The 72,089-nt window shown below is 40.2% G+C and overlaps 2 protein-coding genes and 2 long non-coding RNA genes across 4 annotated transcripts; 1 reads left to right on the top strand and 3 right to left on the bottom strand.

Moving 5' to 3' along the window:
* Positions 1-6,673: 6,673 nt before the first annotated feature.
* LOC309474849 lies at positions 6,674-9,395 on the bottom strand. The gene is made up of 2 exons (XR_014197440.1): positions 6,963-9,395; positions 6,674-6,735 (listed from the first exon to the last, which is right to left on the bottom strand). It is a non-coding gene; the product is annotated as an uncharacterized lncRNA (long non-coding RNA).
* An 82-nt stretch (positions 9,396-9,477) lies between these two features.
* On the bottom strand, positions 9,478-13,607 carry LOC309475743 (uncharacterized protein; the record flags this gene model as incomplete). The annotated part of the gene is made up of 3 exons (XM_082138620.1): positions 13,434-13,607; positions 9,544-13,206; positions 9,478-9,500 (listed from the first exon to the last, which is right to left on the bottom strand). The coding sequence occupies exons 2-3, from the start codon at positions 13,007-13,009 to the stop codon at positions 9,478-9,480; spliced, it is 3,489 nt and encodes a 1,162-aa protein (XP_081994746.1). The 5' UTR covers positions 13,010-13,206; positions 13,434-13,607.
* A 2,138-nt stretch (positions 13,608-15,745) lies between these two features.
* LOC309475860 lies at positions 15,746-17,028 on the top strand. Its single transcript, XR_014197872.1, has 6 exons — positions 15,746-15,797; positions 15,930-15,961; positions 16,058-16,105; positions 16,357-16,691; positions 16,800-16,891; positions 16,980-17,028. It is a non-coding gene; the product is annotated as an uncharacterized lncRNA (long non-coding RNA).
* A 19,602-nt stretch (positions 17,029-36,630) lies between these two features.
* On the bottom strand, positions 36,631-51,478 carry LOC309475853 (phthioceranic/hydroxyphthioceranic acid synthase-like). The gene is made up of 6 exons (XM_082138798.1): positions 51,390-51,478; positions 51,146-51,299; positions 50,738-50,898; positions 50,355-50,561; positions 42,473-42,654; positions 36,631-42,369 (listed from the first exon to the last, which is right to left on the bottom strand). The coding sequence occupies exons 1-6, from the start codon at positions 51,445-51,447 to the stop codon at positions 36,811-36,813; spliced, it is 6,321 nt and encodes a 2,106-aa protein (XP_081994924.1). The 5' UTR covers positions 51,448-51,478; the 3' UTR covers positions 36,631-36,810.
* Between the last annotated feature and the right edge of the window lie 20,611 nt (positions 51,479-72,089).

Here is a 72,089-nt window from a genome sequence, read left to right on the forward strand (position 1 = left end):
AATACACATTTAACAGAATCGATTGATGTACGAAACTCCTATGAAAAATCAAAGTCAACAGAGTATTTATGAGTTTCTTTTACACTGATAAAAAAAGCGAGCTGGTATCGCCGGCGATACCGCCGACTCCAGGGGGTTAACCCTCTGGGGTCTGGGCTGTTTTTGGGGCCCTTGAGATGTTCTGACATGCCCTGACATTTGTGCTTTTTTCAGTTGCTTATAAACATATTAATGGCAAAGGTGTAAATTCACTCTATAAAGCACAAACAGGGCTACCATAATATGTGAGCCACGTGTATGTACATGTTTTCATTTTTGAGAGAATAATGTTTATGCATGGTTATTGAAAAAACTAAAAACTAAAATTTCTGAAATAAGGCCACAAAACACATAGTAAATATGTGTCAATAAGACTTTTGACTAATGGATGTCCTCGCCTAGAGTTTTTTCTTCAAAATTATGTGAAAATAGTCTTGCTTTATCGTTCACATAAAACCATACATTGATTTAAATTGATGTAAAACAGGTTTTGCTTGGAAAGCCAATATGCGAGGGGGGCGTGAACGAGGAGTGGTTTACACCTGAGAATACAATGTCCCACCCACTCTGCATAATGAGCCATGCATTCAGGTGTGACACTGACTGAGCCACAATGCAAGGACAAAAGATATATTTAGAAGAAGACTTATATTGACCATTTAAGATTTTGCTTACATCTATCTTGTAAATATGTTTTGCTATTTTATTAAAAAGGTTACAATTACAACAATAATTACAATTTCAACAATATTTCAAGTGTACTCTTTCTTTGTAAAAAAAAAAAAAATGATTATAGGCCTACATTTTATAGTATTTAATAGTATTTTATATATAGAAATTGCTAAACAAAAGCTTATTTGACGTGGCAGTATATTCTACAGTAAAAACTGTACCCAAATCTAGTCAACAAGATGTTGTCTTTCATATTTCGCCTGACTGTAACGTTGTTTTCATGAAATATTAGGGCATATTGTTAATTTGCAGTTTAATACGTTGCTTATACAAATAGCCTACATTTTATTTCAACATATTTCAGTCGATTTTTACTCATCTCAGTATAGCAATACAGTTTGCTAAAACATCATCATTCATTCACACACGCGATTTAAATTTAAACTGTCTTTGCCAGCTGTGGTAAACAGCGCGCATCTCTGCCGTTTATTCATTCATAAACAGAAACCCACGTGAAGAAATTCACGTGAGAAGGAAAAAACTTACTAGTATTCCTCAGCTCGCTCCTCGATATACCCGCACTTCTGAGGGACATTTTCCATTATTATTATTCCTCACAGCGCTGCGAGACGGTGTAAACAAGTAATGATCTGAATAAACTTGTGTGTTTTCTCGAGCTGATATGGGGGCGTTCACAGGATTGCGCTTGGATTGCCTCAGCCATTTGCGTTTGAATAGCGCGCGCTCTCCGTGGGTGGAGTCACATTACATTTGAATGAGCTGTAATGAGGTCGACTGGAATCGCTCTCTTTTAATACAGATTTCACAAGATGAGAATATTTGTTTTTTATATAAATTACTTCATTTAAAAGAAGAGAATTCAAGCTTCATGCCTGTGTGTCTGTATGCCTGTTTGACTGAGTATTCGCTGAGTTATTGTTCATTTTTGGACGCGTTTCAGAATGGACTACACGGACAGAGAGAAGGCAGAACTCGCCTCGTGTTTATTTTTCTTTATTTGGCAAAAAGCACAACACTTTGTTTTTATTGTGAGTATACACAAAAATAATACACATTTAACAGAATCGATTGATGTATGAAACTTGTTTTGTAAAATCAAAGTCAAAAGAGTATTTAGGGTCTCAATTCAACTCATAAGGAAAAAAGCGAACAGATCACGCCGGCGTGATTGCCGACCTCAGAGGGTTAATAGACATTATCCACTAAGTGTTAGTAGATACATTTTAGGACTATCTAATTAAAGTGAAAAACAGTTTATATCAGTAGAAAGTCTATAACCTATCAACAGATTGAGAACACGTTTTTACGTTTGGATAGATGCTGAAACGTATGATACAGACATGTCTGCAACGTAGAATTATTACGAATTCACAGCTACAAAACGTTTACGAATCATAAAGATATCTGTATCATTTCCCTTATACTGTTTTATAGATAAATGCAAGTTCCCTTAACCCTACTCCCAAACCTAAATATAAATGACTCATTTTATACAGAATATAAAAAGAATAAAACACTTTATGGACAGAGATGTGTAGGGAAATGCCAATTTTATTAAAGCATTAAGCATTAAATATTTTGAGCCACTAACATTAATCCTACTCCTGCCCCTAAACCTACCCATAACCATTATGAAGAAAAACAACAGATGTGTAATGATAATAATGTATTGCGAAAATGTAAATCGGTACCAAAAGTCGCTCAAATGACGATGTGTTGCCGTCCTCTCTGGCAGTATATAATAGTTTTGGACAGAGCAGAATTTAAGTTATTAAACCATGAAAATGTTAACCCAGCTTCCCTCTGCATGAAGACGGCGTGCACGCTTCTGCATTTCAATGTTGTTTCAACTGAAACACGGCATGCTGCAATCTGTGACGAAGCAGGCGAGAGCCAATGAGCGTTTGATATCACTGCCGGAAAACATGTCGTAACGCTTCTCGAGGGCGCAATTTTTGAATTTAAATTCATCACGAGCGCGGGATTTGACATTTACGGTCGCTGCTGAGAGATGGAGATCGCTGGATGTGGATGAAGGGCTGAATTTGGATCTGTTTCTTGCTTGCGTATGGATTATAAAGATTTGGATTACATCTAACGTTACGTTAGCTAATAAAAATTATGTATTTTGTTAATTTATATTGTGTTTTGGTATATTATGGTTCTATAGGATAAAACGCCTTGTGTGTCTCACCGTAACGTTAAATAAACTAAATGTTACAAAATGGAACCCAGCCATTAGGGAGGCACAAGCCAGTGCACTCTTAGTGCCGGTCCCAAGCCCGGATAAATGGGGAGGGTTGCGTTAGGAAGGGCATCCAGCGTAAAACATGTGCCAAATCAAATATGCGGGTCACGAATAAGAATTTCATACCGGATCGGTCGAGGCCCGGGTTAACAACGACCGCCACAGGTATCGTTAGCCATCAGGGTACCGGTGGAAATTGGGCTATTGTTGGCCGAAGGAGGAGGAGGAGAGGAGGACGACGTCTACAGAGGCGACAGGGAAAGGAGAAGTGTAGGAGAGTGGAGGTTCGGGTTGGTACTTTAAATGTTGGCACTATGACTGGTAAAGGGAGAGAGTTAGCTGATATGATGGAGAGGAGAAGGGTAGATATGTTGTGTGTTCAGGAGACCAAGTGGAAAGGGAGTAAGGCCAGAAACATTGGAGGTGGGTTTAAACTGTTCTATCATGGTGTGGATGGAAAGAGAAATGGTGTAGGGGTGATTCTGAAGGAAGAGTACAGTAAGAGTGTAGTGGAGGTGAAGAGAGTTTCTGATAGGGTGATGATCGTGAAGGTGGAAGTTGAAGGGATGATGATAAATGTCATCAGTGCCTATGCTCCACAAGTCGGCTGTGAGATGGAGGAGAAGGAAAGATTCTGGAGTGAATTAGATGAAGTGGTAGATGGTGTACCTAGAAATGAACGATTGGTGATTGGGGCAGACTTTAATGGACATGTAGGTGAGGGGAACAGAGGTGATGAGAAGGTTATGGGTAGGTATGGCCTAAAGGAGAGAAATGTGGAAGGGCAGATGGTGGTAGATTTTGCTAAAAGGATGGAAATGGCAGTGGTGAATACGTATTTTAAGAAGAAGGAGGATCATAGGGTGACCTATAAGAGTGGAGGAAGGTGCACACAGGTGGACTATGTTCTATGTAGGAGATGCAACCTGAAGGAGATTGGAGACTGTAAGGTGTTGGCAGGGGACAGTGTAGCTAGACAGCATTGGATGGTGGTCTGTAGGATGGTTTTGGAGGCGAAGAAGAAGAGGAGGAGAGTAAGGACTGAAAGAAGAATAAGATGGTGGAAACTGAAGGAGGAAGACTGTAGTGTGAGGTTCAGGGAAGAGGTCAGACAGAGGCTCGGTGGTGGTGAAGAGGTGCTGGATGATTGGGAAACTACCGCAGGAGTGATGAGGGAGGCAGCTAGAAAGGTACTTGGTGTGACATCTGGAAATATAAAGGAAGACAAGGAGACGTGGTGGTGGAATGAGGAAGTGCAGGGGAGCATAAGGGGAAAGAGGTTAGCAAAACAAAAGTGGGATCGACAGGGTGATGAGAAAAGTAGGCAGGAGTACAAGGAGATGCGGCAACAGGTAAAGAGGGATGTGGCGAAAGCCAAGGAAAAGGCATACGAGGAGCTGTATGAGAGGTTGAACACTAAGGAAGGAGAAAAGGATTTGTACCGACTGGCCAGGCAGAGAGATCGAGCTGGGAAGGATGTGTTGCAAGTTAGAGCAATAAAGGATGGAGATGGAAATGTGTTGACTAGTGAGGAGAGTTTGTTGAGAAGATGGAGGGAGTATTTTGAGCAGCTGATGAACGAGGAAAATGAGAGAGAGAGAAGGTTGGATGATGTGGTGTTAGTAAAGCAGGAAGTGGATAGGATTAGTAAGGAGGAAGTGAGAGCTGCAATTAAGAGGATGAAGAGTGGAAAGTCGGTTGGACCAGATGACATACCGATAGAAGCATGAAGAAGTTTAGGAGAGATGGCAGTGGAGTTTTTAACCAGATTGTTCAACAAGATTTTGGAAGGTGAGAGGATGCCTGAGGAATGGAGAAGGAGTGTGCTGGTACCGATCTTTAAGCATAAGGGAGATGTGCAGAACTGCAGTAACTACAGGGGAATTAAGTTGATCAGTCACACCATGAAGTTATGGGAAAGAGTAGTGGAAGCCAGGCTGAGAGAAGAGGTGACCATCTGTGAGCAACAGTATGGTTTCATGCCGAGGAAGAGCACCACAGATGCCTTATTTGCTTTGAGAACGTTGATGGAGAAGTATAGAGAAGGACAGAAGGAGCTGCATTGTGTATTTGTGGATTTAGAGAAAGCGTACGACAGAGTGCCAAGAGAGGAGTTGTGGTATTGTATGAGGAAGTCAGGTGTGTCAGAGAAGTATGTGAGGGTGGTGCAGGACATGTATGAGGACAGTGTGACTGCAGTGAAGTGTGCAGTAGGAACGACAGACTGGTTCAAGGTGAAGGTTGGACTGCATCAAGGATCGGCCCTGAGCCCTTTCCTGTTTGCAGTGGTGATGGACAGGTTGACGGACGAGGTCAGACAGGAGTCTCCCTGGACTATGATGTTTGCAGATGATATTGTGATTTGTGGTGAGAGTAGTGAGCAGGTTGAGAAGAGCCTGGAGAGGTGGAGGTATGTGCTGGAGAGGAGGGGAATGAAAGTCAGTAGGAGTAAGACAGAGTACATGTGCGTAAATGAGAGGGAGGGCAGTGGAGTGGTGCGGTTACAGGGAGAAGAGGTGAAGAAGGTGGAGGAGTTCAGGTACCTGGGGTCAACAGTGCAAAGTAATGGAGAGAGTGTTAGGGAAGTGAAGAAAAGAGTGCAGGCAGGGTGGAGTGGGTGGAGAAGAGTGACAGGAGTGATTTGTGATAGTAGAGTATCTGCAAGAATGAAAGGAAAAGTTTATAGGACTGTGGTGAGACCTGCGATGTTGTATGGATTAGAGACAGTGGCATTGAGTAAAAGGCAGGAGGCGGAGCTGGAGGAAGCAGAGCTGAAGATGTTAAGGTTTTTGTTGGGAGTGACGAGGATGGACAAGATTAGAAATGAGTTTATTAGAGGGACAGTGCATGTTGGACGTTTTGGTGACAAGGTGAGGGAGGCGAGATTGAGATGGTTTGGACATGTGCAGAGGAGGGACATGAATTATATTGGTAGGAGAATGCTGAGGATGGAGCCACCAGGAAGGAGGAAAAGAGGAAGACCAAGGAGGAGGTTCATGGATGTGGTGAGGGAAGACATGCAGGTAGTTGGTGTAAAAGAGGCAGATGTAGAGGACAGGGTGGTATGGAGACGGATGATCCGCTGTGGCGACCCCTAATGGGAGCAGCCGAAAGAAAAAGAAGAAGAAGTTACAAAATGGTTAAATGATTAACCTGTTAACCGTTGCCAGTGCGCGGGTGCACTGAAGCGTTTTTTTTTATATATAGTTCAAAGTTACTATCAGATTTAATGTTATACCTTGACAAACTATACATCATTAAAAAGATATAAGACTCAAGTTTCAGTATTTGACCACTATTGTATTCTGAGAAACTTATAGCGACGGTTATTTCTTAATTTGTGTCAGGAGTTATGAAATGAAAAAATGAGTCGATACCTTTAATATGAATTATGAGCGTCAGCCGCTTTCATTCATAAAAAACTTCTGTGCCGTCGTCATGACAGCGATTCAAAAACAACGTCCTTCAGGGCTTTAGCTCAAAAATGTGCAGATTTGGAGAAATATCGATATATTCTCATAGGTTTACATCAGATTTCTATAGACAGGAATAATATTTATTGAATTTATACCTAAATGCGTCGATGTAATCATTATGAGCGCTTAGATACTGTACTGTCCTCCAATTGATGTTCTTAACCAAAATTAGACAGTCAGCTAAACTCCAGTCATGAAGAACATGTGAGTCAGAATATTGTTTCTTAGCTCTGTTTAATTGAGACTCTTGAGCATGAAGACATGAACAAAGGAGTGAAACTGAAAATAAGCACAAAAAATACAATAAGGCGAAATTGTGCCTCATACAAATACTAACAAGCTTAATTACAATGAAATATAGTCTTTTCAGTAAAGTGTCTCAGTAAACAATCAGTTCACGAATTGAAATCAAAGATTTATACTCAAATATAGTTTTACATCAACATGAAATTAGCTCAAATCTATTATTAGAAATACAGTAAACAGAAAATACATAAACTACTTACAGGCAGTTCTTGCTTAGGAGAAATCGAAACATAACAGGATAATTGCAGCTGGAACGATCTTCACCATGTGCTTTGACTAATAAACTAACTTCCTGATTCAGCCTGCAATACCATACATGACCGCTAGAGGTCCTAATTACTCTAACAAGGAGAATACCCAAAGGGCAGAACACTCCCCGCTTGGTGTTTATGACACCACAGTCCATATTGCTACAATTTAGCATAAACTTTCAATCAGTTGACGGTAAAAGTAAGACGACTTCCGTAACAGGCCTTGTGAAGGTCTTTGGAGTACCTTGAGCAGTGGTTCTTAAACTAACTGTTCGTACCTTTCCATCCTGGCTATGAATAGCAGACGTGACCACTGCCATAGGCCATGTATTACGAGCAGCTTGGTTCTCCTTCAATAAGACAACATCACCTTCTTGCAAGTTGCGACGTGTCTCATTCCATTTCCTGCGACTCTGTAGGGTTGGAAGGTACTCCCTTTTCCAGCGGAGCCAGAACTCATTGGCCAAGGCTTGTACTTGTCTCCATTGTTTAAGAAGAAGATCCTTGTCACCAAATTCTCCTGGAGGAGGTGGGACTGCTCCCTTCTGGGTAAGCAGCATTGCTGGAGTCAAGATGAATGGAGACTGTGGGTCACTTGATACAGGAATGAGAGGTCTGGCGTTGATGATGGCTGAAACTTCGGCCATAAGCGTGCATAAGACCTCATGGGAGAAAGCAGTATGTTCTCTTAGTAGGATACAATCGAGAATTCTGCGGGCCACTCCAATCATTCGTTCCCATGAACCTCCTCTATGTGAAGAATGAGGAGGGTTGAACTCCCAAGAACAGCTCTGCTCCCTCAAATATCCAGAAACCCTTTCCTCCTGTGCCAGCTTGCTTAGTCCTAGCTCTTTACTTGCTCCCACAAAGTTTGTGCCGCAATCAGACCTCAGCTGCTTTGCAGGTCCTCGAATGGCGAAGAATCGCCTCAGAGCATTGATGCAGCTGGAAGCATCCATTGATTCGATTACCTCAATATGCACTGCTCTCGTGCTCATGCAAGTAAACAATATAGCCCAGCGCTTGCTCTCCGCATGACCACCTCTAGTGCGTCTCGCTCTGACCATCCAAGGTCCAAAAACATCCAATCCCACATAAGTAAACGGGGGACTTATGTTTAGGCGCTCAGGAGGTAAGTCTGCCATAATTTGTTCCTCCATTTTCCCACGGAGCTTACGGCAAGTAACGCAATGGTGTAAGACTGAGCTAATCAGCCTTTTCCCTCCGATAATCCAGAAACCAGCTCTTCTCAAGGCTCCCTCTGTAAAATGACGCCCTTGATGTTCTACTTTCTCATGGTAGTGACGCACTAACAGGATGGAGATGTAATTGTGCTTGGTTAGAACCAAGGGGTTCATTTCATTGGAGCTTAATGGAGAATTTTTCAATCTTCCTCCAATTCTGATCAAGCCTTCTTTGAGAACGGGATTAAGTTTTACGAGAGGGCTGTTCTTTGATAGGGCTTTCTTGTCGGAAAGAGCTGCATATTCCATAGGAAAGCTCTCAAGTTGAGTTGCTCTCAAAATGGCGGTCCAGGCTAGTGAATACTCTTGTGAGGTTCGAAGTTTATTGCACCAATGCCACCCTACATGTTCTTTAGAACAACTCTTGGATTTGATCGTGTGAACGATGTGGATCAAAAGGGTAATGGCTCTTACAAGGGTTATCCAGGTAGAGAATCTCTTGAATCTTTCTGTCCCTAAGCCATTAAGTCTAACTTGTGTGCAATAACTGAGGACATCACGTCTTATCTCAACATCATCTTCTGGACAGACAAGTTCGTAGGATTCAGGCTCTTCCTGCAAGCATGTATTTGGTTTGGAGAGAAAAGTAGGTCCCCTGAGCCATGCTGTATTATTAAGTTGAGATGCAGCAACTCCTCTAGAAGCATGGTCAGCTGGGTTGAGTTCAGTTGGTACATAAACCCATTGATCTGGCCTTGAAGATTGGCGAATTCGTTGAACTCTGTTATGCACATACACATAAAACTGCTTCGTCTCGTTGTGTATGTACCCTAAGACTACTTTGCTGTCACAGTAGAATCTTATAGCATGCAATCTGAGATCCATCTCATGGCGAATCAGGTCAGCAATTTCAACTGCCAATACTGCAGCACAGAGTTCGAGACGCGGAATAGTAGGTTTGTGTTGAGGTGCTAGTTTAGCTTTACCTAGGACAAATCCGACATCACTGCTACCATCATGATCAGTGACCTTGAGGTAAGCCACCGCACCAATTGCTTTAGTGGAGGCATCAGAGAAAATGCACAGTTCTGCAAGTTTTGACTCAGAGAGAGAAATTGAGGAATAGGTTCGAGGAATATGAAGTTGCTTCAGGCCTTGGAGGGAGTCTTGCCATGTTTCCCACTCTGCTCTCTTTTCTTCAGGAAGTAAAGCATCCCATTCTGAGGTGAAGTTTGAGAGGTCTCGTAGCAGAGCTCTGCCTTGTATGGCGACTGGAGACACTATGCCGAGTGGATCAAAGATACTGTTCACAGTGGACAGCACGCCACGTTTTGTGAATGATTTGCCGACAGATGACACATCAAAGGTGAAGGTGTCGCTTGCTATCTCCCAGCACAACCCAAGAGTCCGCTGTATAGAGGGAACGTCTCCACTAAGGTCTAAGTCCTTTATAGTCTTAGCATGTTCCTCTTGAGGAAAGGCTTGCATAACAACTGGACTATTTGAGGCAATCTTGTGCAAATGAAGGTTCGATTCAGCTAAAGATGCTCGTGTTCTTTGAAGGAGACTCACTGCCTGCTCATCAGTAGGTAGGGACACAAGCCCATCATCCACGTAGAAGTGTCTTTCCACGTAGTGTCGAGTATCTGTGCCATGTACCTTCTCACCCTCGCTAGCAGCTCGTCTTAGCCCGTAAATGGCAACGGCCGGAGAAGGGCTATTGCCAAAAACATGTACCTTCATACGGTACTCTATGACATCCTTTGTTGGGTCGCTGTCTCGAAACCAGAGGAACCTAAGAAAGTTACGATGGTCCTTTCTGACTTTGAAACAATGGAACATTTGTTGGATGTCAGCTGTGATGGCTACAAGCTCCTTACGGAATCGAAGGAGGACTCCCAGCAAATTATTATTCAGATCGGGGCCCGTTAACAAGACGTTGTTGAGGGAGATGCCATGATGTTGGGCACTGGAGTCAAAAACCACCCTGATTTGATCTGGCTTTTTTGAGTGGTAAACTGCAAAGATCGGTAGGAACCAACACTCCTCTCCTTCCTTCAGTGGTGGTGCGGGTTCAGCATGGTCGTTCTCCAGAATTTTCTTCATGAAAGAGACAAACTGTTTTTCCATCTCTGGTTTCTTAGTAAGAGTACGCTGCAGAGAACGGAATCTATTAAGAGCCTGTAGACGATTGTTGGGAAGTATTTGTCTTGGCTCTCTGAAGGGCAATGGGGCGACCCAACTGTTTCCTTCATCCTTGTAAACCTCTGAATTCATGATCCTTAAGAATGTTGTGTCCTCAATGGATGGCGCTAGTTTATTATCGTTCTCAGTTCTTTGGAACACATCACAACCAAGGCTGTTTTCTGAGGTTCTGTACCTGATGTCTTTGTGTGCTTTTGGCTCCCCGCTGTAAAGAGCTTCCTCTTTGAGGTTCATGTAACTGGTGCAGGGTGAAAGGTAAGTGGTGCGACCATTCTCTAATATATTGGTCCTGAAGGTGCTCACACTAGGTATATGGGCGCTTCCTAAACATACCTCACCAACTATCACCCAACCCAAGTCTAACCTTTGGGCAAAGGGTGCATCATGTGGGCCATTGATTTGTTGTCTGACCTTGTGCACCCTAATGATGTCTCTCCCTAATAAGAGAAGGATCTGAGCGTTGGGATCGAGTTTGGGAATTTGGCTTGCAACTGACCTCAAGTGAGAGTGATTCATGGCTACATTCGGAGTGGGAATCTCGCATCTGCTGGCCAGTATTTGATTGCACTCTATGAGTTGTGGTAGAGCAAAGGAAGCGCTTCCTGTAGCCGGTGAGATCATGAAACCTTCGGCCTTCCTGGCACACATATTGGACACTCCAGCACATGTCCGAAGGGAATAAGAGGAAGGTTCACTATCTATACCGAACAGTTCAAAGAAATCACTTTTTGCCAGTGAGCGATTACTCTGATCGTCGAGTACTGCATACATTTTGACAACCTTCTCAGGTTGATTCTGAGGGAACACATCCACCAAGCAAATTTTAGAACATGATTTCCCTGGCTGCCCCTTTCCACAGATCTCGGTACAGTGTGACGTCACTGTGGATGTTGACAATTCATTGTCATCTCCTTCTCCGCAGCTCAATTGTGGGGTAGAATACTCAGGTACTTGACAAGGTGGACCAGGGTGCATGACTGTGACATGACGATTACTCTCGCATTCACTACACTTGACAGTTAACTTGCAGTCTTTGGCCAAATGAGTAGTGGACGTGCAACACTTGTAGCATATTCCATTGTCACGGAGGAAGGATTTTCTCTCCTCAATAGGTTTGGCTCTGAAAGTGCGACACTTTTTTAAAGGGTGTGGCCTATGGTGTATTGGGCAGTATTTTCCAGGATCCTCTACTTTCCTTTCACTGAGAACATCAGTTTTATGAGTTGACAATGGAATTTTTGCCGTCCTTAGAATTGATCTTTCTTTAGAATGGATATCGCTAGAACGAGTGAGTGAGAAACTAGGGTCGTTCCTGATGCGTGCCTCATTGCAAATAAACTCAGCAAAGAATGAAAAAGGGGGGAAAAACCCATTGTGTTCTGCTTTGAACCTGGATCCTTGGGATACCCATTTTTCTTGAAGAGGGTATGAGAGCTTTGCTACTATAGGACTGATTCCTCGAGCGGTATCTAAAAAGGCCAATCCAGGCAGATATCCGTCTTGCTTCGCTGATAAGATCTCCATGAGGAGATCTCCAAGTTCCCTAAGTCTCACAGGGTCGTTGTTGTAAATTTTTGTAAACGTATCCAATTTCTTGAACAGCGCATCTTCAATTATCTCAGGTGAAGCATAGCACTCGACCAGCCTATCCCAGGCTTTCCTAAGAGCAACTTCAGGATTGTTAACATGCATGAGACGTATTCTGTTGACGTAATGGCCTGATTCCTTGCCTAGCCACTTACTTAAAAGGTCCAACTCTTCGCTGGCTGAGATGTCGAGCTCTTTTATGGCATTTAAGAATGAGGACTGCCACGCTCTGAAACTTTCGGGTCTGTCGTCAAACTGACGGAGCCCTGTTGTCACCAATTCACGTCTTGCCAGAAACTTTACGAACTCTGTCATTGGGGGGTCTTTGACCGATTCAGCTTGGGAAGCATAGTGAAGAGGATTATAAGGTTTAGCTGTGACATTCAGACTAGGACGAACACCTGACTGAGGATGTGGCCAGTGTTCGTTATTAGTCTCTGCCATGTTAGAGCTCATTTTTAGAGGTGAAAAGTAGGAATCAGACATGGCAAGGCATCTCTTTGGTGGTTTAAACTGGTTTTCTGTATGAGGGCTAAGTGGTAACGATTCAAGTTGCTTGTCCCACGTTACTAAGCTTTCCTCATGCTTGACAGGTGCAAAGTCATGACGGCGCGAATGTGTTTGTAACTCAGATTGCTGTATAACATAGTCTTTTGTGCGCTGTATACTTTCTTCCTTTAATGATCTTTGAGCACCTTTGTCGTCCTTTACCTTTAACTGTTCCTCGGCTGCCTCTAATATTTCTGCCTGTGCTACAGCGGCTGCTGCCTCCCTCTGGAGTGTTAAAGCATCCAATTCAGCTGTGAGTCTGGTTTTCTCAAGAAGGGCTTTTGCTTCCTTCTCTGCTTGTTCAATTTTTAACTTAGCTTCTTTTTCAGCAAAGGATGCACGGACTCGTGCTGCTTCTGCCTTCGCACGGGCCCTCGCTGCTGCGCTAGCTGTTGAAACTGATGTAAGACTGCTGCCTGCACTTTTCTGCGAAGCTCTGTCGACATCCTTATTATCATCCATGGTGCTCATTCTTTGCACATAATCAACGTCGTAATTTTTCCAACTAAAGATGCCTTTTCACTGTACTGTCCTCCAATTGATGTTCTTAACCAAAATTAGACAGTCAGCTAAACTCCAGTCATGAAGAACATGTGAGTCAGAATATTGTTTCTTAGCTCTGTTTAATTGAGACTCTTGAGCATGAAGACATGAACAAAGGAGTGAAACTGAAAATAAGCACAAAAAATACAATAAGGCGAAATTGTGCCTCATACAAATACTAACAAGCTTAATTACAATGAAATATAGTCTTTTCAGTAAAGTGTCTCAGTAAACAATCAGTTCACGAATTGAAATCAAAGATTTATACTCAAATATAGTTTTACATCAACATGAAATTAGCTCAAATCTATTATTAGAAATACAGTAAACAGAAAATACATAAACTACTTACAGGCAGTTCTTGCTTAGGAGAAATCGAAACATAACAGGATAATTGCAGCTGGAACGATCTTCACCATGTGCTTTGACTAATAAACTAACTTCCTGATTCAGCCTGCAATACCATACATGACCGCTAGAGGTCCTAATTACTCTAACAAGGAGAATACCCAAAGGGCAGAACAGATACTCTGATACTGTGTTTTCAATTCATACCAATAGCCTGAGGGCGCTATATGCACAGTAATAGTCCATATATGGAACATGAAGAAGAGCCATGATCATGCGACATTCCAGGACGTCACTGATATACACAAAGCTACAGAGATCACGCTGTAACATGCAGATAAAGATGTTTTGAAGACAATAAACATGATTGCAATGATATTTGAGTTACCTGTGTTTTTCAAGCCATGCCAGGTATTTTCATAATAATGGATTATATTTATAATGTAATGCTAATCTATATAGATTATCATTGTGCAGAATACTACCAAATAATATATTTTCTGTCTGATTTTTTTATCTGAAGCCAAATTAGATCACAGAAGATTATTTAAAATACTCGACTTGCGTTATAAAGTAAGTTTGGAGCACAGACATGGTTTTAATCTCATAAATTGTCGTGTATTAATGGTGTACTAAGCTAACATGCTAGCTAGCCCTAGGTGCACCTGCCACTAGCAGTTATACTTTTATGATTTTTTGAATGCTTACTGAAATGTTTCTTTATTCAAGAAATGCATTTTATACAGTTTAAAATGTGAGGTGAACTTTGAGAAAAGAAATTAGGGACTGAAACCCTATGAATACCCTGTGAATAGCCAGTCATTAGTAACTATAATGCAGACAAAAGAAATGCATATTTAGAGCCATAACCAGGCTGGAGAGGTGTGAATGTGTGCAGGGGGAGACTGAATGGGGATCGTTTGCACGACAAAACAATAAAGACAATATACTGGATAGATGCTTAGAAGATGACAATAAACATCAGTTGCATTTTAGAGTCAAATCAAAATAAAGTCATTTGACATGGTCTTGAAAAACATTTAACTAAATACAGAGTTTTGGACTTATTATCTTCAGATTTTAAACATAAAATGTTTAGACGTGGCTTTAGCTGTAGTGCATTTCTAGATTGCTACAGTGCCAACTTCAATTTTATTTTTATGAGGATGTTTCATAAAAATTAATTTCTAATAACTTTACAAAACTTTTAAGCTATTTATAACATTTTTTTTCATTATGACTGTTACGTACGTGTACGTATTTAGAGTGTTGTAATAGGGATATGTGGGTAGTTTGTTGTTATTGCGGTGTGTGGGTGTGTGTGTGTTTCAGATACTCATTGGATCAATCTACAGCCTGTCAGTTTTCCTGCAGGATGATGACGTCTCGGTTCACCCATCCAATCACATTCTTCCACCTTCCTCAAATACCCGTATCTCTTCCACGTCCCCAGCTTTTTGGCTCACTTTGACTTTTGCATTTGTTTGGCTTGCTGGTGTTTTCTGTGTGTCTATCGTTTGTATTAATCAAATTGTCATAGTGGTTGTGAAGTGTTTTTGTTTGTTTTACTGTTCATCCTTGTTCAGTCATCACGGTGCATGTGAGGCTGGGAAGGAGGGAGCAGGTTTAGTAAGTCACGCGACATACAATGCGCACCACGTAGGACAATTTTGAATTGTATTAGACACACTAGTTTAGGAGAGTGCCACATCCTGTAAGTTTTTGTTATATTGTAGTTAGTGTAGTTTTGTTAGGGCGTCTTGACGCCCAAGATTTTTCTTTTCTACATTTTTCGTTTGGTTGTTAGTTTAGTTGCATTCATCTTCTAGCTAGTTTGTTTTGTTTTATTTATTTATTTCATTTGGCATCTCTCGAGCTCGCCTTCCCACCTTTGTTTGTTTTTGTTTAGTGTTGTTAATTTTAATTTTTCTCATTGTTTGTACATATTGTAAATATTATTTTCTCTTCATTCTTTCACTTTTGGGTTCTGTAAAATAAATACTTTTGAGCGGAGTTTTTGTGTTGATCTTTTTCCTTTTATTGCCCGGTCCTTCATATTAAGTTATACGCACATCTTTATTTAAATGTTATACTCCCTTACCCCTATCTAAAATCAAAAAGGGACGTAACAATGACAATAATTAATTCTACATTTACAATAAACTGCCAGGTGTCAGCTTTCAAATGAGATCATACTTGTGCTTTTAGTACAAAGGGTTCATGAACTGTATCTGTTTCAGTTTGGGTATGTCATTTCTGGGGATTTTTCAAAAGTGGGGTTGCAGCTTAACAGGTTAAACCTTTACAAACGTCTTTTTTTATTATAGGTTTAAGTGGAAGGAGTGCAGTGAGCATCCCCAAAATCAAGGTGTCTCAAATGTTAATTTAGGCTGTAAATATTTTTCACCATTTCTTTTATTTGGTGCCTAATTCATTATCATCAATCAAACGTCTCTTAAAAATGAAATCTCTTGCTGTCTGTTTTTGTGTGCATGTGCAGACCTACATTGTCACCAGAGAGCAACTTTATCGGTAAGTTACATTCAGTTGAAATTTTGTATCATTAATTTGTAAAGAGGTTGATTGCATAATTTGACTGGTTTCATATTGATTGTTTTATCTGTGCAGGTGAAGGACTTCTTGGGGAAATGGCCGGCTCTTCGGATTGAATCACAGGTAAAACAGACTCGCTTCTCTTTTCTGCCAGTCTTCACACATATTTCACTGCCAAATTTTGAATATGTATCACATTCAAATGGAACAGCAAATGCCACTATTCTCTGTGTGTAAGAACTATCACTTTGCATGTGACCATGTTGCTCAACAATGTATTTTAACAGAACATGTTGCATCACAAATGTGTTTTCTGTTGCAAATCGAGTATTAGTCTTTTTATATAATTATTTTTGTTGTATTTGGTTTTGTAGCTTTGTGCCGAGTTCCAACGCATCACAAACGTCAACATACGGAACCAGTTCTATGCTGTGCTTGACCAACATACACCTGCACTGGTGGCCTTGTATAGGCAGAAGGCGGAAAGATATCAGAGGCGCTGCGTGACGTCTTAAAGATTTATGAACTGATATGTTTTGTCTCTTATGTTTACTGTGATGGACAACTTATTCAAACTGAAAATTCAGTTTTGTGGTTCTTGCAGATTGTGAATCCATTTAAACGCTTTTTAATTTCAAACTTTACAGGAATCTGTAAAGCGCCTCCATAATTCAGAGAACAACCCACACAAATACGATCCACAAACCGGGTAAGACTGCGTATTGTATACTGTAAATGTTAGTTTAATCTACTACTATATGGATTTGAAATACTTAAACTGAATTTCATTAATGATGCCTGCAACTTTTTCCCCCAGAATAAATTCATCACATAACCTGGCTGTGACCACTTATCTCTTCGAAGAATTAAGGACAACTTTTACAGACGTTGACCCTGAATGTGTAAAAGGTAATCTTAAATATGTTGTAATCATTTTAATGTCCTCTGTTTTAATTAGTTTTATTGGCATTACATTTATTTATAATTTATTCAACAGGTTGCAAGACGTATTTTGAGACTTTGCGGAGAAAGTATTCTTTGGCTCATCAGGCTGAAAAGGCCCAGAAAAGAAACACTATGAGGAACATTGCAAAGAACCGTCAAAGAAAGAGACGGGTAAGTTAAGAAACTGGTTAAGCAGGGTTTTTTTTCTTTTTTTTCTTCAGAATGTAACTGTCCTCCTCTCTGTTTTAGTGGTTACATTACTGTTATGTTTTGCAGATGCTGGAGACCAGGTCCAGTATTCTACAAACCAACACAGAAAGGGAACTGTGGAAGACTGCAACTGTAAGAACTGATTTTCCTGTTAAAACAAAACTCACCCTGCAATAAAGCAGTAAAATGCACCCTGGACAGAAGATAGCAAAGACAGAGCACAGAATCTTGTCCCGCCCAAACTTATCTCATTGTCCCCTTGTTTGACTTCAACTCATCCCCCCTCTCCCTCCTCAAGGAATGTCTATAACACATATGGTGTATCTTGTGAATATGTTGCTTTTCCTTTACATGTTTGGTGTCATTTAAATGGTCGCAGTGCGATTGGTAAAATGGTCTTAATTTCATTGCAGTCATTGGTTTAATGAAAAAGATTGAGAACTTAGGAAAATCCTGTATCTCCTCTCTGGCTGATATCTGTTTACGATATCTCCTGAAACCAGGTGCTACCCCCCTAGGGTACATGGATTGGCCCAAACAACTCTAAACAATATTTGCTTAACCCCCCTTCTGTTCTGATCTGGTATTTAAGGTGAGGGAACAGAGCAACCTTTGGGGAATCTTTTACCAGGAGAATCCCCCACAGTAATGCATGTCAGTATTTTCCTGTTGGAAAGCCTTGACACATTACTGTGTGTCTTTGTCAGGAAAACATTACTTACTTTTAGAATCATCTTTGAGTAAATGATGTCAGGTATTTTTTGAATTGGCTTTTAATAATTTACTTCTGTAATTGGCATAATACATTTTTACCTGACAAATAAATGTTACATCTTGATTTATTCTGAAGTCTTCTGAAATCATTATTTTAATATATTTAAGGAGGCTGGTGCTACCGCAAACTTAGTTAAGGTAGGTCAAACTAAAGGCACATGTATGAACGGAGCAGTAGGCACGTCATCTGGAGACCTTTTGATTTCTGTCTATCACTGGTTTAGCAAGTTGTATGGAAATGGCTAAATTAAACTACACTCTCTAGTCCGAGCAAGCAGTAGGCGGCCGGCTGTAGAGGTATTAGCAAACCCTACATCCTCTGACTCAAATCAGAATTAACAAGTTTGTGTCCGTGAGAAACACGAATTGGCCGACGTGATCTCTGTGCGGCATTGGGTCCATAATGAATTAATAACTGAAAGTATGGGATTACTCAGGATAATCAAAGATCTAAATTACTTCATAATCAATGTTTATGATTATTTTCTAATCAGAAATACGATCTAAATTTGATTATCATTTGAAATTGGAGTCAGATTAAGCGTAGAGCTAAAGTAATACTAAAACTAAGTTCCAATAAATTAAGTGAACTTCACTGGAGCGCTGAAAAGACATACACGCTTTAAACCTTCGCCAGGCCGTTGGATTCTGTCGTTGGGCTAATGGATGGTCCTTACACAACAATATAACTGATGTCTGATGAAGATGCTGTTGTTGATGGAAGGCCAGTGTGGATGGTGAGGTCTCCACCAAACAGAACCACAGAGTTATCTGCTCTATGCCAGGCACTACTAACCAGACTAGAGGCTGACCCACGCTACATGTCACACCACCTGTCATGATCCTGCCTCTTTCTCTATCTCCCTCTGCTGGTCACACACACACACAGTTCACTACTACGCTCTCTTTCATTACTGACAGCTGTTTTCACTTTTCATCACGCTCATTCCTCTCCACCTGTTCCTCATCTTCTCTCATTATCTCGGCTTCTTCTACCCTCTCTTTCCTTTGGTATTTCTCAATATGCGTTCTTCAGCGATCTTGCGTCCTTGTGTTCTCGTTTTACGTCATCATTAACCGTCGAAGTTCAGACCCAATTCTCAAGAATGCAAGTACAGAGGACGCATGAAAGAACCCGGATGTGTTCTTGATACCGAGGATGCATCGAATGCAGACTTGAGCTAGTACTCGCCTTGTGTCCCAGAAGTCATTGCGGCCGGTTCCGAGTTCGTTCTTCCAAGGAAGCTTGGCAAGACCGGTCTCCACAAGAACACAAGTCCGTTCTCTGCGTTCTTGGAATTGAGAAACAGCCCTTGTCTTGTTGTCAGATTGTTTGTTATCTCAGATGCACATTGACCTGAGTAATATTGCTATCCTGTCCTGTCCTGTCCTGTCCTGTCTTGTCTGTTCTACGGAATAACCGTTTCTGCTGGAATTACTCTGCTCCTGTCATTGTACACCCACAGAGAACTGAAGTTTGTTACCTGCTCGGTGCCCGCCGCCAGTATCCTGTTCTACCAGATTCACGTGATCTGCTACTTCACCTGCTTTCAGTTAGTCTCTGCCACAGAGGAAGATTGTGTTCACGTAATTTACCAGTTAATGCTGGCATCTTCAGTTTGCTGTTTTGAACTTTCTGTTTGGGATTACCTGTGGTCAGACTACTGCTTCAATTAAAGAACTGTGATTGTCACTTTCGCTTTTGAGTCCTCTCTTGCCACACCACACCACACCACCAGTGCATCATGGCAGTTTGAAAAAAATGAATATTTACATATATACACTTTAATTTCTATATTTATTTATTGATCTCTTTTTATATTGTATACTTTTATATTTGTTCCTTTTTGATGTGCATGTTGCTTATCTCCACGTTTTGTATTTTTTTCCTTTACACCTTTGTTCACATTTCTTTTTCCCCATTCATTTTAATGTATGTTTATACTGTTCTTTGGAATATTCATGTTATATTTGTTTTTGTTCCTTTACATTTTCATCCCCGCAAATATTTTTGTTTCCCCATTCCTTTTAATGCTTGTTTATAATGCTCTTTGGAATGTTTTATTTACCTTAATAAAAATGTCAGACTTTCTCATTGTTCTTTGTGTGTGTTTTTAAAATTATATTTGAATGTATTAAAATTGGGGGAAGGGGGGGGTTAGTGTATACTGAGCAATATCTGCATAGCTGGCCTATAACCAATCAAATCACTGTGCGATAAGGCCTAGGGTGGGCTATGTTCTAAAAGTAACCAATCAAATCACTTTCCTTGGTTTTCAATGTGTCCTGTCCTCCAATAGTGGTCTGGGTAATGGGAGTGGTTTTAAAAGAAAAGGACCAATAGGGCGGAAGGCCAAAAGGTGCACAAAGGTGTGAAAATGTTCTCTTGAAAAAACCTTTGAGGGATTACTTGCCATGGCAACAAATGGCTGTAGCACGGAAGTATACGTCCACAACATACATCCGATTTGGTATCATTTCGGATGTATACGGATATATACAGACCCATGGAATTTGAGCTATCCGGCCAGTATACTCCTGGATTCTTCCGAATTTCAGCAGTGTATACAGGAGTATACTGGTCCGGATACACCTCTTTTCATGCAGTGTTCCCTATTTAAATACAGTTACACGAGTAGTTACACGACCAAGTATGGTGACACAAAATAAAATGTGGCGCTTTTCTAAGCGGGTAAAAAGGATAACTATAATGTATGGCATAATAGCACTTGGGAGCACTTCGACTCGGCGCAGTAATATCATCACTCCTGAAAACCCCTCTCACCCTCTCCCTCTCACTTCTGTCATTAGAACTAACATGACCTTTTACTGCGCCGAGTCGAAGTGCTCCAAGTTGGTGACTCCAAGGCTTGCAAATCCTGCTGGAAAATGAAGTCAGCATCTCCATAAAGCTTGTCTGCTGAAGGAAGCATGAAGTGCTCTGGAAATGTCCTGGTAGATGGCTGCGTTGAGTGGACAGCACAGTGGACCAACACCAGCCGATGACATGGCTCCCCAAACCAACACAGACTGTGGAAACTTCACACTGGACTTCCAGCATCTTGGAGTGTGTGCCTCTCCATTCTTCCTCCAGACTCTGGGACCTTGGTTTCCAAATGAGATGCAAAATTTGCTCTCATCAGAAAAGAGGACTTTGGTCCACTGTGCTTTATTGAATCCAGAGTCAACGCAGCCGTCTACCAGGACAGAGCACTTCATGCTTCCTTCATTTTCCAGCAGGATTTGCACCTGCCCACACTGCCAAAAGAACCAAAACCTGGTTCAATGACCATGGTATCACTGTGTAATTACTGTGTGATTTCATATAATATTCAAATTTTCTGGGATTTTGATTTCGTGGGTTTCATAAGCTGTCCCACATGGAAATAATCTATATAAACATATATGTTTTAATAAAGGTTTTGATATAGGTTTTTAATATATGTGACATATATAAAATTGGCAGTTTTCCTATATTATATGTACATATATGCACGTATTTATGTGTGCATATTCACCTTGTAGCAACAATGACATCTGCTTTTACATTAAAGGGGGGGTTAAACACTCATTTTCACTCAATCTCCTGTTAATCTTGAGTACCTGTAGAGTAGTATTGCATCCTTCATATCTCCAAAAAGTCTTTAGTTTTATTATATTTATAAAAGACAGATAGGCTGTACTGAGTTTTTCCGCAAAAAAACGAACGTCTGGAGGCGGGCCGTGTGGGCTGCGCATAGGGGCTGCGTGTGGGCGAAGCTAATAGCTGATAGCGCTGATAGCTAACAACAACACAGAGAGACATTTGAGCAGTTTACTCACCGTCTGTGACCGCAAACGCTTATCATTGTGACTTGCTCGATCCTTAAGCATTAGACGATCTGCAAATCCGTCGATCTGGGCTTTGTTTATAAAACGATCATCTCGAAATGCATGGAACAAACAGTCTTAGGCTACACAACTTGTTTTTGCTCTGGAAAAACAACTGCATCCACTGTTCCAAACGCTGGGTTCTTTGGGAAGCTGAACATGATGGTAAGCTTTCCCTCACATCCAAAAACACACTTTGGAGACACTATGCAGCGCGGCCGTTGATTTCCTGTTGATGTGCGCGGTCTCGCCCTCCACTGGTCGACGTGGGCTCGGGCGAGATTTTCCGGGAGAAATGCTCATATAAGGAGTTCCACTCTGGTCTACGTCATTACATCCACAAATCGAGAAAAAAAAAAGCCGAAACTTCTATCAAACCCGGAAGTAAGATTTTCGGCACATAAATTCTCCGTTGTTCGTCCAAAATATTTTTTAAAAACTTTGCCCATGTTTAGCATGAGAATCCATCTCTTTAACACTGTCAACAACTCTGAATACATGAAACACCATTGTACCCCCCCTTTAAGTGAATCATGTGGGGGTCGAACACATCGTCTTTGTCCTTAGGAAGACAGCGCTGGTTAATTATTCAGCTCAACGTGAACCCCTAGTGACTTTACAGCCTCGTGACATTCCAGAGCACACACACACGCACAAAAAGCCCTTTGAGTGCAACTTCATATAGAAATATGGCTCTTGAATGTATACCTTCCGATATGTATGTGTGATTAGCTTTGCTTTATAATAGAGGTGTGGTTTGCTAGAGTATAGGTTTGAATTCTAAATGTTCACTGAAAGAAGGTTCCTCAATAGTGTCTTGTAACCCGACCTCGACATGGTCAACTTTATGACTCCCAAGCTGCAGCTCATCCAGTTCCTCTGCAAGCCAACATTCCAACACATTAACATGGAACTTTTCATTGAACTCTTCAGAGAAAACTCTTCAAATGTTTGATACGTATTGCTTTGTTTCCCCGGTGTCTTCCCTTGCCATAACGGAAACACTGACAATTTTATTGTGTGTTTAATCAAACTTTATTTGTGTGTAATTATGCATATAAATGTAACATTATGTTTCCCCGACCTTTATCTGTCATAATTGGTACCTGTCTGACCGTCCTGTTTTAATTCAACCAGTCACACATAGGAGATTACAGTAAAATGTATTGTTCTGTGTGTACAAGCTTAAGAGGAAATATTAATTCTTCCTCTCATAAGACATATGGTCAAGGGAGGCGTGTTTTCTTTACACAAAGAAAATGTTCCCGCTTCAGATAAGAAGATCTGATTGGCTGTTGTCCCAACAGGAGGGCGTAAACAGATGTCTGTTAAAAGGCAGAAACCCCCACTTCTCTCTTCTCTTCTCTCTCATCTCTCAACCCTTCCTCCTCTCCTCCCCGGCGCAGCGCTTCTCCAAGGAACATCTGAAGGAGGCCCTGGCCTTCTCTATCGAACGAACACATGTTCGAGTCGTAGCTGCCGTCCTTTGCAACAAAGATTTGCAACCTCTCCCTTTCCGGGAGATGAATCTGAACTTTCTCGGTAACGTTACATTCAGTGAGCCTTTTTAAACTTCCCGCGGCACCGGAAGACGCAGCAGAAACAGGACACCGTCCGCGCTGTCCTGCCTCAGCTCAGCCTCACCCGAAAGAGCACAGAAACTCGCAAGTATATTAATTGATAAAAGCTGTTCCAGGTGTCTCGTGAACTTAGGTTTCTGTATGTAATAATTACTAGCTTTTCCCTTCTCTCCATTTCTTTCTTTCTTTCTTTCATTTCATTTTATTCTGATCACGTATTTTCTCGTTTGGTTAAATGTTTATGTGTTTATTTGTTTGCATTTTTACGTAAGTTTATATTGGTAGTTTATATAATCTCTAGTCTTACACTTATTAAAATCCATAAAATACTTTTCACTGTCTCTGTGTTTGAAAACCCACCTTATAAGTCAATGAAACTAAAAGATCTAAGCTACAAAGCTCGATATTATAGACTACATTGAGTAGTTCTTAATTCATAAACTCAGAAAGTTTGATGTTCGTGGCCAGAAGATAAAACTTTCTTGGAGTTTGTAAAGGGATACCCCTTCTTAACTGTGATAATCTCACATTTATTCGCTGGACGAATGAATGATGACCAAACCAGTTACAGAACAAGGTAATCTCGACAATTGATAAAATAAATGTACATGCGATTTCTGAATTATTATGACCATGAGTTATAATTATTAATATTTCCAAAATTCCCTATATCCTTGAGCTAATTCACATTTACCCAGAGTCGTTTATTGTTACAACCTATATGTTCACCTATATGTTAGTAAAATTATTAAAATCCATAGCTGCTAGGCAACATAAATAAAAGCCCAAAATGTAGAAATTTACATTATTTATTTATTTAAGAACAATCAAATAGTACAAGAACATAAATAAGACAAAAAACTGAACAGAAAAAAAAAACAATTTATCTTGTTGATCTTCTCAGCTCCGTGAGCTTCGAATTGATAGATGTGCCTATCTGCCCTCGGCTGGCTGCCGGCCACTTCTTCAATGTAGCATCTAGAGAAGACAAAAATAATAAGACAGTATAATAATAATAATAATAATAATAATAATATAGTGCTTCATCAGGAACCCAAAGTGCTTACAGTACAGCTGCGATTGGACAAATATTTTGGATAAAGGGCTGATCATAATAAAAATGCGTCATGTAAATACGTCAATTTGAAGATTCTGATTGGATTCTGCTAAATCTGAAAGAAATTCTGATTGGAAACATCACCCCCCTTTTTTTTAGCGGCATCGTTCTTTCATATGCACGTCACATTGTTAACAGTCACACGGTCAATCATGTGCATCCAAAGCAGAGAAAATTCATGGATAGGAAAAATTTAGCCACTCCCGCGTTTTTTGGTTTGCTTAAAGCACAGGTGAAGTACAACTTCTGCAGTTGTTTTAGGGAAATTAAGACCGCTCTGCGGATGTCAAAATGCTATTATTATGAATTAGGCTTGGTGCATGTTTCTGCACGTCATGATTAGATTATTTGTTTCCATGTAAACTGATTCAGATTTTCCAATCCCTCAAATTTTTAACCTGATGTAAGAAACTTTGCACATGTAAACATATCTAGTTGTCAATGGGCTGCACTTTTATAGCATTTTCCTGCACCCAACAGTACCCAAAATACTTTACAATGGCCTCCCATTGACCCATTCACACACACATTCCACCGGCGAGCTGCCATGCTAGGTTTACTCGAAGAGCAATAAGATATGCATTAAAATCAAGCAAATCAATTACCGGTATAGACAAAATAAGGCACAAACACAGGACACAGGGGATCAATCAGGATTAAGGGTGAAGGAGGGGTGAATATGATTATTTATTAACACTTCAGACGACAACAATTAGTGCCATGAGGTTATTTGCAACACTATATGTTCTACAAAATAGAGGACTACACACCTTACAGCGCAATACCCCAGAAATGTGGCGTTAGACGAGGAAAGGTTGGATCAAGAAGTGAGCAAGTGATAAATTAGTATTATAGGTCCCAAGCAGACACAGTAAAAATAATGGGTGCCCTACTTTATGCAGTCTCCATTGATGCCTAATAAACATTGATACAAGTAGGCTATGGTTAAAGTGGTGAACTTATAAAGTCTTAAATGTTTTGTTTTCCCTTCTCAACGCATTATGCATTTACTCACCAATAATGGCTGCCTTTTTTATTTTGGTCAAGGGTGACCAGCTGCTCCCCATCCCCTCTGGTTGGCTTCCCACCATAAAGTAATATTTCAAAATTATTATGAAGGGGGGGTAAAATGAAGGTGGAGAAAGCAAGAGTTTTTTTATATACACATCACGTTTTCTTGAGGTGCAAGGAAATACAAAAATGCCAAGTAAAAAAACAGTCCCACAGTCCCTGGCATTTGCCAATTGTTGATCTTGATACTTTTTTAAAGGCCTCTGACTGGGTCAATGCACCCTCAGTGTCTCCGCTGATGAAGTGGGAGACTGTAGTCTTCTTCTGTTTTATTAAAAATGTCTGTGACATTTATGAAGACAGTGTGTCCCTCCTCTTCTTCTTCCTCATCCTCCTCTTCTCTGTTCAGAATGGTTATTTGAACTTCTGCAAAGACATTGAAAGCCTTCACAAAATTCGAACCATTATCTGTGATTGTAACGGTCACCTTGTCTTTTATGTTGAAATCTCTGTGTACGTCTTGCAACATCTCAGCTAAAACATCATATGTGTGGCGCCCTATGATCCTGCGACAGGCTAATACCCCAGAGCAGATGCTTAATGTTTCTTGCTTTATCCAGTGGATAGTCACCCCAAGGAAACTTCTGTTGTTTGACGACCACGCATCTGTTGTGGTACATACATGGTTCTGTTTGGACAAAATCATAGACAGTGTGCTTTTCATTGATGTATACTCATCCTCAAGCATTCTTCCCAATGTTCTCCTGGACATCAATGCATAGAGGGTAAAATCTCTCTGAATAAATCTGTGTATTCTGGTCTCTCCACAGTATGAAGTGGATGCAATCCTTGAATGATGAAGTTAAGGATCAACTTGGGTTAGGGTGGGTCTACCTCCTCTGAAATACTGTGCTACACTGCCTTGTGGGTGCACTCCTTTTCTTGGCGTGCTCACGTTCCATGTCCATGGAAGCCATTTTAGTTGGGTGAACCCTCTATAAAATATTAAAAACATCATAACTTTTCCTCTGATCCTTAATTCTTTCCCCACCTCCTCCCTCCTATATGTACTGTATTTGTTTATTTATTTAAGTTTGGGTAACACACATTTATTTTATTAAGCTTGGGTAACATTTTATGAATGTTTTAATTCAGTAATTTATAAATTCTAGTACATACGTTCATAAATTATTGTGGTATGCTATACCATATATCCGTGAGTAATAGTTTACACTTATTAAACTGATATTAAGTGATGCAGAAAGTGTAAATGACATATGACCATCTGCTTGAAAACAAATAAAGTACTCTTCTTAAAAATACTGCATGTTTGTGTTTTTGAACACAGACCAGGGGCTCGTTCTTCGTACGTTGCTTATTACATCCGAGATCAAATGACACATCCAAGATAATATCATCGTGCTAATCATGATCTGGCTAACTCGGTTCTTCGAACACACTTGCCGGATAGGATTAGTATAGCTGGATTGAGTTATCTGAGATAATTGCGCGTTCATGCGCTGGGTTAAAAGGGGACATGTATCGATAGTAGAAACATTGATCAGCAACGCTGCTATTGGCTGTTCAGCATGGCCAAAGAGCGCGCACAGTTTTTCTCCGCAGCAGAGCAAGAACTAATAGTCGAAGTTTATTCGGAATTTTAATGTTTTAATGCAAAACGCCAGGGAACACCTCAAAGTCTGCAAAAGCCAGGAGAGAGGGCTGGCAAAAAGTAGCAGACAATTTAAATCCGTTAGAAGTGGCCATGTTAGATGTTTTTTTATCACTTATTAGCCTATATTTTTGTATTTGAATAATTGCATAATTACTTTGTTCATTGTAATGTCAGAGTCACCACACTAGAACATGGGTACAAACAAAAGTGAAGTACAAAAATATTCTACATAATGGTAATTTTTTTGTTATATTATAGTCTCTTTTATAAAAGACACTGTTAAATAAATGGTTGGCTGTTTATAAAAGCAACCAAGAAAAAGGCTGAGCAAAAAAAAAAAAAGAAGAAAAGATCTTAGTAGCCTACACTGTAAAATAATTTTTGCTGCATTAAATTAAGGCTGTATAGTCATTTCAACTGTTAAATCTTGAGTAATGATGAATTGCTTTGACAAAACTAATAAACTTATATTAATGTAAAAATATTTTTCCAGAGTGTAGTTCATATAATGACATTGTGTTTTCCTCTTTTGTGCACTTTTACATAATACACCAACACTTGTATCTGTTCCCAAGAAAGTGGTGGCTGAAATATGTGCAGTAAGTGGACATTTTTTTAATAACTTTCCAAAGGAAAGAAAGTATAAGACTTTGTAATGTCCATTTGTTTCCATTTCACTGGACAGTGAATACACCCTCTCAGATAACTGTCATATGGAGGAACTAGCCTACCTGCAAGTGCATAAATAACTTTACTTAATTTATACTTGTATGCTTTATGGCAGCAATATAAGTTGCAGGATTCCACATCTACAGAAAGGCCTACAGAAGAGTCTGCACAGACAGAGGAGACATAGGCCTACAGGTGGGCAGTGTATAGACAACTTTTCCTTTTTATTTGTTGCATGAGGCATGTGTCTAATATCTCTTGTTGCAGGCACTTGAACACTGGCTTTTCTTTACAAAGAACAATTGAAATAAAACTCAAGGAACTAAGTATATTGGTCTTTTATTAAACTTTTCATTATATTATAATGAAAAGTTTTTTTTTTTTTTTTTTTTTGGGCAATGTTGTGTAATATGGCACATGCAGCAATGTCACAGGCCCTGTCAGGTGTGCAAACCTCAGACTTATCAGACACTGAAATCTTCCCTTTAGTTAGCCAAAGTTCATTTCATTGTGTGCCCTTGTCCTACTGCATTGTAACTGGTTTGGGTCAGGGAATGGGGTCATAATCACCTATGAAGAAATGCAGTTCTGTTAGGATCTGCATAAGTGTATGTAATACAGTGAGCTTGATATTTAATTGTGGAACTTTCCTTACCACTTTCAAATAATGTGCATAAATGTGAATCTCTGAAAATTCTTAAGTCATGCACAGATCCTGGCCATTTTGCTTTCACATTTGTGATATGGAAGATTTTAGTCAACTGACTTTTTTTTATTTGATATAATATTATTAATCTGGAATATTAAGACTCCCAATAGTAACTGGGCTGCACATTTACATTGTGAACCCCCTTTCTGTTCACATAATCCCCTTCATTGAGGCCTTGATGGCAGTCTATGGTAGCCTATAGTCTATGGTACCAATCACGTTAGTGAAGCCTGAGTGACATACTGTAATCGGCATGGTCATGATTGCATGATCTTCATAAAAAATGATAGCCAAAAAAAAAAAAAAAAAAAAAAAACTGCTTTAAAAAAACTGCTTTACAACATTGGGTCTTAAAAACCTAAAACTGTTTTTTAAACCTAAAAGCGCCAGGTAAATTCCGAATGACACGACAGACAGCACTTTCCATCAAGTTCTCTGCTCCAATAGTGTAAAGGAAAGAGCCACTCGCAAATAATCATAGGGCAATGCAAACAGTTTGTGCTGTAGTTAAAGCCCGACTCCGACAAGTCGAAAATAATGTGCGTTTCCAACAAATTAATAATGTAAACGACAATCTCACGAGTCACGAGAAAAAAATTTCAATCTCAGAAAGTGCACTATCGCGCTGCGCTGGACTTCCCGTATCAGCTCCGCTTATGAAGCCGGGATCTAATCCTGTTTACATGAAATAAGCCTGCTCCCGAGCAGGTTCAAGTTTGCGCACCTGTTGCTATGACAGCAAGTCCAGGATGAGCGTCGAAGAACCAAACAATCCAAGATCATGCCAAATCGTCAACAATCAAATCCAGCTAACTGAGTTAGCGACGTACGAAGAACGAGCCCCAGCTTACAACATAACAATACATCAATAAATGATATACTGATCATTTACTAATGGTTTGTTTATCATTTGTTCATGATTAACTAAACAATTTTGCCATAAATACTTCAATGATTTGTGATAAATAATGTATTATCAAGTTTGTCAACAATAACCTACAAAAGATGGTGGCTTTGTGCTTCCCACATATGTGTTGTAGTTTTGATTTCTGTTTTAGTGTTTTCAGTGTTTCTGTTATCGTTTTCCCCTGTCTTCTGTTGATTTTGGTTTAGTCCTGTTTTTTCCCTGGTCTGTTTAATTAGTTCATCTGTGTCAGCTGTGTCTTGTTAATGATCTTGTTAGTTCCTGTGTATTTAAGTTCCTGTCTGCATTCAGTTTATTGTCCGGTATTGTCTGTTGTAACCTGGGCTGTGTTCAGCCCCGACAAAACGTTGCACAACGTTTTTTAAACAGAAACGGTGATGCATTGAACACACTGTTCTGATGACGCAAGAGTTGCAACTATGGCAGCTGAGAAGGCCATTCTTTGTGAAGAATTTTTGGAGCCTGATGAAGTCGGTATAAATATGTGTTTAATACTACAAAATATGCCCGATGTTACAGTTACTGCACTTGCCGCCCAGAACAAAAGAGAACATCCCAATCGAGTGAAGGGATTGCTGAAACTGAAGCACACATCTTACCTAATTCAGACTAAAACACATCTAGCCTCACATACTGACTTTATTTGTAGTTCATACTGTTTTAATACCCTGTATTTTCTTTTTCATTTTTATGAAAAGCACTTAATTACCATTGTTTATTTCTATACCAAATGTCATACACTTGCAATGAAGCTAAAAACTACATCATTATGTTGATATCCTATATTTTTACAATAAAACTTACTACAAACATGTCTTCTAATATCCTCAGTTGTTGCGTATACCGTCGAACACATTTGTAAATTACTTTCCTTGAAACCCATTGTGCGAGTTCACTTTAATACCGCGTGCTTTATATACATGTTGCTGCTGATTGGACTGCAGTTCTGACACACCCACCAAACAAGAGAAAACGTATCTCAAACCCTGTTGCACACCGGTGCACGCCGTTTCCAGGAAACATGACGTTCAACCCGGAAACCGTAGCAAAACGTTGCGCACCGTTTTGAACTTGAACGTGCCCCTGGTGTGTGTACCCTCTTCCTCTGGAATTAAACGCTACTTATTTGTATCTTTGTCTTCGTGAGCTCCTTTTGAATCCGCCTTACGCAGCGCGTTACAGAATACCGGACCACAAAATTAATATGGAGGACTACCTTTTCCAGAATGGTCGTTCGTTGGAGGAGTATGTCGAGATTTACCTGGGACTCTATCATGAGACGAGTTGGAGCGAAGAAACGCTCAAACATTACTTCTGGAGTGGATTGGATGACATCCTCAGCGCGATTATGCTGTTAGGTGAGGATCACCTTTCTTTCGTTGAGTTCATTGACCATGCTTTGTGGGTGTGCGGATCCTCCCTCACTGTGGGAGTCGTTGAGAACGATGAAAACGTAATCTCCGACAACTCAGGAATGTCAGCCAACCCAGTTCATCACGCCAGTCCAGCCGAGCCTGCACTTCCATGGCCGCCCGAAGGGTCCACACCGCCATGGCCGCCCGAAGGGTCCACACCGCCATGGCCGCCCGAGGGGTCCGCACCGCCATGGCCGCCCGAGGGGTCCGCACCGCCATGGCCGCCCGAGGAGTCCGCACCGCCATGGCCACGCCCACAGTCTGCTCCGCCCTGGAGGCTTCCTGCCTTGTCTCCCCCGTCAGCCTCCAGGGCGCCCACCCTCCCACCCCTTTTGTCCTTCTACGGCGCGAGGACGCGCCTACCGGGAGGGGGGAGTAATGTTGTAGTTTTGATTTCTGTTTTAGTGTTTTCAGTGTTTCTGTTATCGTTTTCCCCTGTCTTCTGTTGATTTTGGTTTAGTCCTGTTTTTTCCCTGGTCTATTTAATTAGTTCATCTGTGTTAGCTGTGTCTTGTTAATGATCTTGTTAGTTCCTGTTTATTTAAGTTCCTGTCTGCATTCAGTTTATTGTCCGGTATTGTCTGTTGTAACCTGGTGTGTGTACCCTCTTCCTCTGGAATTAAACGCTACTTATTTGTATCTTTGTCTTCGTGAGCTCCTTTTGAATCCGCCTTACGCAGCGCGTTACAATATGTGCTGTTTTATGTTAGTAATGTTTTTAATATTGACTATCATTGTATATTGTTAACTACTTGCGTTGTTTTATTTTAAATGTACATTTTCTCTGAAATTTACACGAGTAAATTCATTGTGCTACACAATGACAATAAAGTACTTGAATTTATGAATGTAGTCATGTTTTATAAATGATTAATTCATTAACTAATAATTTATAAATGACATAACTGAATATCAAAATGATATGTATATTGTCAAAGAAACTCTACGTTGCATTATTAGACCATTAAAATATATAATTAATTTGTCTTTTAATACAGGTTTTTTTCCAGATAAAATGAAGGTGGCTAAAATTATTCCTTGTTTTAAAACTGGTGATAGGCATAGTCTTACAAATTATAGGCCTATATCTTTGCTTTCCCAATTTTCAAAAATTCTGGAGAAGCTTTTTGTTAAAAAATTGGATTATTTTCTTGAAAAACATTCTTTGATAAACGATAATCAGTTTGGGTTTCGTAGCACCCGCTCAACAGCTATGGCTTTGATGAAAATCACAGAGGACATTACTACAGAATTGGAGAATAAAAATCACACAGTTGGAGTTTTTATTGACCTTAAAAAGGCCTTTGACACTCTCGATCATGCAATATTGATATCTAAATTACAGACATATGGAATTAGAGGTGTAGTATTAAATTGGATTATTAGTTATTTAGAAAATAGACAACAATATGTAGAGTATTTAGGCCATGAATCTAAGTTGGAAACAATACAGTGTGGAGTCCCTCAAGGCTCTGTGTTGGGGCCTAAATTATTTATTTTATACATTAATGATCTCTGTGATGAATCAAAGATTTTATGTTTTGTTCTTTTTGCGGACGATACAAATTTTTTTGTATCGGGGAAGAACTTAAAAATCTTAATCAAAACTATTGAACAAGAATTGGTCCTACTTCAGAAATGGTTTAACAAAAATAAACTGTCGTTAAATTTAAGTAAAACTAAATTTATGTTGTTTACGAATCAAAAATGTTCTGATAATGTTTGTTTGAATCTAAATGGAATAACTATTGAGAGAGTGTCAGAATTTAGGTTTTTAGGAGTACTCATTGATGAAAAATTTAAATGGAAATCACATATAGCCTACGTAAGAAATAAAATGTGTAAAAATATTGCTGTTTTGAGTAAAGTAAAGTTTATGTTAAATTATAAAGCAATGAGAATCCTTTATTGTTCCTTTATTTTGCCCTATTTGATGTATTGTTTGGAGGTATGGGGTAATTCATATTTTACTAATTTAATGCCCTTATTTATTTTGCAAAAAAGGGCAATAAGGATAATTAATGGAGTTGCTCCAAGAGAACATACTACAGGACTGTTTCTGAGGTCAGGACTACTTAAATTGAAGGACTTGGTTTCTTTACAAACTTTATTAGTTGTTCATAAAGCAAAACATTGCTTGTTACCACATGGACTGCAAACCCTTTTTACTATAAATAGTGAGACAAGTAGAAGAAATAATGATTTTAAACAACCTTTTGCTGGAAATACCCTCAAACAAATGTGTGTTTCAATTTCTGGTGTGAAAAGATGGAATTGTCTAGAGAATGATTTAAAATGTTGTTCAAATATAGTTCGATTTAAATATAAGTATAAAGAGAAGATACTTAATTTGTATAAAGATGATGGTGAAAATTCTTAAAACTATAATATGAATGATCATGGTCTCGTCATTGTCTTTGATGCCAGAGTTGTCATTATTGCATTAATGTTGTTTTTGTTCGTTTAGTGTTGTGTAAGCAGAATTAATAGTAAAACAAACAAAAAAAAATTAAGGAAAATTGTTAAAAATGAAAGTAGATTACATCTGGTCTGCGTTATTTTTCTTTTTTTTTTTTTGTCGTTGTTATTTATTTTTTCTTTTTTTTTCATGTCGGTTAGGCCATCTAATTTGTAACTTTCTTATTATAAGAATGGGGTAGGAGTTTATAAGATTTTTTTTTTTCTTCATCCTACTCCTGTTCTTCTTGTCATGGAATGTATTTTTGTTGTGTTTGTGTGGATTGTTGTTGTGGCATTTCGTGTTGCATTACCATGAAAAGAGAATAAATAAATGAAATGAAATGAAATGAAATAACAAAACATTTATATAAAATGTTATCGTACCACTTTTTATTCATTTATGAATATATAGTCATGATGTTTTGTAAATGATTAGTTCGTCATTAACTAATAACTTATAAATAACTTATAATTGAACGTTACGTCATTATAAAGTGTTACCAATTCAAGGAATCTAGCTAGTGGTTAGCTGTTGACAAGTTGCTAGACTACTGAATTGCGATGGTTGTGTTAACTATCTTATTCGGGAATCACCTGAATGTGTGTTCGCAAATTCGTGTTTGATGTCTTCGAAGTTGAGAGCAGTTTCTTTTTTTGGATTGCACAATAGGCAACTAAAGACATACCTTTTCTCTGCTGTCTCAATCAGTATCATGTACTTCTCGAGGTACGGCCACGGCGACTCCCCCCTCGGGATCAATTCCTCTCTGTCCTCACCCTCTGCCATCTTTCCATCAAGTAAATTTCTTGCGTTTCAGCCCAAGTAGAGTATGTGATGTGATGTCACCTTCCGGAGCAGAAGGTGGCGGTAATGCACCAAAAAGATGGTTGCCAACCGCCGTAAAACACGAAGAAGTCGTCGTCACCGGCAGGTCCGTGTAGGGCGGTGGGTGGTGTCACTTAATGATCCAGGATCAGTGATCCTTAGCAGTTGTATTAGCATCCGATTTGAGCTTGTGCTTCAGAAAATGTAGCTTCAGCTTGTGTGGACGCTACCGCACTACTTGATCAACAAAAGAGCTTCGCAACTGAAAAGCTATTTGATTCAGAAAACAGCGACGCTACCACCATGCTATTGAGAAATGTAGTTAAGCTAGTAACGTCACTTGTAGCGACGCTACTGCCCAACACTGCTGAAAATGCGCAAATTGTTTTCTGAAACGGCAAAATAGCACCAGGGAACGTTTGTGCTGGAACACGCCTCCTCTTTTTGCTGATCCGCCCCCTGGAGCGCAAGTTCATTCCCTAGTTTACCGGCGTGCGTCTGTGGAGGGAAAAGTCTGCTGTGCGCCAGGTGCAAAATAGGAATGATGCATGCGTTGTGTACAAAGTCAATTGTGCTGGATGCAAGATAGGGCCCTATTACTTCTATGGGTTTTGAATAATTCAAATTTTCAAATAACTGAATTTGAATGTGTAAGTATAGTCAGAGTCTTTCCTACTAAATAAATATTACTTCTATGGATTTCCCCCTCCACTCAACTGAATCCCATAAAAGTAGCATAAATGATTTAGCGCAAACGATTGACCCGAGTCACGTCCTCATTACCCAGGTTTGCTTGGGCATAGCGCAATCGTCGCCGTCTGCCTGGTCCACCGCTCCCTCCAGCAGCACCTCCGCGGCTCTGTCTATTACCTTGATCCGTCCGCTGGAGTGTAGAAACGGCCAGGGGGACATAGTCTTCATCCGAGAATTGTGTCTCGCTTTCAAAGCTCTAACAGATCAAATAAGCTCATTTACAGTATAAATGACATTAGCAATTGCTATCTATGGGTAGATTAGCCAGGGCAGCATACCTCCGAGTACTCCATGGTGTTGATCGATGCTGATGAGACGGGCACACGCACTGACGAGCACTAACTCTATGGGAGGGTGCTCGGTGGGAGTGGGGGAGGGGCATGAGAGTTGTAAGCATTAAACATTTTGGCTAAGTCCCCTCAATCTGCCAGACTTGCAGACTGCAGCTTTAATATTTATATACAAAAAGAAAATAGAAATCAGAAGGTTATAACCGCTTCCTTAATATCACAAAAGAATGAGTTATAAATCTGCTTTACGGGGTGGTGTAACAGAGACAGGGGTGTGCCAACTGCCACAAAGAGGCCCCAAAGATGTTTCTAACAGTAGCAGCACCACTGCTCTGAGTGTACCAACACATGGAGGCGTAAAAATGAAGTGACATGATGAAGAAGTCCAAAGTTCAGTGTTTATTCCAAAAAGTGAAAAACAAAGGTTTTCCAATAGAGTGCAAATGGTATTTACAGTGAAAATCCAAAAGAGACAAAACAAACAAAAATAAAATAAACTGTTCAAAGTTTGAACAAAACAAACTCCTGAACAAACTTTTGGATATGCCAATAAATTGACCCAAAACAGAGCAACAACAACACTGAGAGGCCCTCTTAAAAAGGCTAAGCCCCTCCTACTTGGACTAAATCATTTAGTAATTAAAGGTAATAAAGAAATTTAAGAAAAACATAAAAATAACAGTAACAAAAGAGATAAACTGTTAGAATAATACAAAAATATATAAACATTGGAAACAAAACAAACTCAATTAATTATTAATGTTTAACAATGTTTAATGAAGAATCAAACAGAACACCAATCTCCCCCTCACATATGAGAACAATTACCTGTGCCTTCTTTTGGCGGGACAGAGATATTCAAAAATGGTGGCAGTTACTGTGACCGGGTTTGGTATTGGAAAATGTTCCAGTACGCATGTATGACAATTTATATTATGCAAGTGGTTAATGGAAAACAATAAACATTTAACACGGTAACCGGTCTTGTTTGAGTTCTTAACACAATACATGAATCAACATAGTGAAAATAATGACTCCGTAAATGTTAGACTAAAGAAAAAGGACATGGTGAGGACAGGAACAACACTAAACAATACACAATCAGTGACACACATCTGTGTTAACTGGTGTTAAAATTTGCGTAAAACAGATAATGTGTTATGATGTTAGTATGAAAAATGTATCTTTGCATAGTATGTTCTCAGTCCAGTGTCATAATAATGCTGCGTTCACACCAAACGTGAATAGCGCGTCAAATTTGCGTCTATCGGAACTAGTTGGACGCTTGAACATTTTGAATCCATTTGCGCATTCAAAGTGAATATACAGCAGAAACAGATATAAAACAGATAAAAATAGCTCCTAAAGGTAACAATTTCAGGTTATAAATTTTTACAGTGTAAAACAAAGATTAAATGTAGTTGTAATATTGGAAAATCTGCTAAATACCTTATTCAGAAAGGTGGATTGTTTAATCAAGTACTGTAGTACAAAACACACTATAAACCCATTTCACTTCAAAAGTTCATGAATTTCCTAAAACAATATTATTTGTTTAGAGGCTTCAAAAAGACTGCTGTGGAGAAATACAAATCACCATTATAAGTATGTGGAATTGCTCTCATCTTCACTCTGATATTCGTCAACACAATTCTCCTCCAGGACTTTGATAACAGTTGCCAGTGTGCTATTTGGATCCAGAAGAGTCACTAAAGGGACATTCACACCTCTATCTTTGAAGAGAACATTCTGCAGAGTCATGGCTAACATTGAATCAATACCTAAATCGAAAAGATGAACATCATCATTCAGCTCGTCCATCTCAACACCAGTCGTTTCACTAATCATGAACCTCAGATAATCACGTGGTGGGGATGACATCATGGGTTGTTCAGTTCTAGATATGAACACTTCAGCTTTAATGATGGCTTCCTGTGCTATTTTGAACAAGCGTACATTCAGTGATTTGTTCTGACTGAGGATGTTATTAAAGCTGTTTTTTAAATTGAATCTGCATACAACCTGTTGAGGTTTGTTGATCAAGAGGCACTGCTCAAGACTTTCATGGATTTCTGGAATCTCCAAAAGCATGATTCCCTTTGCCTCCAGAAATCTTTGGACATGGACTTTGTTCAACAAAAGACCAAGATTCAAAGCCCCCCAATTAATGGACTGTCCAGAAAGCCCAATGTTTCTGCGATACTGACAGAAAGTGTCCATGAATGTATTAGCCGCTGCATAATTAGATTGTGAGGCATTGCCAATGAAGGCAGAGATGGAGGAATAACACACAAAGTAATCCAGATTGCACTGTATGGTAGCACGGTGAAGGTTAATCACTCCGTTTACTTTTGGCCTCATGACTTTCTCATAAAGAGATTTGTCAAGACGTTCAATCAGCCCATCATGCAGGACAACTGCACTGTGAAACACCCCTTTGATGGGACTAGATGGAAATAGTTTTCCAATGTTAACAATTGTCTGGTCCACTTGCTCAGAAACTGAAACATCACAGGGCAAAGATTTAATGACAGAACCCCAATGGCGACTGACCTGACTTATCTCTTGTTGCATCTGAGGGTTTGGATTACTCCTAGACAGCAGGACAATGTTCCCTCCTCCTTTCTGAGCAATGAACTTTACTGTCTCAAAGCCCAACCCAGTTAAACCACCTGTGACAATATAGACTGCATTTTTCTGGAAAAGACTGTGTTTGAGCATCACTGGAATGTCAGACAGCTGGTCTTTGGCTTCACTATTCAGGACTATAATGGGTAGGATCTGGCATCTGAAGTATGATTCAGATTCTTTTACAGACATAAGATCAATGTTGTCTTGAGATTTCACTCTTTGAACAGCTGTTGCATCTAAATACAATAACTTTCTGTCCAAATCCAAGGATTTCAGCCAACGGTAGATTTGTGGCATTTGTGTTTGCAGAGACCCTTTCTGCATTATTTGGGATATGAAAACGACATGGCAGTAGACCTCCTCATTTGTACTGATTGTCTTTAAATTCAATGGGAAATCTGCCTGGTTGTCACAGACAAACACAATGTCTTTGATGCCTCTAACACTGCTAGCTATTTCAACGTTTTTTACATTATAAGGAGGTAGAAGAACAGCTGCCACAACCTCACTAAAATCACAAGACAGCTGATCAGCCTGTGTGCTCACTCTGACATTCCAACCGGATCTGTTTGCAATTGCAATTAAGACAATCATCAGAGCTGAGTCAGGAACAGTGGAGAAAATACCCAGTTTCCTTTGCTGTTTAGCCTTGGGTAAAGCCTCATGTAAGATCTCCCAAGCCAGTACCATAAAAGAGACACAAGGCACGTCTTTCAGGAATGAAATCCTTTTTGCTTTGCAGCAAACAGCTGCTGGGAGAGCTACTTTAGATGTGGCAGCCACAGGGTAACAAGACACAACGTGATCACCAACTTTAAATTTGCTGACATCTTTACCCACAGCTGTGACAGTACCACTGAAGTCAAGGGCTAAGAGCTTATGGTTTTCAGTTGTGTGCTTGTTCCAATACAATGTCTGGCCATACTTCAGGTCAGAAATGCTGACTGGAAAGTAATCTGATGAATGAACACAGATTTTACTGAGATGAAGCTCAATGTGTTTTCCTTGATTCAGTTCAGTATGATTGTCCATATTTGTTGCTGAGAGATTTGTCATTATATATGGGTCAGATGTTTGCAAAATGAAGTCTTCATTTTGCAACATGTGGACGCTTCTTGAAGAGACTGCCATGGTTGGCAGAGGTGTGTGGGTGATTTCAGGTTTGAGAATTTTGCCCTCCTTCACTACTAGCTCTGGATATTTGTGACAGGGGTAAGACCTGAGGACCTGAACCAAAGCTTCGATGTCTTCAAAAGTGACAGAACTCATGTCAATCAGCTGGAAGGAAAGTTCTGGCAACTCAGCTGCACATGCTCTTATCATGCCTGACAGAACGAACCCAGGGTTTATGTGCTCCACTAAGCTCTCAGAAGACTTATAGGTTATTACTCGGATATTGCCTGGGAAATTAAGTGCCTTGAGATATCCGACAATCTTTCTGAAAATCTCACAACACCCTGCCATACTGTCCAAGACCTTCTCTGATTTGAGAGAGGATAGGTCTGCATCACCCCACATGAACAAAATTTCCTGGAAGTTTTTCTTTACACTTGAAATTTTCAGTTTTGACAAAAAAAGTTCCACTCTGCATTCTAACAGTGTGTTACTGTTTGAAGACGACACATATCTAGATGTTGGGTCCAAGTACTGTTGCAAAGCTTCAGAAATTCCTACCTGGTCAGAAAAGACCAGTGCCTTAATTGGTGTATCGAATCTGTCAACTTCAGAGATGATACTGAAATTGTTATGGTAGAAGTACTCCTCGACTACTTGAGAACGACTTCCTAGCATTCTGATCTTCACATGCCTGAGTTCAACTAACACCCTACCGTGTATGTTGGCTAAGCAGCCACAAATGTCAAACTCATCTTCTCCCACATGTACTGCTCTCAGATAAACAACCATCTCCTCTTGCAATGGTTCAAAAACAGTCAGGCTTTCTATTTGTGCAGGAAATTGAGGTCTTGTTGATATGACCCCTATAGTTACAGGAATAATCTGCATGAAATAATCCAAGACCACAGGGTGAAGGTGATAGTCATGCAATTGAGGCAGTAATTCATTTGAGATCTTCACAATAGATATAGCCTCTCTGTATTCTTCCCCACAATAAATATCTGCATTATTTCTGAAGACAGACCCATAATCAAATCCTGTTTGACTTAGATGATTGTAGAGTTCTTCAGTCGTCATGTGGGATGTGCATCTTTTGGAAATACCGTCTAATGAAATGAACTGTTCTTCAGGACTTCTACCTGGTTTTGCTTCTACTGTGCCAAACGCATAGACTGCAGAAGTAGAGTGTATTTTGAAGTTACATGTGTTATCAGCCTGGTCAGATGGATCCAGCTGTACTTTTATATCTGGGGCATTCTGGGTGAAAAGAAATGGATTCTGGAATGTTATGCTGAGCTGCAGAGAACTTAGTGGAATCTTAGGTTTCATGTATGCCATGCAAGTTGCTAAACCCAACTCTGCATAAAATGCCCCAGGAATGATGGCAACCCCACTGTGCTTGTGGTGCTGCAGGAAGGCCACTGATTCAGAGGATAAATCACAGCTGAACACTGAACTGTCTGTACCCATTTGTGTAACTACTGGATGGTTGCCAGTGGGACTGATCAACTGCAAATGTGAAGCAAAGACATCTCTCTTCACATCATCAAACTGGTATCGTGGAAAGGGAACTGGTTCAGCCTCAAAACCTTTGTAGAACATTTCCCAGTCCACTTTTACCCCAAGCTCAAACAGTTTGGAAACAACAGTAAGCATGGTCTCGTGATCTTTTTCAGGCTGCACTGAGGGAATCACAGTGAAGTCATTTCCCAGAGTCTCAGTGATGTACCTCTGCAAAGATCTTCTTGGACCAATTTCAACAAATATCACACTCCTTTTGTTTTTAGCTGCAGACTTTACAGCTTGTTCAAATTTAACTGGCTCTCTGATATTCTTTGCCCAATATTCACCAGTAATAAAATCTGAGGAACACAAACTAACACCTGTCACTGTTGAGAACAATTCAGCCTCCAAATGATGTGCCTGCAATGAGCCTATACTTTGTTCCACTTTGGATAAAATAGGATCCATCTTATGACTGTGGTATGCTGCAGGTACATCTAAAATGCGAAGGAACAAATCTTTTCCTCTGGCTGAGTTGCTCAAATTCTGTTGCAGCCTGTCAATGTCATCTGCATCTCCTGAGAGGGTGCAAGACTGAGGGCTGTTATAAGCAGCCAGACAAACCTTTCCTGAATAAGATGGAAGAATTTTCAAGACTTCAGAAACAGCCATATTACTGACTACCAGCATCTTCCCTCCTGTCACAGTGCTTTGCAGAGAACTGCGGTAGTGGATGACTTTCACTGCATCTTCAAGTGACAGCAAACCAGAACAGTGAGCTGCAGCGACTTCTCCAATAGAGTGCCCCAAAACAGCATCAGGACTGATGCCCCAGTGTTTCAGAAGTTTGACAACAGCAACCTGAATAGCAAACAGAAGAGGCTGGACAATCTTTGGATCAGACGGCTCTGTACTTTTTTCAGATTCACTTTCCAGCATCTCCATCAGATTCAAACTTCTATGGCTTTGCAACAGAGTTTCAATCTTCACAATTTCCTCTCTGAAAACTGGCTCTTGTTTTAGGAGCTGCTTGCACATACCCTGATAGGTAACACCATTGCCACAAAACACAAAAACTAGCTTGGAGTCTGTCTTTGACGGTGCAAGCTTTTTCTCCACAGCAGCAGTAAGTTTCACTTGCAGATCTGCCAATGATGATGTTTGAAATACTTGCCTGTATTTGTGTTTGACATGGCTTCTTCTGCATGCAGATGTGTACAGTAAAGACTGTAGATCTGATATATTCCCTGCACTGATCTGTTCTGCCATTTTTTCAATAATATTTTTCATGGATTTTTCAGAGGCTGCAGAGACTACAAAATACTGATGGGATTTGCTGATCTGCTGAGCTCTTGGCTTTTTTGACTGAACATATTGTCTGACAATTGCATGTGCATTTGTTCCACCAAACCCAAAGTTATTGATTCCTGCACACCTCCCTGCTCTGCGGTCACTGGTCCATTTTTCTGCTGTGGTGGGGATTTTGATATTGAGAGATTCAGTGTCTATGCTGGAGTTTTCCACGGAGTAGAACAATGATGGCACTATGGTTTCGTGCTGCATCATCAAAACAACCTTTATGAGCCCTGCAACACCTGCGGCAGATTCTGTGTGTCCAATATTGCCTTTAACAGAACCAATGATGAGTGGCCCTGACTTTTGAGGTCTTGCTTTGGCAATGACTTTTGAGATGCTACCTGCCTCTATTGGATCTCCAACTGGAGTCCCAGTCCCATGAGCCTCAATGTACTGGACACTAGTCAGGTCAGTCTCTGTTGAGTAGATTTGTCTAAGCAGCTCCTCCTGCTGTACCATGGATGGTTTGGTGATTGGGCTAACGCTGTGGCCATCCTGATTTACTGCAGTTTTGCTGATTGTGCCCCAAATATGATCATGGTCCTCGAGAGCCTGTCAAAACATAGACTACTTCTGTTACTTGGTTATAGTACTTTATCATATGGTGCATTGTTGTTATAGTGATGTGTTTATGTGAGACAATCTTATTGTTTACTTTTTTCAGAGGCTTTAGGAGAACAATCCCACAGCCTTCACCTCTCCCATATCCGTCTGCTTGGCTGCTGAAGGGTTTACTGGTGCCATCAGAGGAGATCATTTTTGCCTTGGAGAGAGCAACAAAAACAAGTGGCTCCAAAATACAGCTCACACCCCCAAAGAAGGCCATTTCACAGTCTCCTGTTGAGTGGAACACAGACAGCCAGACATTACAAAAGCTATATATTAATTTAATCAAAGGTGCTGCTCGACCAAATGGTTTTGAGTCACTATATTGTATTGAGAGGAGTACCTAACTTAACTCAAGCTGATTGAGCCATCTCTACCATCTGGTTGAGGTATGTTGTGCCAAAAAAATCCACTAGGTTTCACAGTCAATCAACAGTACTTGTCACAACACTTCCTCAAACATGGATTTCAGAAACAAAAAAATCACTCCTGCCATGTTTTTAATACATTTTCAAAAACATGCTCAACCAAACGGTTGATTTGTCACATAATGGTTAACTGCCCTTTTTGAGAATGGACATTAAAATGTACTATTAAAACTTGGTTCTAATTCAAGAATTCTTTGGAATATAGACTTATGTTTGGTCTTGTTTTAAAGAAAACACTCAGCAGATTATTGCTGAAGTGAAAGCCCTTCAAAAAATGAAAGTATGTAAACGTAATGGAAGTTTAAATTTACAGTAAATCAAATATACTGTACTTAATATTTTTTACTATAAAATTACTATAAAATCAAAGCCATATATCTAGCCAAGTTGTGTTCCAAATTTGAAGTTGATATCACAAAAAATTAGGATCCCATGATATTTTGTTTAGGTGTATTACCAAAAATAGCCACCGGGTGACATACATTCCATTGAATTTAATTGTATGCATTCTGCCGTAACAAATTAATACATTTCTGTCCAAATATCACTTCTGTCACAAAATATGGAACCTTGAGACTCAGACCATTCAGACAATATGTGTTTTGTCAAGATTAGAAAAGTTTTTGATCATAAATTATGATGGGCAAAGAAAAAAAAAATCTTGTTGCTCTAACACACTTGACAGTGTGTTTATTGAAACATAAAAGCCTAAAATGCCATTATATTACTATCTTTTACTATTTTTTTTTATTTTTTTTTGAATGCACAAAGAATGTAATGTCTTTGGTTTTGTTACTTTTAGTTATTTGTGTTATTTATTTTTGTTTATTGTTAAAAAACAAGAAAACATAAATTTCCTGTGTTAAAATGAAAACCTGAAATATTTAATGGCATACTTCAATAAAAAAAATGTATCATCCATTATCACTTCTATGTACCTGTACACTTAGCTGGTTATAAGTGTCTGTTGTCTACTGTGTTTTAAACTGTATCTTGTATTTAATGTATTTATTTTAGCCCTCTTTCCCTTTCCCTAAGTGGTTATTCCACTTGTCAGGCCGCCATTGTAAATAAGAACTTGTTCTTAATGACTTGCCTGTAAAAATAAAGGTTTAAAAAAATAAATAAACAAATAAATAAAGAAGATTCAATAAACAAAAATATTTTATTTTGATTATGTTTTTAAATAAATTAGTATTATAGTTCATATTTTCAGAGTTCATATGAAAATGTGTATACAATTTCTTTTACCTTTAAGTGCCATCTCACCAATTTGGTAGAGGCCAATATTTTTTAAATTATGGGATGTGTTGGGGGAAAAAAAAGACATTGATTGTGGTTACTAAGTAGATAAGAAATGCAAACAAATTTTTTTTCAAATGCCTTTTTCTTTGTGGGGCAGACACAAATCAGATATGTGCTATAATAGACTAATCACACTTTGTTGCAGACTACTATAATACTGCTACAATAATAGAAATAATTTTTGCTCTCTGGTATGCAGTAATGATATCTACTCGGTTACTCACTCAAGCCGCACAAATATCTTCAAGGGGGACTCCACTAGACCATGTCCAGGAAGAGGCCATGCCTCTCGTGGAGTGAGCTCTAACCCCCAAAGGGCACTTTCAGGGCCTCTAGCACCAGTGACAGGTCCCAGCTGGGGACAGAGGAGGTCTGTGGAGGGTTCAATCTCCTAGCGCCCTTTAGAAATCGAACAAACATGTCGTTTCTTCCCAGTGATTTACCAGCTACCGCAGCATGAAAAGCCGCTATGGCTGCCGTATACACTGAGCATAGACGGGGTGCGTCCCGTGCAAGGGCGTAGATTTGGTTTGAACATTGAAACATGCCTCCTTTTCATGTGATCATGGTATAAATATTGGGGGGGTTGTAATGCATAGATTTAAATATTGGGGGGGGTAATCTCCCCCCCAACCCCCCCACAAATTACACCCCTGGTCCCGCGTCCAGCAGCTCTTGTAGGAAGGTGAATACCGAAGGCACCTCGCATGACTGCAGGTCTAGCTCCCGTGCTGTGCACCAGCTAGAAAACGTAGCCCGTTTCTGGGCATATAGGCGCTTGGTTGACGGCGTTCTGGCCTCAGTTTAGGTCCTCAACACCCTGTTGGAAAGATCCCCTGATATCTGTTCAGCGGCCAAGCGTGCAGGGCCCACAAATTGGGATGAGGGTCCCAGATCGTGCCGTTCGCCTGAGAGAGGAGATCCCTCCTCAGCGGGATCGGCCGGGGGGCTGAGGCCGCCATCTGAATCAGCTCGGGAAACCACGACTGGTTTTTCCAGAGCGGAGCTATGAACAACACCACACTCTGGTGTTCCCTGATTCGCTCGATGGCCTGTGGTATCATCGACACCGGCGGAAAAGCATAGAGCGGGCGTTCCGGCCATACGTGGGTGAAGGCTTCCAGCGCTAGAGTGACTGCCTTCATCTCCAAACAATTTACGTGAAGGCTCTTTTCCGAGTCTGAACAAAGACCGGATGCTGGTCTGCCCTCAAAAAGAGCCCCCCCAATCTAGGTTGGAAGGATCTGTCGAGATGGTCTGTCTGACTGACACGACACCCAGACTCACGCCTGACCGAAACCATTCAGCCCTTTTCCAGGGAGCCAGAGCTCTGACACAGCTGAGACTCGCTCTGATTAGTAAATAGCCAGATCGCCATGCATGAGCTGGAACATGGTTCTTTAGCCAGTGTTGCAGTGGGCGCATGCATAGCAAACCCAGCTGCAGGACCGGGGATGCAGAGGCCATCATGCCCAGCATCTTCTGGAACCTCTTGAAAGGTGTCAACGTGCCCATGCTGAAAGAGGTGGCCAGGCGTTGTATAGAGAGAGCTGACATCAAGCACGCTTTCATCTCCAAAGAGTCCAATGTTATGCTGTAATTAAATTCTCTGTCTGGCCGATAGTTGGCTCTTGGCAGTGTTGATCCTGAGGCCCAAAGAGTCCAGGTGACTGAGAAGCCAGGATCTGTGAGTTAATAATAACTCCTCCGATTGTGCTATGATTAGCCAATCGTCTAGATAATTTAGCACGCCCCGTTGTCTCAAAGGGGTAAGCGCCGCGTCCATGCACTTCGTAAATGTACGAGGAGCCAGAGACAGGCCGAACTGAAGTACTGTGTACTGGTAAGCCTGCCCCTCGAAGGCAAATCTCAGGAATGGCCTGTGACGGGGCGATATCTGGATGTGAAAATAAGCATCTTTGTCTCGGGCGAATTTGTGCGAGAATCTGCTTGGTCGTCAGCATTCTGAATGGCCATCTCATGAGTGACTCATTCAGTTTTCTGAGATCCAGAATGTGGGCCACGCCTTCTCTTACACTTGCCTCGAAAGCGTGGCAGTCTGCGAGCAAACTGAAGCGAATAGCCTTGTTCTGCTGTTCTCAGTACCCACTGTGAAATGCCTGGGATGGGGAATCTCCACCTGAACATGAAAGGCCGCGATAGCTGCCACATATACTTTGAGCGTGGAGGGGGAGCTAAACACCAGCTCGAGAACGTTGACCATTTGAATTGGTAGAGGCTCCTTGTGGAAGGGGCCCTAGCCTCCGTAATAGTATTCAGGACACCTTCCGGGAGGTCCTGGGGTACCCATTGAGTGGCCACTCATCGAGGGCCCACAAGTCGGGACGGGGGCGCCAGGAGGTCGGTCCTGAGCGGGATCGGCCATGGACCTATCTCTGACAACTGCATTAGCTCTGGGAACCAAGACTGAGTTCGCCAGAGGGGGGCTACAAGGAGGACTGAGCAACTCGTGTTCCTGATCCGTTTGATGACTTGGGGGAGCATCGAGACTGGAGGGGGAGGCTGGGCCAGATGTGGGCCAGCACATCCCTGCTCTTTGAGAAAAAGATTGGGCAGTGACAGTTCTCTTCTGAGGCAAAGAGGTCTACCTCTGCCCTGCCGCAGATCTCCCATAACAAGAGAACCGTCTGGGGATGTAGAGACCACTCCTCCGGGGAAACGTTGCTGAGTGAGCGCAGGTTGGTCTGAGCCCATAGCAGTAGCTGTGAGGCTATGGCTAGCAGGTTTGGGGACCTGAGGCCGCCCTGGCGATTTATGTAAGACACCACTGACATGTTGTCTGTGCGGACCAGGACGTGGTGTCCCGCCAGGTATGGAAGGAAGGTTTTTAGGGCTAGAAAAGCCGCTCTCATCTCGAGGCAGTTGATGTGAAGGCGTTGCTCCGAGCTTGACCAGAGGCCGGATGCAGGCCTGCCCTCGTACAGGGGTCCCCAACCTGAGTTGGAAGCATCTGTTGAGATAACCCTCTTCTCTGAGATCACACCCATGCTTACACCCTGCTGGTACCAGCTGGTGTCTTTCCAGGGTTTCAGAGCTTTGGTACAGCGCTGATCTACCCTGATAGTCAAAAGGCCCGAGCGCCATGCATGGGACGGAACTTGAGGTGCTAGCCATAGCTGAAGAGGACGCATTTGCAGTAGGCCATGAGCCCCAGGATCCTCTGAAACGTTCAGAGGGGTACGAAGTCGCCCTCTTTGAACGATGCGGCAAGCCACTGAATAGACTGAGCATGGGCCGTTGTGGGTGAGTCGAGAACTGTTCCTCACTGTTAACTCACAGACATTGAGGGAAAACTTTCATTAAGCTCACAGGCTTTAAATACAAACATACATTTATTTTGCTGTTATTTCACATTTTTGGCTGCTCTCTGTTTTGCAGGGGAATACATTTGTTTTCCCCTGCAAAACAGAGAGTGCAGGATTGGTGCAGGAGAGACTATGATTTGGACTATTGGTTAAATGACTAGTAACCAATAGTCCAAATCATAGTCTCTCCTGCACCAATTTAAATGATATAAATACTAGTGTAGAACATTGCATAGAAACTGTGTCTATTCCTCGTTTAGTGAGATCAAATAATAATTCTACTGCAGGATCTTGGAAAAATCGAATTGTTATTAAAACAGAAAATGTTGCTATTAGTAAACAAAAACAATTTTTAAAGCTAGGTCTTCTAAACATTAGATCACTCACACCTAAGGCAGTTATTGTAATTGAAATAGTCACAGATAATAGCTTTGATGTACTTTGCCTTACTGAAACCTGGCTTAAACCAAATGATTATTTCGGTCTAAATGAGTCTACTCCATCTGGATACTCCTATAAACATGAACCCCGTCTGATTGGTCGTGGCGGCGGTGTTGCAACAATCTATAGAGATATTCTCAATGTTACTCAGAAAACGGGTTATACGTTTATTTCGTTTGAAGTACTTGTACTAAATGTTACGCTCTTAGATGTTAGAAAAAAAATCCATATTATCTCTAGCCTTGGCTACCGTATATAGACCGCCTGGGCCTTACGCTAATTTCCTAAAAGAGTTTGCAGATTTTCTCTCAGATCTATTGGTCAATGTAGATAAAGCATTAATTGTTGGAGATTTTAACATACACGTAGATAATTTAAATGATGCGTTAGGGGCTGCGTTTATAGATTTATTAAATTCCTTTGGGGTCAAGCAAAACGTCACCGGACCAACTCATCGTCTTAATCACACACTCGATTTAATTATATCATATGGAACCGATCCAACCGATATAGATATCATTCCACAAAGTGATGATGTCACTGACCATTACTTGGTAACTTGCATATTACGTACTGCTGTAATATGTCATGATGCACCGCGTTATCGACCAGGCAGAACAATCCTTCCATCCACCATAGATAATTTCTCAAATTGCTTATCTAATCTGTCTCAGCTGCTGCCTGAACCCAAAGAAACAGATGAACTAGAAGAACTAACTAGCACTATGAGCAATTGTTCTTTTTAGAACATTGGATGTTGTTGCACCCATTAAATTAAAAAAGGTCAGAGAGAAAATTAAAGCACCATGGTACAATAATACTACGCATGTTCTAAAGAGAGAAACCCGTAATTTAGAGCGTAAATGGAAACAAACTAATTTAGAGGTCTTTAGGATCGCGTGGAAAGACAGTATGTCACGTTATAAAAAGGCCCTAAAAGCGGCCAGGGCTGAGCACCTCCGCAAACTAATAGAAAATAACCAAAACAATCCTAGGTTTTTATTTAACACCGTGGCTAGACTAACAAATAAACAGACGTCACCCGAACAAAATATCCCGTTACAGTTTAGTAGTAATGATTTCATTAACTTGGTTAGGGATTAACACTGAGAAAATAGAAAACATCAGAACCACAATTGTAAACGTTCAATCCTCAATCGCGCCTTATAATTCAGCCTCAATTATCACCCCGCAAGAACAATTACAGTGCTTTACAACTATAGAACAAAAAGAGTTAAATAAACTTATCACTTCATCTAAAACAACAACATGTTTATTAGATCCTATACCAACTAAACTACTGAAAGAAGTGTTACCTGTAGTGGAAGAGCCTCTCCTCAATATTATTAACTCATCTTTATCTTTAGGTCATGTTCCAAGAACATTTAAACTGGCAGTTATAAAACCTCTCATTAAGAAACCACAATTAGATCATAATAATCTAGCAAATTATAGACCCATTTCAAATCTTCCATTTATGTCTAAAATACTAGAAAAAGTTGTGTCCACTCAACTGGGCTCTTTCTTGCAAGAAAATTATATCTATGCCGCATCATAGCACTGAAACTGCGCTCGTTAAAATCACAAATGATTTACTTTTAGCTTCTGACCAAGGCTGTATCTCAATACTAGTTTTACTTGATCTAAGTGCTGCGTTCGATACTATAGATCACACAATACTCTTAGATCGACTACAAAAGTATACTGATGTTCAAGGACAAGCATTAAGCTGGTTTAGATCATACTTATCTGACCGCCACCATTTTGTCTATTTAAATGGAGAAAAATCGATCATAACTCCAGTAAACTATGGAGTGCCGCAGGGATCTGTGTTAGGCCCTCTATTATTCTCAATATATATGATGCCACTTGGAAATATTATAAGGAAACATGGAATTAGTTTCCATTGTTATGCTGATGACACTCAAATCTATATTTCATCACGGCCGGATGAAAACGCTAAATTATCCAAATTGAAAGAGTGTGTTAAAGATATAAAAGATTGGATGACGCGTAATTTTCTTTTATTAAATCCAGACAAGACAGAGGTAATACTTATCGGTTCAAAAAACCGCCCATAGAACCTCTCACAATACAACTTTGACATCGTAGGATGTCCTGTTACTTTATCCTCTACAGTAAAAGACCTGGGTGTTATACTCGATGGTAACCTGTCTTTTGAAAATCATATTTTGTATGTTACAAAAACAGCCTTTTTAGTAGTGCAGATAGTATTGTAATATTCCGGGTTTATTTGTTGCTTTGGATAAATGCATCTGCAAATCGAAAAGATGCTTATTTTGTCCAGAGAGGATTTAAAGTGTGTGCACGTACTGTACATACAAATTACACGTAAACAATCTCCTTAAGAGTAGAAAGAACGAAAATATATTCCCAAGTTTTACACACAGTACATGTTTGTGAAGACTACCTTGTTTTATGGCTTGACAAGCGAAGTGAAGAGCGACGAGGGATGAGGAACAGGCACAGTCAATAGACACTGAGGGGCCAGTGAGGTTGAATATGTATGAGATGCGGTTGGCTGCTATGCTCATAGCGGCACCAGTGCCAGATGTGTGGTTGATGTGTTTTGGATTAATCCTCACAGAGGCCAGCTCAAAGTCCCTATTCATTAGGCCTGAAAATCAAGCAATCACAAGCAAATCATTAACCACAGATTGCTCCTATGGCATTTACCATGCAATTATAAATGCATGCACATATAAATCCACTGAGATTAATAACTGAACACACACATACATTTACTCCTAGACATTAACAGTAAGAATATATTAATTCTTTAGCATATGTTACCCAAAAATACTCCTGTTTTCGTTCCACTGGCCTTTTCCATTGGTATCCCAGCATCTTCTAGGGCCCTGTAGGTGCACTGCAGCAAAAGTTTGTGCTGGGGGTCCATACTGATCGATTCAGAATCAGTGATGCTGAAAAACTTGTTGTCGAAATCATTCAAACTGCACATAATAAAAGGTAAATAATTGGGTTATTGAGTGAATTGATGCCAAGAGAGGCCAAACAGATGGGGCTCAGTGTGTCATCCCAAAATGGAGTATTCTAGCCACTGGCCTTTAATGTATTTTTAAGTTTGCACAATTTTTTAACTTGAAAAACATAAGTGAACATTAAGGAGAATAATGATTAAAAACAGAATGCATGACCCCTTTTATTTCTTTTATGAGGGCAAATTAATTGAAGGTTTACCCATTAATAAGTGCTGCCTTTGTTGTGTATGTCTTTCCTGCCTTACTCTCATCTGGATCGTACCATTGAGAGAGATTAAACCTGTCATTTGGTATCTGAACTGCACAGTTCTCTCCATGAAGAAGGACTCGCCAGAAGTTTTCAAGTCCCTCTCCTAAAATAGATGAGAACATACATTCCAAATATAGTTTAAGCCAAAAACATGACATGAAGAAATAATAAATGGTAAATAGTTATCAGTTACCTCCAGGAAAGTGGCATCCAATACCAACAACAGCGATTTCAGCATCATCATCCATCATGTTTCACGTGCCGTGTCGGCAGATACATTTGATTTTATTTGTATTGTACTGGAAAACAAGACAAAAACATTGAGGAAGAACATCATTTTTTACAGTGTAAAATAAAAAAGCAGGTGAAATATTCTGCCTTACCTGGATACTCATGTAGAGTCTTGTCTTGTTGAAAAGGTTTATATGAGACTGAGTCTGCCCAATATTTATTTAGCTAGTTAAAGGAGGAGTAAACATAAAAATTGGCCAATGATTGACAAGTACAACAGTTAATTTAACTGATGCTAGTACCCTTTTCATGTTACTTCCCCTTAGCTTAGCTAGAACCCGTGGACTATCCCATACAGAGCCCATTTTTGATAAGGATTAACTGATTCCATGATTCATGATTTATAATCAAGGCATTTAAGATTAAATAAAAATAAATAAATAAAAAAAATCTAAAAAGCCTTTATTGCATCATTGCTAGAAAAACTAGTAAATACAAGTGCAAATAAAGTAAAGCGATGTGTTGGGTCTGATCCCTTTGACACATATATTTCCAGTGTTTGCAGAACAGCCTTTTTCCAGACTAGTCCTCAAGATTTGACAACTGTATTGTCCTGATACAGGCTCAATAAATAAACTCAAGCTAGTTCAAAATGCAGCAGACAGAGTGCTTACTAAAACTAAGACATAGCCTACAATTATATCAGCCCATTTTTCTTATTTGCTGCCTGTCAGGTTTCATATTAATTTGGTTTCATAAAACTATTATTATTATTATATGATTCATGTTATGTACAGTAAGTCAAGTCAAGTCAACTATATTTATATAGCGCTTTTCACAATACAGATTGCATCAAAGCAGCTTCACAGCATTAAACCAAAATAACACAACAAGGTTTGTTTCTAGTGTAATTTATTGATTGATTAAATTAAATTAAATATCCCCAAAATATCCCCAACTGAGCAAGCCAAAGGCAACAGTGGCAAGGAACCGAAAACTCCATCAAGTGACCTAATGGTGTCCTAAAACTCCATCAGGTGACCTAATGGAGGAAAAAAAACCTTGGGAGAACCCAGGCTCAGTCGGGGGCCAGTTCTCCTCTGGCATTTATGAACTTGCCTTTTGTCCTAAAACTGTTTATTTATTTATTTATTTTTCAAATTGCATTAACTCTGAAACATGATTATGGACATAACTATGGACGTGACAAAAGTTAATTATAAATACAGATGAAAGGCAAGGTCTAGATAAGGGACAGGTTTTGAAATGTCCTTCTGGGAAATCGTTTAATTTTGATCAAACAATGACTTTGTAAGAACTGATTTTCCTGCTAAGACAAAAGCAGAGATAAAAATCACCCTGCAATAAAGCAATAAAACGCACCCTGGACAGAAGATCACAAAGAAAGAGCACAGAACATTGTCTTCTCCAAACATTTCTCCTTGTTTATCTCTGCATTCTTTGATGCCTTTAAATGAGAAGGCTGTCTGTGCAAAGGCCGAGCCACGTGTAGGCAGTCTGCAGTCATTGCGACTCGTGGACCTGGAGCTCCTAGTCATCTGTTCAGAACAGAGCTGGACAAATGTTATCAGGGGTGGAGGCGCAATATTATTAAAAATGTTAAAAACTAATCGCACATTGGCATACACAATTATATTATCAAAGTTTAACATGCTGTATTTTCCAAGAATCAAACAGTGATGATATCTCAGTGGCTTTTTGTCTAACACTTTAACAGCTTGATTATATAAAGATTTTAAAGGATTTATTGCTGTTTCACTCGTCTGTGACCAACAAGAAATACAGTAATTTATATGAGGAATTATCATTGCCTCCAAGTAAATTTTTACAGCATCATGAGTCAATGTATTCCTAATATGTCTAAAAACAGACAAACTGTATTTTAGCGTGCTGCAACGTACTGTTATTCGTACTGTACGTGCTGTTTTTTGAAAGTAATGGTTGAATCCAAAACAAGGCCTAGATATTTAAATTCCTTCACTACTTTTATTTGACTCTGGTTTGCATAAATGCATGGAAAGGGGGACTTCAGTCGTTGAGTTTTGGTAAAATACATTGCTACTGTTTTATTTACATTCAGTGTGAGCGAGGCAGAGGAAAGCCAATTTAAGATGTTTCCCATAACATTGGTTAGTTTATTAGCTACACTGGTCGCATCCAGGGCCTGAAATTAACACCCGACCACACGACAAATGCGGGTGAATTCTGCAATTGGCGGGTAACACTGTCAATCTACCTGCCACATTGTCAGGTAGCCAATGAGAATCGACCCTTCGCGGGGAGTTTGATTGACAGGCGATCTGGCCAATCATAATCCGCCAAATCCGCCTTTTTTTCCGCCTAAACGTTGGAGGATTTGAACTTGGAAAAAACGGAGTGTACTGAGTAGGCCTACTGACATCTTTCTGCAGTTAAAACTACATTCCTTCTTATGTTCATTCATGTTTATTTGATGCTATAAATTAACTAGAAGGAAGAGATAATCGGTTCACGAGCAGCTTTAACTGAGGCACCACAGCGAACTGTCAAGACACATTACAGAGCCACAAGACGGTATTGTCTAAATTTCTTTAAAAATGACCAAATTTTAACGTTGAGACTTTGTTTAATATCAAAAGTAACCACTGTCTCGCCTGTCAGCATGTTGTCAGTGTCTCTGCTGCGCGATGTGTTTTTCATTGCGTGAGATCATGGTTTGGCGTGAGCGCGGTGTAGCTTGTCGGACATAGCAACAGTAACTAAAGGGGCCGGGTCTTTGCGAAGGTTTTTTTTTTTTTTTTTTTTTCAACTGTTGTTCTTTGACATTTAAACGAAGTCAACCATTTCGTTGGATTTTAGCTAAAAATGTGGCAGCACATTACTGGAGTAGAGAAAGAATCTGTTAACCCTCTGGGGACCAAGCTGTTTTTGGGGTCGTTGAGATGTTCTGACATGCCCTGACATTTGTGCTTTTTTCAGTTATTTATAAACATGTTAATGGCAAAGGTGTAAATTCACTCTATATAGCACAAACAGGCCTACCATAATATGCGAGCAACGTGTATGTAGATGTTTGTATTTTTAAGAGAATAATGTGGTTATTGGAAAAAATTAAAATGAAAGTTGCTGATTTAAGAACACAAAACACATATTAAATATGTGTCCACAAGACTTTTGACTAATTGATGTTGTCCCTTTGAATTCTAGCTTCAAAATTATGTGAAAATCATCCTGCCTAATTTTTCACATAAAACACTACATTGATTTAAACATTGTAAAACAGTTTTTTTGTCAGAAGAGGTTTATGCGTGGGAGTGGTAATGGGTCATCAATATTAATGAGATTCAGACCAGGGGTGTGACATAGACGCTCCCCCAAGTGCTAATGGGCCATCAAGTGAGGCAGCCTGAAAGAATGAGGAGATTCAAATGTTTTGTTTTTCAATCTGTTTTATTGTAATTTTGTTTAAAGTTGAAAACTATTTTTATCATATATTTTACAGAGTACTATTCCAGCACATGCATAACTGATGGACATTTAGCAATGCTGATAAAGCAACACAATATAAGCTCTTTTATATTAACATTACCAATCAATAATTGTTATATTGTGCATATAACAACACATTTGTTGCAAAGCCACACAGGCACATATAGGCTACATTTGTATCATCACTAAGTATATAAACAAAATGTAACTAACATCTGTAAAATAGTAGGTAAATATGTACTTACTCTTTCTGATTTCTGAATGTGTTGCTAAGCGCACTCCGAGTTGCAGGCGGAGGTAGTGATGAAGCTACATTCCTTTTAAAAAAGTTGAAGAATATTATTACATAAATATAACTATAGTAGCATTAGTCTATAATGAATAACTGATGTAAATAATTTTAGACGCGTGCAATAAGCCTATATGCGTGTCAATGGGCCATTACCGGAGAGGCACACCGCAAACATTAGCCTAACACATTTGTGCACTTCATTAACTGGGTATATTTACACATTTCAGCACATTTACACACATTTACAACTGATATTTGCGAGCATGCATCGTTAATGATAATGAGGCAGCATTTATATAGTCAAAATATAATCTAAACACCTACTAGGCCTCCTTTCTAAAATAATTTCTAAATTCTATCTTTCATACATAATGATCTAAACATATCATTTACTGCTAGGCTACACATACAAATACAAATTTCCTAACCAAGGGGTGTAGCATATGTACAAAAAAAACAAACATTTTTGACGTTGAAATGGTACGATATATTAAATTCATGGTATAGATATGCACTTTCATTAGATCGTGTTGAATATAGGTAGATATCAAATGTCAATACTCTGGATGGCAAGTCCACCCAGTATAATATGTAAGCTCATGTTTTGAATAGCTTGTCAACTAATGCAAGTAAGAATAAATACTTACTCATCCGAAATTCTATCCACGGCTGGATCAATTGCTCTTCAAAATACAAACGGTCGTCATCAGAGTAGTCGCGCAACTCTTCTGATGAAAATCTGGACTCTTCGTCGCTAGTATCCAGGACGAGCTGAAGGGCTTCCGCACCGGTGTACCGTGTCATCTTCCCAACGCGCAGGTGACTGAATGATGAAACTTGAAGCGTTTAATGCATTTGCTTGGGGGCGTTTACCTGTTTTGCATAGATGGCTTAGCACATTATCTTGTGAATAGCGCGCTCCGTGAGTAGGCGTGAACGAATTAAAGTCAATGAGCTCGTAATGAGCTCGACTGGAATCGCTCTCTTTTTATACAGATTACAGAAGCTGATAATATTTGTTTTTTATATAAATGACTTCATTTAAAAGCTGCGATCTCAAGCTTTATGCCCGTGGGTCTGTTTGCCTGTTTGACTGAATTTTCGCGGAGTTATAGATCATTTTCCAACGCGTTTCAAATGGGAGTTTACTGACAGAGAGAAGGCAGAAATCGCATCATGTTAAAGTTTCTTTATTTGTCAAAAAGCAAAACACTTTATTTTTATTGTGAGTATACAGAAAAAAAATAGAAACTGAACAGGATCGATTGATGTATAACACGAAAATTAAAGATCAAAATGAACAGAGCATTTTGTGTTTATTTTTCATTGCTAAAAAAAAAAACGAGCAAAACGCGCGGGCGCGTTTTTGGTCCCCAGAGGGTTAAAGCAGCGCAGTTTGAGTGTTTCGGAACGGATCGGAGAGAAAGATGAGGCCCTTCTCTGACTACGTTTGAATGTGTGAGTTAAGTATTAAACTGTTGGTGAGATGAGATGAGATAATGCAATGCTGACATAGGCTACATTACAATGACAAGTTGCACAGATGTTGGGAGTTGGGAACCGGTGAGAAAATGTCCGGTAGCCTACCCGGTAACTTTACCAGTAATAACAATATTTAGTTCTGCTTAACGGTTCCTGAACGCTGTAACTAACAGCTGCCCAGCCATCAACACAGCCGCGTGTGATTTGTTTAGGAGCTGGTCTATATCTGTATTCTAAGAGTTAGGCTATTACTTGTATGGATCTCATCTCGTTAATAACTTGACAGCACTTAAATGTGTATTCTTACAAGTTAAAGAACAAATGTTTGTGCAATTCCTTTTTTTCACCTTTTATGAGACCAAAAAAAAAACTGGCTGGTAAAAAGTCACTGTGGCTGGTGGTCAAAAAAGTTAACTTCAGGCCCTGGTCGCATCGCTTCCATACAGGTAAACTACAGTATCGTCCGCGTACATCTGCATGTCCACCTCACCGCACACCGAAGGAAGATCATTTATGTAAAGCGCGAACAGCAATGGCCCAAGAACAGAGCCTTGTGGGACACCTATGTCATTAGCCTTAGATGTTGATAGCTTACTTTTGACTCTTACACACTGGACACGGTCACTGAGATATGATTCTACCCACTGTAGTGCACTTAGAGACAAATTATAGTTGCTCAGCTTCCTCAGTAGCACAGAGTGGTTGACCGTGTCAAACGCCTTGCTTAGATCCAAAAACACGGCGCCCACGACCCCGCCCTTTTCCAGCTTTGCCTTCACCACCTCAATAAAGTAACAACATGCAGTTTCGGTGGAATGGTGTTTTCTATATCCAAATTGCATGGGATGTAGCACATTATTTTTGTTTAAATGTTCTTTTAATTGCTCCGCAATTACTTTCTCTGCAATCTTTGAGACAACAGGAAGTATGCTAATCGGCCTGTAATTGCAGACCTCATGTTTGTCCCCTGATTTGAATTCTGGAGTGATTACTGCGGTTTTAAAAGCAGTGAGAAAAAAGCTCTCTTCTGTTGATTTGTTTATCAGGTATGTGATGGGAGTTACAAAAATTGCTTTATGTTTTTTAAGAAGAGCATTATCCATTCCCCAAATATCTTTACTTTTAGAATTTGTCAATGATTGCAACATTTTTTTTATTTCAAATTCGTTTGCCAATTTAAAATTTAGCATGTTTTGTTCGTGTGAAATACAATCAGTACATAAATCAATACAATCAGATGCTCGTACATAATTATTTGAGTCTCTGTTTTGAATTCCCAGTTCTTTGACTGATTCTATGAAGTAATTATTAAAGGGGGGGGGGGTGAAATGCTCATTTTCACTCAATCTCCTGTTAATCTTGAGTACCTATAGAGTAGTATTGCATCCTTCATATCTCCAAAAAGTCTTTAGTTTTATTATATTTATAAAAGACAGATAGGCTGTACCGAGTTTTTCCGGAAAAAATCCGTCGATCTGGGCTTTGTTTATAAAACAATCATCTTCGAAATGCAGGGAACAAACAGTCTCGCACAACTCCGTTTTTGGCCCGGAAAAACAATCTGCATCCACTTTTCCCTTAACGCTGGGTTCTTTAGGAATCTGTCCAGGGTTGTCTTGCCCTGTCTGGCAACCAAAAACACACTTATTTGGTGAGCTGACCAGAGCGCTTTGATGAGGTAACGTACTGCTTTCGCTCTCTCTCTCTCTCTCTCTGTCTGTCTGGTCTACGAGTGCGCGCGCGCCCGCGTTCTACCGGCAGAAGTGCCCTTAGGTCCCATATAAGGAAATTCCGCCCCATCTTACATGACACAGACCCATACTCGAAAAAAACTTTCCGAAACTTGTGACAAACCGGAAGGACATTTTTTGGCACAGAAATACTCCTTCAAACGTACAATTTAATTTTTGAAACTTTGTCCATGTTTAGCATGGGAATCCAACTCTTTAACAGTGTAAAAAAACTCAGTATGCATGAAATAGCAATTCACCCCCCCTTTAAAATGATTCGTCACTATTTGAGCATCAGTTTCCAGATTTCCATTAATATTAATTTCTAATTTATGACCTTTACAACTCTTCCGACCAGTTACTTTATCAATGGTTTGCCAAAGTCTTTTAGTGTTTCCTTTTGCTTGTTCAATTAAATTCATAAAAAAAATTTGCTTTAGTTCTTCGTAACAGTGGGGTGACTTTGTTTCTGAGCTCCTTGTACAAAAGCGAGTCTGTCAAAAGGCCTGTTTCAAGGAGTCTGTCAAAAGGCCTGTTTCAAGTGCTGCATCTCTTAGTTTCATTAAATTCACACCGTCTAATTCATCCAGGGAAGAGGTGTTTTACTTTTGATCTTCCGAGATGATTATTTGGAACTTTTCGATAGGAGATCACTAAAGGTTATCATAAAGTCATTACTTGCTGATTACAGTTATCTGATTCCATTGAATTTGTTCTATTTCATTATAAGACAATTCCAAGTCTCTTTTTGAGATATATGAAGCCCCTGAATTGATATCAATTCTATTAGAAGTCCTATATCTCGCTTTTGATAACCTCCTGACTATCAAAGTAAGGTTGTGGTCAGATAGACCAGTTATCAGGTTATAGGATTTTGCAATTCGTTCTTCTCTATTTGTGAATATAAGATCAATCAATGTTTGGGATGATTTTGTTATACGAGTTTCATTCTTTATCATTTGCGCCATGTGAAACTTAATTGTTACTTGTTTTAATTTTTTTCTGCAGGTTTTTTCTAGCCAATTGATATTAAAATCTCCTACCAAAATAATTTCCTTATTGTTACATTTTTTAAGTATCTCAGTGAGATGGGTAAAGAAAATGTCCTTTGCTGTTGGAGGTCTATACAACACAATAACCACAAATGACATTTCCGGTGAGAGTCTGATGCTTAAACCCACACATTCTAAAGAATCACTGAGGTTTTCAATTCATTTACAAGTTAAACCTCTCTTTCACATATATCATTACTCCACCACCTTTTCCTTTTTTTCGGTCACATCTAAAAACGTTATACCCTTGTACATAAAAGACACTCTGTGGAGTTGATGGTTTTAACCAAATCTCTGACAGACACAGAAAATCCAAATTGGAGTCTGTCAGCAGATTCTCTACAGAGTGTGTAGTGGTGCTTTTAAAACTTCGCCTGTTTCAACGATACAAGTAGAGATGGGAGAAATGCCACTGGAAGTGAGAAGGAGGCATCTGATAGCAAACTACTGGACTAATTTGCAGGGACATAATGACTTGCACCCCACAAAAGAAGTGCTAAATGAATGCTGGGGGAATGGGGGAAATAAAAACGACTACTTTGATCAGATAGCGAACAATATAGCGAAAGAGCTTGGGGTGACTGATATGAAGGTTAGTTCTACGGTAGTATATCTAGTCATGGCCCCATGGAAGATTATATGTCCTGAGGTAGATTGGCATCTATTAGAGATTAAAAGGAAAGAAGAAAGAGCTGATTTGGTAGGTGTGTTTAATGATCATGTTACAGAAGTATATAAAAACTATACTCAAATCTATACAGACGGAACCAAGTATCCTGAGACAACAATTGGTTTGGTGGTTCCAGCAAGAGGAATTGAAGTTAATAGAAGAATATCTAACAAATTAGCAGTATATACAGTGGAGATGGTGTCAATTTTATTTGCATTACGTTGGGTTGAAAAAATGGAAACAGACAAAGTTGTAATATGTTCAGACTCAGCATCAGCCCTAGATCTTTCCATTTGTAACCCATATTTAGTTAAAACTTTTATTTTGGCGGGCCCACTTCCTGCGGCTCTCGCAAACTTCCAACTTCCTTAAAGTTACGGGTTACGGATTTCACTTCTTCTATGTCTCCACTGTGGCTGTGGCATGGTCTGTTCGGAGTCCCCAAACAAACCTACAAAGTGCTTCAACCTTAGTGATTCAAGCTATGAATTCTCGATCTTTTGCCGAGTCTTTTGTGAGTCTTTTGCCATCCGTTAATTGACTGTAATATGTTCAGTTCAGCCGTGTGATTGCTCACTGAAGTATTATTTTGACTATAGTTGCTGCCGCTTTCCAATCAGAGCCTCTGTCTGATTTCGCTCTGTTTAGATGTCGGGTCACGCCTGGAGACCCCGCGTTAGTCATTCCGATTTCAAAGGTAAACATTCCAGGGCGACGCTGATGATCGGCCGGCACGCTCGTCACACTCCCCCCCCCCCAAGCGTCGTCCTGGTCCTGTTGAGGATATGAGACAGCAGGGGAGAGAGAGGGGGTGGGTGGGGAGTGACCCCTGACAGACCTGCAAAAGCTGCCCAGATCCGAGAGAGTCCGTCGGCGTTTGAGTTCATGGCTCCGGCCCGATGTTGTACCTCAAAGTGGAAGTCCTGGAGCACGAGGAACCATCGGGTCACCCTGGCATTGGTATTCTTGGCTCGTGCCATCCACTGGAGAGGGGCATGGTCGGTGACCAGGGTGAACCTCCGGCCAAGGAGGTAGTATCGCAGCTCCAGGACTGCCCACTTGATGGCCAGAGCCTCCTTCTCCACGGTGGCATAGTTTCTCTCGGCTGGGGACAGCTTCCTGCTGATGTACAGGACCGGATGCTCTTCTCCCTCTTGGATTTGGGAGAGGACGGCTCCCAAACCTGTGTCTGAGGCATCCGTCTGCAGCAGGAAGGGACAGGTGAAGTCGGGAGCTCGCAGGACTGGCTCCGAGGTGAGGGCGGATTTAACCTTCTTGAAAGCGTCTTCTGCTGCCGGGGTCCACTGTACTTTCTCCGGCTGTCCCTTCCTGGTCAGATCTGTCAGGGGGGCGGCTAAAGAGGAGAAGTCAGGGATGAAGCAGCGATAGTACCCCGCCAACCCTAAGAACGCTCATACCTGGGTTTTGGTCCTTGGCCGTGGGGCTGTCCTGACGGCCTCTACCTTCTTTTCCTGGGGACGGATCTTCCCTCGTCCCACTTGGAAACCTAGGTACTTTGCCTCGTGCAGCGCTAAATGACATTTCCGAGGGTTGGCGGTGAGTCCAGCCCTCCGGAGATCGGACAGAACCCTCCGTAGACGGTCCAGGTGGTCCTCCCACGCCTCTGAGTGGATGACGACATCGTCGAGATAGGCGGCAACGTAGGCCTGATGGGGCCGCAGGACGATATCCATCAGTCTTTGAAAGGTAGCGGGTGCTCCATGAAGGCCGAAGGGAAGGGTCCGGTATTGCCAGTGCCCACTGGGGGTAGAGAACGCTGTTTGGTAACCCTTCCTTTTACAGCCCCCTAATTACTAGGTATTTACCTGGTAAATATATGGTAAGTTATAGTTGGTTATTGGTAATTACCACAGGTAACAAGTATGTAAATGCAGAGAAACTACAAACTAATTACTAGGTATTTATTGGGTAAATATATGGTAAGTTATAGTTGGTTATTGGTAATTACCACAGGTAACAAGTATGTAAATGCAGAGAAACTACAAACTAATTACTAAGTATTTACCTGGTAAGCATATGGTAAATTATAATATTTTAGTGTGTAATTACTTAAGGTGATTAGTATGCAATTACAGAGAAACTACCAGGGGAAAAAACACCACTGTTAAATATCAACTCAACAAAGTACTGTGTACTTGTTACCTGTTTAGGTTGGTAATAACTCAGATTTAATTGTGTACTTCCTCAGAATGTAGGCAGACAATTTTTAGAAACACCTCCAGTATTACCCATCAATTCAAGTTAGGTTTGCAGTTATCCTAGGGTTATGTTGGTAACAGTCCATGTTTATTTATTACTATCTTGCAATTAAGACGGTAGTTTCCAATAAATTACCTTGTTTTACATAGTTGTTGTTCATTGCTACACCCATTTATAGAGGGTTTATCAAATAATTTACCTTACACTTACCTGGTAACTACCCCGCAGGAACAGTTTTCCCTAATGTCATGGCACATTTTAAATACTGAGTATGTTCTTGCAGATGTTTTTACAATTTACTCAGTAAGTAAAGTGCAACTGTACTGTAAAATGAAGCCTTGTTTATTTCCATGGTATTACCGGAATTGTACCATATAACCTGATCATTCCCTTTTCCATATAGTCACACTTTTTTACCTTGTATGTCCTGCAACGTTACCAAGGAAAACATGACAATTTACTCAGTAAGTAAAGTGCAACTGTACTGTAAAATGAAGCCTTGTTTATTTCCATGGAATTACTGGGATCTTACCATATAATCTGATCATTCCCTTTTCCATAGTCACATTTTTACCTCGTATGTCCTGCAACGTTACCAAGGAAAACATGACAATTTACTCAGTAAGTAAAGTGTAACTGTACTGTAAAATGAAGCCTTGCTTATTTCCATGGTATTACCGGAATTGTACCATATAACCTGATCATTCCCTTTTCCATATTCACATTTTTTTACCTCATATGTCCTGCAACGTTACCAAGGAAAACATGACAATTTTCAAAGATAGAAAACTACATAGGCTACAATTATGAAGAAAAACAACATACGTGTAATCACAACGATATATATTTATTAAGAAAATGTCAAAACCGGTACCAAAAGTCGTTCACATGATGATGTGTTGCAGTCACAGTCCTCTCTCTCAGTATATAATAGTTTTGAATGAGGTACAGAGCAGAATTTAAGTTATTAATCCATGAAAATGTTAATCCGGTTTCGCTCTGTGTGAAGGCGCGCGCTTCTCCATTTCAAATGTAGTTTACCGACTGAAATACGGCATGTTGCAATCTGTGATGAACATGGACGAACAGGTGAGAGCCAATGAGCGTTTGATATCGCTGGCGTAAAAACATGTAAGGCTTCTTGAGGGCGCAATTTTTGAATTTGAATTCATCACGAGCACGGGATTTGACAGTTAGGGACTGCGCTGCTGTGATAGCCTGTGAAATGGAGATGAAGATCACTCACTGGATAAAGGGCTGAATTTGGATCTCTTTCTTGCAAACGTATGGATTCTAAAGATTTGGATTATATCAAGTATAATAAAATTGTTTTTATAAATTGTAAACGTGTTTTATTATATTGTCTGTAAAGCACTTTGGGCAACTTCTGTTGTATTATGTGTGCTATATAAATAAATAAAAAAAAAGATGTATTTTGTGAATTTATGGTGTATCATTGTTCTATTGGAGAGAACGCATTTTGTGTCTCACTGTAAATAAACTAAATATTAAAATGGTTAAACGATTAAATAAGGTATTTTTAAGGTTTTAAAGTGTATTCTTGTTTAACTGCATGTAGGCTTATCGTTTTTGTGCTGTTAATTCGTAAACATTTTACATTTTAGTGCTGTAAATACATCAGTATTATACGTTTCTGTGTGTATAAAACGTAAGTAAATGTACGGTAGAATTGCACTTTACGTAAAAATACACACGTATTCTCATGAGATCACATTGAACATTCTCAGTAAGTAAAGTGCAACTGTACTATAAAAGGAAGCCTTTTTATTTCCATGGAATTACTGGGATTTTACCCAATAATCTGTAATAGCTGCAGTTACGTAGCTATTACAGATTATAGGGTAAGATCCCAATAATTCCATGGAAATAAAAAGGCTTCCTTTTACAGTACAGTTGCACTTTACTTACTGAGTAAATTGTCATGTTTTCCTTGGTAACGTTGCAGGACATACGAGGTAAAAAAAAAAGTGACTATGGAAAAGGGAATGATCAGGTTATATGGTACAATTCCGGTAATACCATGGAAATAAGCAAGGCTTCATTTTACAGTACAGTTACACTTTACTTACCGAGTAAATTGTCATGTTTTCCTTGGTAACGTTGCAGGACATACGAGGTAAAAAAATGTGACTATGGAAAAGGGAATGATCAGGTTATATGGTAAGATCCCAGTAATTCCATGGAAATAAACAAGGCTTCATTTTACAGTACAGTTACACTTTACTTACTGAGTAAATTGTCATGTTTTCCTTGGTAACGTTGCAGGACATACAAGGTAAAAAAGTGTGACTATATGGAAAAGGGAATGATCAGGTTATATGGTACAATTCCAGTAATACCATGGAAATAAACAAGGCTTCATTTTACAGTACAGTTGCACTTTACTTACTGAGTAAATTGTAAAAACATCTGCAAGAACATACCCAGTATTTAAGATGTGCCATGACATTAGGGAAAACTGTTCCTGCGGGGTAGTTACCAGGTAAGTGTAAGGTAAATTAATTACCAAGTCATTTATTGGAAACTACCATCTTAATTTCAAGATAGTAATAAATAAACATGGACTGTTACCAACATAACCCTAGGATAACTACACACCTAACTTGAATTGATGGGTAATACTGGAGGTGTTTCTAAAAATTGGCTGCCTACATTCTGATGAAGTACACAATTAAATCTGAGTTATTACCAACCTAAACAGGTAACAAGTACACAGTACTTTGTTGAGTTGATATTTAACGGTGGTGTTTTTTTCCCTGGTAGTTTCTCTGTAATTGCATACTAATCACCTTAAGTAATTACACACTAAAATACTATAATTTACCATATGCTTACCAGGTAAATACTTAGTAATTAGTTTGTAGTTTCTCTGCATTTACATACTTGTTACCTGTGGTAATTACCAATAACCAACTATAACTTACCCAGTAAATACCTAGTAATTAGTTTGTAGTTTCTCTGCATTTACATTCTTGTTACCTGTGGTAATAACCAATAACCAACTATAGCTTACCATATATTTACCAGGTAAATACCTAGTAATTAGGGGACTGTAAAAGGAAGGGTTGCCCGCTGTTTTGGGCTTTGCAGAGGGAGAAAGCGGTACCTGCCAATATCCTTTTGTAAGGTCCAAGGTGGAGATAAACCGGGCCCTCCCCAGGCGGTCCAGTAATTCATCCACTCGAGGCATGGGGTACCCGTCGAACTCTGAGACTTCGTTGAGGCGTCGAAAGTCGTTACAGAAGCGGAGGGTGCCGTCCGGTTTTGGGACCATCACAATTGGGCTGGACCACGGGCCACGCGATGGTTCTGTCACCCCTAACTTCAACATTTGTTGTACCTCTTCCTCGATAGCCTGCCGACGAGCCTCAGGGACGCGGTAGGGGCGCTGCCGGACGACGACTCCAGGTGGTGTGGGGATGTCGTGATGTAGTACGTTGGTCCGCCCGGGGAGAAGAGAGAACACATCCGAAAACTGACCGACCAGGTGCTGCAGGTCTGCCTTCTGAGCAGCCGAGAGCTGGGGGTTGAAGTCCACAACCACGGGTTCGGAGACGGCTAGAGCTGTAAGTTGGTCTCTAGTCCCCACCCACTTCTTGAGGAGGTTGATGTGGTACAACTGATTTGGACGGCGCCTTCCTGGCTGGCGTAGGCGATAGGTGACGGGGCCAATTTTCTCCAGGACGGTGTACGGGCCCTGCCAGGTGGCGAGGAACTTACAGGCGGCGTTGGGGACTAGAGCCATAACACGGTCTCCAGGTTGGAATTCCCGTGGCTGGGCTGCTGCGCCTTCACCAGATGTTCCCGGACTAACGGCATGACCCGGTCGATCTTGTTCCTCATCTGTCTTACGTGTTCCACGACGGAGCGATGGGCTGCAGGCTGCTGCTCCCAGGCCTCCCTTGCTACGTCCAGGAGGCCACGAGGTTGTCGTCCGAACAGGAGCTCAAAGGGGGTGAAGCCAGTTGAGGCCTGGGGAACCTCGCGGATGCCGAAGAGGACATACGGCAACATCAGGTCCCAATCGCGCCGGTCTTCTGCGGTCACTCTGCAGAGCATTTGTTTGAGGGTTTGGTTAAACCTCTCCACGAGGCCGTCGGTTTGCGGGTGGTAGACTGTAGTCCTCAACTGCTTCACCCTCAGCAGCCTGCAGAGATCAGCCATTAGCCGGGACATAAAGGGGGTACCTTGGTCGGTCAGTATCTCCGCTGGGATGCCGACTCGGCTGAACAGCATGAAGAGCTCGTGGGTGATGGACTTGGCCGTAGCTTTCCGGAGGGGCACTGCTTCCGGATACCGGGTGGCGTAGTCGACAATCACCAGGATGTGTTCGTGTCCCCGGGCTGACTTCGGCAGCGGCCCTACCAGATCTATCCCGATACGCTCGAAGGGCACGTCGATGATGGGCAGCGAAATCATGGGGCTGGGGGAGGCTTCCTGGGAGAGGTACGTTGGCAGGTCGGGCAGGCCTGACAAAAGCGTTTTACCTCGGCGTCGATCCCCGGCCAGTGTAAACGGTCCCGGATTCTCTGTGTAGTGTTGTCAGCCCCGAGGTGCCCCGCCATGGGGTGTGTGTGCGCGAGCTCCAGCACCGTCTCTGTCTTCGACCGGGGCACCACCAGCAACGTTCTTTCCTCCCCCCTTCGCTGCGCGACACAATACAGCAGGCCATTTTGGACCACAAAGTGCGGGAGAGGATGGGGACCAGGCTGAACTTCTTTCCCGTCTATGATACGGACCTGTTCCCAACAGTGTTTCAGCCTGTCGTCCTCACGCTGAGGAGAGCTCAAATTAAAGCCCCGGAGGGTGGGTTTATTGAACAGAGTGAATGGTGAAAGCAGACAGTCCGGGTAGGTGCTCCGGTGAGTGGTGTGCTTCTTATCCTCGTGCCAGTGAAGTCCGTGTCTGAGTGCTCGTGGGGAGAGATCGGCTTCAGCTGCTGTCTGTGAGAGAATAGAGAGAAGCATTAGTTCCACTTTCTCAGTCAGAGGTTCTCCAACAACTCTTGTGCCATGTGTGCTTATAAGCACGCCAGTTGATGAGCCGCAGCTGAGGCCGATCGGGGCGTGATGAGGACGTGCAGCTGTGGCTCGTTTGTTTCCAGGGCGATGCCGGCGACGGCCGGGACGCTCGTCACAATATATATATATATATATATATATATATATATATATATATATTCCTCATTCAGTTCACAAGCTGCTGAGGGAGACAAAAAGGTATGATTCTCTGGCCAGAGAGGGGTCAGAAAGTGTGTGTGTGTGTGTGTTAAAGATGGTGTTTTGAGAGACACCAAGACAAATAAATTATTCCAATCAAAACAGCTGTATCTAAATGTATTAAGTTGCCCCACAGGGTAAAATATGCCTAATAAAATAACGGCCATGGATGATTTTCAGTGTTGTGGCAGAAAGAAACAGTGTCACACCTGCGCAGCGAATAACTTAGGATGGCAGAGAGCAAGCAAGCTGGCCCTGTCCACCCCACATTGAACTTTTTCCTTTTGCAGGATGTCATGATTGATCCCATCGAACAGAAATGATTCTGTTCCACATGCATAAAATATAGTTTTGTTACTGTTAACATGAGCAAAGTGGGTTGAGTGATTTCCAAGTAAAAAGGCCTATGCTACTAAGTGAGGTGAGCTCAAGGAATTATTAAGAATAAATTTGAAATATCATCCACAAGGTGGATAAATAGTGAGAATGCAAATCAGATGATAAAACACCAAATTGTGCATGACAGAAAATAGGAATGACTTGGGTTCAAGCCCTGCTCATTTTATTGATAGCAGGTAAACAGAAACAAACCCAGACAATCTCTTACAAATAAGTGAATGCTGTTTGGATAAGTAATGCTGTTTGTGGGGTTGTTTAATCATCCTTTGCAGAGATCTTGAGAGATTTAAAGGGATGGTTTGGAGTCAAATCAACCAAGGGTCCTTTGCACCATGACCTAGAGCCAAACACCCCCCAGAAGCCTTTTTCCCCTTGGTTGAACCTAATTAAAGTTAGAGCTTATTTAGAGATATCAGCCGGATGGCTTAGTGCAGGCGCTAATGGATCCTATGATGTATCTCATAAATTACCCCACTAATAATGCCCAGAATGGTACCAAACTTCTACAGTAATACAAATAGGTTCTGTACTCATAAAACGAGGCATTGGAAAGTTTGTAAGTACATCAGGAGTTTATTTAAATAACACTTGCCTGACGGTTCATGCTACCGCTAACCCGGACGTCGACGTCACTTCACTGAGTTGAGAAAAGCACGTAAAAGTCCTGGCAGAAAGCGATGCTAGTGTTACAACGAATTATTATTTTTCCGAAGTGTTGACAACTCAGTGTTTACTAATAATTGTTGAAAACTGGTACTACCAACAAAATATAAGTGCATTCCTGAAACTGGGCGTCGTTACACTGCATCCTTATGCATCGCTTTGCTCTCTCTGCACACAGAAAGAGAGAGGCAGAGAGGTGCGTTTCAGACAGCGCTAGAACACCGAATTGATTCCTCTTTTGCGTTTCCTTGCCCTTGAACGGACACACATGCACACAAAATTGTTAAAAACTCGTCTACCCGTCTCGGCAATTATTTTCTCGGTTATGTCATAGTTGATGTTTGTAATTTTTTTCGGTCCATGCATTTGGTCTTAAAGTGACAGCAGACACCCAATATTCCTACTGTTGTCTGTGTCATTATTAATATGAATAAAATAACAAAATACAACTTTAAGAAAGATGGAACTATATTTAATTTCTTCAGTGAACAAATAGTGTTATTTTACATTTAGGCTTAATAATTTCTGTAGCCTACCTGAATACTACTGTTAGACTTTGTAACTTTGTTATTTAGTATTAATCTCTGCTTGTAATTTGTGTATTTGTTCTTATTTTATTACTGACTGTTCACTTGTTTTTAATAATGTTTGAACTTATCAGTTAAGAGCATGTTCTCTCCACCAGAACCGTCTTGCAGCACACCTTCGTCTTGCAAAATCCGGACCAAAGCAAGTGAACTATTGGACTTTCCTGGTGTGAATACACCCTTAGATTAAGCCAAGATTAGACCTTTGTTCAATTAGGACATTTAAGTAGCTTTCATAAAAATTCCTTGGGTAAAAAAATTTACTGGTGTGCATCGTGAGACAAACAATGGCACTGACATATTTTAAGATACGTCAGCTGCAAATTGTTTTCAGTTAAAACAGCTCAAACATGCATTTTAGTCTGGGACTATCTTAAGCCTTGTCTGTGAAATGGAGGAATTTTTTTTTAAATTATCTTCAGTAGATTTTGTGTTTCTACTCTTTGTTTTGTTTTTTTGTTGTTCCACTTTTCTTCAGTGATTCTGCTTGCTAAAAGCAGTTGTCCATCACTAATGCTCTATCATCACTTAATTATCTTCTAACTTCAACACTGCTGCTGAGTGTGGACTCATGCACTGTTAAACATGTTTTTTTTTGATTTAGGGATAAAAATGCAATAAAAACAGATTGTTCTTCCTTAGTTTTTTATGTTGTTGACTTTATTGTCCCAGAAAAACACATGATAACGATCACTCTTTATGGTATAGGGTTTGCATTACCTAAGGAAATATCTGTTTACATTGCAAAGTACAATGATTAAGATGGACATAGCACCAATAACATTATCTGGAACAAAAGTACAGCTAACTGCTCTTCTTTGGGTGGTTAACAACATTCTTTTGTCCATGGATTCAGGGTTAATAAACATCTTGATGCTTCTCAATCTAAGCGCTGCATTTGACACAGTCTGCCATAAAATACTGATCTCTCAACTTTCTGATATTGGCATCCCTGGTTCCGCTCTCTCCTGTGTAAGAACTAATTTTCCTGCTAAAACAAAAGCTGAGATAAAAATCACCCTGCAATAAAGCAATAAAACGCACCCTGGACAGAAGATCACAAAGAAAGAGCACAGGACATTGTCTTGTCAAAACTTATCTCATGTTTGGTATCATTTTAAGAGTGTACAGTCATTGGTATATTGAGAAAGATTGAGAACTTAGGAGACCTGTTCTCCTCATTGGGTGATGTCTCTTCAAGATATCTTCCTTCTCCCCCGAAACCAAGTGTAACCCCCTGGGGTACATGAATTGACCCAAAACAACTCTTAAAAAATATTGGTATAAGCCTTTGTTCTGGTCTGGGTATTAAAGGGTAGGTGACGGAGCAGTCTTTGGGAACCTGTAACCAGGAAAACCCCCATGCAGTGCTGTTTCAGTGTTTCCTGAGTCTTACACCTGGAAAACACTTACAAAACACTTACACAACACTGTGTGTCTCTGTCAGGAATGCATTGCTTACTTCTAGAGTCATCTTTGAGTAATTGATGTCATGTATTTATTTACTTGTGTAATTGGCATGATACATTTTACCTGACAGATAAATGTTACATCTTGAATTTATTCTGCATTATTCTGAAATTATTTGTAGTAGATTAAAGTGTAGTCTGGTGTTTCCACAACGCTACTCCAGGGTAGATCAAACCGAAGGCACTAATGAATGGAGCATGGGGCACATCATTAAGGAGACCTTCCGATTTCTGATTATCACTGACTTAGCACGTTGAATCTTGCGACTATTAAAAAATTACACCTTTTGTTATGAGTAAGCATGGGTGACCGCGTAAGGGTAAAATAGTTCGCACTGCATCCTCTGACTACTTCAGAACTGGCTACGATTGTGATCGTGAGCGCACATTCGTGATGTGACGTCTCAAAGTAATACCATAATGAATGAATAATTGAAAATATGAGATACCCAGAATAATTAAAGATCTAAATGAATTCATTAGCAATATTTATGATTATTGGTAACACTTTATATTACGACCCGCAAACAACTGCCTAAGTAAACCGAAATTATGGTGTACGTTTCTGTAATTATAGTGTACCTCCGTGTAGGTATAAGGGAACAATATGTTATGTTTTGGGTAATAAAGGGGTACAACCAGATATACAAGCAAATTATTTATAATGTAATTATTTTAAAACTAACAGGTACCTATTCTGTTAATATATTCCAGGCAAAAATTGTACGTCTGTTGTATATAAAAGTTTTTATCACATTTCTGGCAAAATATGTTCTTGTGCAATGTAGTTATAGGGTAATTTTGTGGGTAATAATAACAGGGTAATAATCTGTGGGTTGTAAATTAAACTTTTATATATATATATATATATATATATATATATATATATATATATATATATATATATATATATGGCTGTATGTAAGCACAGTATGATAAAAATTTAATCTGAAACAATTTTATGAACAGCTGATTTCGAAAAACATTGGCAATGCTATTTATTGGCTTTTCTTACTAAACTACTTAACGTTAAGCCAAAAAAAATTAGTTTCTGCTATGATTTTAATTTAGAACGTACCATGTAGCACTTACTTACCTTATCACATTGTATTGCAATGACACTTAAATGTCAGGGCAAATATACCGTGTAATTAAAAGTTTTTATTTTTTTTTATTTTTTTTTATAAGAGTACCTTTCTCTGTAATTACTGTGCAAATAGTGTTGTTTCGTTGTGTTACATTGTCTGTTACCCATTTCAACTGCGTAGTTACAGGGTAAGTGTAACTCCTGCGGGCTGTAAATTAAAGTGGCGCTTGTTACCCCCTTGTTCTGTGTAGTTACAGGGTAAGTGTAACTCTTGCGGGCTGT

The sequence above is a fragment of the Leuciscus leuciscus genome (assembly GCF_965113295.1).
Source record: "Leuciscus leuciscus genome assembly, chromosome: 15".
NCBI lineage: Eukaryota > Metazoa > Chordata > Actinopteri > Cypriniformes > Leuciscidae > Leuciscus > Leuciscus leuciscus.

Excerpts from the sequence above, each read along its gene's own strand:
- LOC309475853 (XM_082138798.1), bottom strand. The coding sequence starts at position 51,447 with ATGATGGATGATGATGCTGAAATCGCTGTTGTTGGTATTGGATGCCAC. Across the intron at positions 51,300-51,389 it reads TGGATGCCACTTTCCTGGAG|GAGAGGGACTTGAAAACTTC; the intron begins GTAACTGATAAC and ends CATCTATTTTAG. Across the intron at positions 42,370-42,472 it reads TCCTAAAGCCTCTGAAAAAA|GCTCTCGAGGACCATGATCA; the intron begins GTAAACAATAAG and ends ATGTTTTGACAG.